The sequence below is a fragment of the Pan paniscus genome, chromosome 9, assembly GCF_029289425.2.
Source record: "Pan paniscus chromosome 9, NHGRI_mPanPan1-v2.0_pri, whole genome shotgun sequence".
NCBI lineage: Eukaryota > Metazoa > Chordata > Mammalia > Primates > Hominidae > Pan > Pan paniscus.
This window is the reverse complement of record NC_073258.2, coordinates 47,922,806-47,993,916: the sequence shown is the minus strand read 5'-3', so window position 1 is coordinate 47,993,916 and position 71,111 is coordinate 47,922,806. Positions and strand designations below refer to the sequence as shown.

Here is a 71,111-nt window from a genome sequence, read left to right as displayed (position 1 = left end):
GATAGACATATAGATCAATAGAATAGAACAGAGAGTCCTGAAAAACATCATCAATGTAGATGTCAGTAGTTATTTGATTTTCAAAAGGAGTGCCAAGACTATTCAATGAGGAAAGAATAGTTTCTTCAACAAATGATGCTTGGACAAATGGATATCTACATTCAAAAGAATGAAGTTGGAACCTTATCTCACACCAACTATAAAAATTAAATCAAAATATATCAAAGACCAAAAAAAAAAAAAAGTGTCAAAGACCTACAAATGAGTTAAAACTGTAAAAATTTGGCTGGGCATGGTGGCTTATGCCTGTAATCCCAGTACTTTGGGAGGCTGAGGCTGGTGGATCACCTGAGGTCAGGAGTTCGAGACCAGCCTGGCCAACATGGTGAAACCCCATCTCTACTAAAAATACAAAATTAGCCATTCATGGTGGTGTGTGCTTGTAATCCCAGCTACTTGGGAGGCTGAGGCAGGAGAATCCCTTAGAACCTGGGAGGCTGAGGTTGCAGTGAGCTGAGATCACGCCACTGCACTCCAGCCTGGGTGACAGAGCAAGACTCTGTCTCAAAAAAAAAAAAAGTATAAACATTTCCAACAAAACCTAAGGTAAACCTTTGATTTGGCAATGGATTTTGGGGTATGACATGAAAGCACAAGCAGTGAAAGAAAAATATATACCTATTTTAGACTTCATTAATTAGAAAAATTTTGTTCATCAAAAGACACTATTAAGAAAGTGAAAGGATAATCTGCAGAATGGGAAAAAAATTGTAAATCATATTCAATAAGGGTCTACTATCCAGAATATATAAAGAACTCTTACAATTCAACAACAAATAAGACCAACAACCCAATTTTATTTTATTTTAATTTTTTTAAATTTTACTTTAAGTTCTGGGATACATGTGCAGAACGTGCAGATTTGTTACATAAGTATACATGCGCCATGGTGGTTTGCTGCACCCATCAACCCGACATCTAGGTTTTAAGCCCTGCATGTATTAGGTGCTTGTCCTAATGCTCTCCCTCCCCTTGCCCCCGACCCCCTGACAGGCCCCAGTGTGTTATGTTCCCTCCCTGTGTCCATGTGTTCTCATTGTTCAACTCCCACTTGTGAGTGAGAACATGTGGTGTTTGGTTTTCTGTTCCTGTGTTAGTTTGCTGAGAATGATGGCTTCCAGCTTCATCTATGTCCCTGCAAAGGTCATGAACTCATTCTTTTTTTTTTTTTTTGAGATGGAGTTTCACTCTTGTTGCCCAGGCTGGAGTGCAATGGCACGGTCTCGGCTCACCACAACCTCCGCCTCCCAGGTTCAAGTGATTCTCCTGCCTCAGCCTTCCTGAGTAGCTGAGATTACAGGCATGAGCCACTGTGCCCAGCATGAACGTATTCTTTTTTAATGGCTGCATAGTATTCCATGGTGTATATTTGCCACATTTTCTTTATCCAGTCTATCACTGATGGGCATTTGGGTTGGTTTAAAGTCTTTGCTATTGTAAACAGTGCTGCAGTAAACATATGCCTGCATGTGTCTTCATAGCAGAATGATTTATAATCCTTTGGGTATATACCCAGCAATGGGATTGCTGGGTCAAATGGTATTTCTGGTTCTAGATCCTTGAGGAATCACCACACTATTTTCCACAGTGGTTGAACTAATTTACATTCCCACCAAGAGTGTAAAAACGTTCCTATTTCTCCACAGCCTCGCCAGCATCTATTGTTTCCTGACTTTTTAATAATCGCCATTCTAACTGGCATGATATGGTATCTCATTGTGGTTTTGATTTGCATTTCTCTAATGACCAGTGATGATGAGTTTTTTTCATATGTTTGTTGGCCACATAAATGTCTTCTTTTGAGAAGTGTCTGTTCATATCCTTTGCCCACTTTTTGATGGGGAATAACACAATTTTAAAATGATCAAATGACTTGAGTAGATATTTCTCCAAAGAAGATATGCAAAATGCCAACAGGCACAGGAAAAGATGCTAGAAATCATTAGTCATTAGGGAAACAAAAATCAAAACCACAATAAGTAGCCCTTACATCCACTAGGGTGGCTATAATAATAAAATAATAAAAATAATAAAAAAACAGACAATAACAAGGTTGGCCAGGACATGGAGGAATTGCAGCTTTCATAAATTGCTGGTGGGAATGTAAAATGATGAAGCCGTTTTAGAAGCAGTCTGGCAGTTCCTCAAAGGAGTAAACACAGAGTTACCATATGACCTAATAATTCTGCTCCTATGTATAAGCCTCAGAGAAATTAAAGCAAATGTCCACCTAAAAACTTGAATGCAGATGTTCATAGTAGCATTCTTCATAATAGCCAAAAAGTATAAACAACCCAAATGTCCATCAGCTGATCAACAGATAAATGAAATGTGATATGTCCATACAATGGAAGGTTATTCATTCATAAAAAGGAATAAAGTACTGATAACATGCTACAACATGGATGAACTTTGAAAATATTACATTAGGCTGGGCGCAGTGGCTCATGCCTGTAATCCCAGCACTTTGGGAGGCTGAGGCGGGTGGATCATGAGGTCAAGAGTTCGAGACCAGCCTGGCCAACATGGTGAAACCCCATCTGTACTAAAGATAGAAAAATTAGCCAGGCGTAGTGGCACGTGCCTGTAATCCCAGCTACTCTGGAGGCTGAGGCAGGAGAATCGCTTGAACCTGGGAGGCAGAGATTGCAGTGAGCTGAGATTGCGGCATTGAACTCCAGCCTGGGCGACAGGGCAGGCTCCATCTCAAAAAAAAAAAAAAAAAGAAAATATTACATTAAGTAAGTGACACCAGTCACCAAAGACCATATTGTATGAATTCACTTATAAAATCCCAGATAGGTAAATCTATAGAGGCAGAAGCTAGATTAGTGTTTGCGTAGGAGCTAGAGGGCTATGGGAAATGCAAAGTGACTGCAAAAGATAGGAAGGTTTCTTGCTGGAGTGACTAAATTATCCTAAAATGGTTGTGGTGATGCTTATACAACTCTATGAATATAGTAAAAACCATTGACACTTCAAATGGATAAATGGTATGGTATGTGATTTATACCTTAATAAAGTTGTTTTAAAAAGCTATTAGAGGTAAAAAAAAAAAAAGCTATTAGAGCTTATAAGTGAGTTAAACAAGGTTGCAGAATACAAGATCAATACACAAAAATCAATTGTATATATAGAAAAATCAATTCTATAGATGGAAATAAACAAGCAAAAATTGAGATTTAAAAAAAAAAATACCATTTATGGCCAGGCATGGTGGCTCATGTCTGTAATCCCAGCACTTTGGGAGGCCAAGGTGGGGGGATCACTTGAAGTCAGGAGTTCAAGACCAGCCTGGCCAACATGGTGAAACCTCCATCTCTACTAGAAATATAAAAATTAGCCAGGTGTGGTGGCGCATGCCTGTAATCCTAGCTACTCTGGAGGCTGAGGCAGGAGAATCACTTGAACCCGGGAGGTGGAGGTGTCAGTGAGCCGAGATCACACCACTATACTCCAGCCTGAGCAACTCTGTGTCAAAAAAAAGAAAAAAAGGACCATTTACGATATCAAGGAAAACCTGAAATACATGCAAGATTTGTATGCTAAAAACTACCAAACATTGGCCAGGTGTGGTGGCTCAAGCCTGTAATCCCAGCACTTTGGGAGGCTGAGACGGGTGGATCACGAGGTCAGGAGATCGAGACCATCCTGGTTAACATGGTGAAACCCCGTCTCTACTAAAAATACAAAAAATTAGCTGGGTGTGGTGGCGGGCGCCTGTAGTCCCAGCTACTTGGGAGGCTGAGGCAGGGGAATCGCTTGAACCCAGGAGGCAGAGGTTGCAGTGAGCTGAGATCACGCCACCGCACTCCAGTCTGGGCAACAGAGCAAGACTCCATCTCAAAAATAAACAAACAAACAAACAAAAAACTACCAAACATTGAAGAAACAAAGACTTAAATAAATCAAAAGATATGTGATGTTCATGGATCAAAATGGATCAAAAGACTTGAAATTGTTAAGATGTCAATTCTCCCTAAATTGTATTGTATTATAATAATACAATTGACTGTTTTTCCTTAAGTTCTGTTAATTTTACTTCATATATTTTGGGGTTCTGTTGCATGGTGGATATACATTTATAATTGTCATATCTTTACCTCCATAAAGACCCTAACTACAATACAGTTAAAATGGCAGGGGATGTTAGGGCTTCAACATACGAATTTGTTGGCGGAGAGCGGGGACGTAAGTCAGCCCATAGCACTGAATGATATTCCACTGTATGGATATCCTACACTTTATCCATTTACCTATTTTTTTTTTTTTTTTGAGACGGAGTCTCACTCTATTGCCCAGGCTGGAGTGCAGTGGTACTATCTTAGCTCACTGCAAGCTCCGCCTCCCAAGTTCAAGTGATTCTCTCACCTCAGTCTCCCGAGTAGCTGGGATTACAGGCGTCTACCACCATGCCCAGGTAACTTTTGTATTTTTAGTAGAGATGGGGTTTCATCATTTTGGCCAGGCTGGTCTCAAATTCCCTATCTCAGGTGATCTGCCTGCCTCAGCCTCCCAAAGTGCCAGGATTACAGGCGTGAGCCACCGTGCCTGGCCCTGTTCGCCTTTTGAAGAACATCTTGGTTACTTACTTCCAGGTTTTGTCAGTCACGAATAAAGCTGCTATAAACATTTGTGTGCAAGTTTTTCTGTGGATATGTTTTCAACTCATTTGGGTAAATAACTGAATGCGATTGCTGAATCGTATGGTATGACTATATCTGGCTTTGGAAGAAGCTGCCAAACTGTCTTCCAAAGTGGCTGTCCCACTTTGCATTGCCACCGGCGTGTATGAGAATTTTTGTTGCTCCACATCCTCGATAGCATTGGTTACTGTTGGTTTTTTGGGTGTAGCCATTCAAATAGGTGTGTAGTGGTTATCTAATTGCTGTTTTAATTGACAGTTCCCTAATGACATGTGATTTTGAGCATCTTTTCATTTGTTTCTTTCCTATCTGTGTATCTTCTTTGGTGGAGTGTCTGTTCAGATGTTTTGCCCACTTTTAGTTCATATATTTTCTTAATAGTGAGTTTTAAGAGTTATTTGTATAGTTTGGATAACAGTCCTTTATCAGACATGTGTTTTGAAAATATTTTCTCCTAGTCCGTGGCTTGCTTTTTTTCAAATTCTCATAACAGTCTCTTTTGCAGAGCAGAAGTTTTTAACTTTTTTTTTTGAGACAAGCGTTCACTCTGTCACCCAGATGGGTGTGCATTGGTCCAGTCCAGGCTCACTGCAGCCTCAACCTCCTGGGCTCAGGTGATCCGCCCACCTCAGCCTCTCTAGTACCTGGGACTCAGGTGCATGCCACTACACCTGGCTAATTTTTGTATTTTTTTTTTTTTGTAGAGACAGGGTTTTGCCATGTTGTCCAGGCTGCTCTCTAACTCCTGGGCTCAAGTGATGCTCTCGCCTTGGCCTTCCAAAGTGCTGGGATTATAGGCATGAGCCACTGTGCCCAGCTGAAGTTTTTAATTTTAATGAAGTCCAAATTATCAATTTCTTTTGTAGATTATGCTTTTGGTGTTTTGATCTTAGTGGGCTGGATTATTGTCCACATTTGATTGCTGGAAAAGCAGGTCTGAAGTGAACTGCTCAGGGTCAGCCAGTTCCTGTGCAGAGGCCAAAGTTCATCCTCATTGAGGGTGTTCTTCACCACACAAGGAGCGGCAGGAGGGGCCCAGGTGTATGTGTGTGTTTGTGTGTATGCACATAGACACATTTTTGTGCATGAATGCAAATAGGTAGGGCATACACATTTGGTGTTGAGAAGCCAGCAGATTGTTGCATAAAAAGCAACGTGGTTGGCTGGGCGCGGTGGCTCACACCTGTAATCCCAGCACTTTGGGAGGCCGAGGTGGGCAGATCGCGAGGTCAAGAGATCAAGATCATTCTGGCCAACATAGTGAAACCCCGTCTCTACTAAAAATAGAAAAAAATTAGCTGGGCGTGGTGGCGCGTGCCTATAGTCCCAGCTACTCGGAAGGCTGAGGCAGGAGAATCACTTGAACCTGGGAGACGGAGGTTGCGGTGAGCCGAGATTGGGCCACTGCACTCCAGCCTGGGTGACAGAGTGAGACTCTGTCTAAAAAAAAAAGCAACGTGGTTGAACAAAGAGATACAATTTCTTACCTCTTAGAATTAAAGAAGATATTAAAAGCTGTCATTTATTTGTCAGAATGGGGAGCAGCTGGAATCCTCACATACTGCGGGGTGATGGTGAAATGGTAAAGTCACTTTGGAAAACAGCTTGGCAGTTTTTTTTTTTTTTTTTTTTTTTCTGAGATGGAGTCTCACTCTGTTGCCCAGGCTTGAGTGCAGTGGTGCGATCTCGGCTCACTGCAAGCTCCGCCTCCCAGGTTCAAGCGATTCTCCTACCTCAGCCTCCCGAGTAGCTGGGACTACAGGCGCCTGCCACCACGCCCGGCTAATTTTTGTGTTTTTAGTAGAGACGTGGTTTCACCGTGTTAGCCAGGATAGTCTCGATTTCCTGACCTCGTGATCTGCCTGCCTCGGCTTCCCAAAGTGCTGGGATTACAGGCATGAGCCACTGCACCCAGCTGGCAGTTTTTTATATAGTGACACATTTTCCATATGACCCTGCACTCTCATTGTTAGGTATTTACTCAAGAGAAATGAAAAGTTATGTTCACCTTAAAACCTATGCAAAAATCTTCATAGCAGTTTTATTCCTAATACCAAAAAATCGGAGAAAATCCAAACGTCCATCAACAGGTGAATGGATAAACACACTGTGATATTTGCATACAGTGGAACACTACTTGATAAAATGGGTAGAATACTACTCAGGGAAATGAAAGAACTGCTTGATTGTAACAACAAAATGTATGAATCTCGGCTGGGCGCGGTGGCTCACACTTGTAATCCCAGCACTTTGAAAGGCTGAGGTAGGCAGATCACTTGAGGACAGTTCTAGACCAGCCTGGCCAACATGGTGAAAACCCAGTCTCTACAAAAAGTACAAAAATTACCCAGGTGTGGTGGTGTGTACCTGTAGTCCCAGCTACTTGGGAGGCTGAGGCATGAGAATCGCTTGAGCCGGGGATGCAGAGGTTGCAGTGAGCCGAGATGGTGCTACTGCACTCCAGCCTGGGTGACAGAGCGAGACTCTGTCTCAAAATAAATAAATAAATACAATGTATGATCCTCAAAGACATTTTACTGAGTGAAGGAAGACAGACACAAAGGATTACATACTGTATGAATCCATTTATATGAAATTCTAGAACAGACAAATATAAGCCCTGGTTATAGAGCACTGATCATTGGTTGACTGGTGATGGGGTGGATTGATTACAAAGAGGCACAAGAAAAGTTCCTGGGGTGATGGAAATGTTTAATATCTTGTCATTATCAGTATCAGTCAGGCCAGGTGTGGTGGCTTATGCCTGTAATCCCAGCACTTTGGGAGGCTGAGGTAAGAAGATCGCTTGAGGCCGGGAGTTCAAGACCAGTGTGGGCAACATAGCGAGACCCTCTCTGTACAAGTTAGAAAAATGAGCCCAGCGTGGTGGCACACGCCTGTAGTCCTAGATACTGGGAGGCTGAAGCAGGAGGATCGCTTGATCCCAGGAGTGCAAGGTTACAGTGAGCTATGATCATACCCGTGCACTCCAGCCTGGGCAGCAGAGTGAAACTTTGTCTCTAAAACAAACAAAAGCAGTCAATCAATATCTTGATTATACGGTTGTTATAATGCTACATTTACAAATCTTTGCATTTTATTGTATCTAGTTATGCTTCAATAAAACTGACGCCAAAAAAGTTGGTTGAAACAGTATTTCTGGCCCCTGTTTTATCAAGTATTATTAATTTTTATGTACAATGAGGATAGCTTCTAAAGTGCATTTTAGCTCTATACGCCAACCCCACCTTCAGACTTCTGGGCTTTTAATTGCTAAATAATTTCCCAGCAATTATGCATTCATCTGATGAAGTTATTACAAATTTTAAAGTTTTTCTGGGTTCTAAGTGAATCAACTGAAAGAAATTCGGTTGGAAATGAATGTTTACAGCCATTAGTTCCTGTCTTGATAAGGTCATTGCACCCTGGGGAGATTTTGCAATTTTTGCATGCATTTTGAAAGCAATTTTGTCTTCTTTCTAGGTTGTTTCATTTAAAAAAATTCATTTTCAGTCATCCATGTCCACTTTACCTATTTGGCTATGTTTTCACAAATTGCCTGAATATTTCTAGTCTCTTAGAGAGGAAGACAAGATTGACAGTTCACAGAAACATTGCCAAACAAACAGGGCAGGGGTAATGAACTGAAAATAGATGAGGACATGAAATTAAAAAAAAAATGTCAAAGTCTGAAAGAGGACTACAAAAATGGAAAAATATTGTACACAATGGATAAAGAATGATTTTATAAAGTCCCCAAATTCTGTTAACAGCTTGCTACATGGGGCAAGTTTAACCTCTTTACGCCTCATTTCCAGGTCTGAAAGGTAGGGGCTAATGAAGGAACTCCCTTATGGATTACTGTGAGGATTAAATGAAGTCATTCACATCAAAGCCTCAAGCCCAGTACCAGGTGGGCCACTGCACTCCAGTCTGGGCGACAGAGTAAGACTCTGTCTCAAAAAATAAAATAAAATAAAATAAAATAAATGTTTGCTGCTATTATTATTATTACCTCCATAGTGCATAATAATTACTAATTACAATTTTAAAAAAACCCAGTGACTGGATGTACTGTCAACCTTTTTGGTCATTTCACCTGGGTCGTATTGGGGGTATGGCTGGCCGGCTGGTGGTTTAGAAGGTGATTTGGTTACTGGACTGGTATAAGGAAAAGGAAGGATAGTTGCAGGGTTAAGGAGGCTAAGAGGCTTAACTCTGAGGGAGCGTTAGATCTTGGAATCCCCAAGTTCTGAATTTATTCATTTAGTCACCCGACAAACATACCAGTTCCTCGGCATCCATGAATAAGTCAGGGATATGGGGAGACGGCACCCAGGCTGGGGAGGGGTTAGCCTAAATGGCCTCTAAGCTCACATCCATCCCTCAGGGAGGAGACCCAGAGGCCGAAAGTGGCTTGACAGATATTTGGGCAAAGTCAGGGCTGGGACCTACTACGTGCCCTCCCTCCCATTGCTGAGCAATTCTCCTAGCACCTGTGATCACAGGCCAGGGTAGGAAGTGCTTGGGTCCTAACAGGGGGGTAGTCAATTTCATCTGGGAAATAATGGCATGCAAGCCTGGCACTGACAGACTCGGGGCATTTGGACACCTATGGAGAAAGGGCTGTCTAGGTGGTGGGCGTGGTACAGGAGAAAAAAAGGTGGATCTGGGAAACATCAGACACTGTTCTTGTATCATAGACTTTCCCTCCCAGTCCAGAAGGGCTTCCTGGACGAGGAAGAATTTCAGGCTGACATTAGGACCTGGGTTTGATGAAACTGAGTATAGCAATTTTTTAGTATTATCAGGCAACATAAATCTCTACTCCCAGCTATCTGTCCTCTCCCCATGCACACTTATTGGCAGTTGGCACCTTTCATGACTCACATGATAAAGATTTTTAGAAATGTAACTCAAGGTAGGAAGGACATAGACACTCTTGTAGTATTATTGGATATGAAAATTATGCAGGTGGGTGATTTCCCCTAGGAGACAATTCTATGTGAGTTTTAGACATCTTGCCGGAAGCTAGGCCATGATAAGGATCCCATCTCCTTTCCCCTGTCCTTATGATCAAAAGTCCCTGCTTCCCCATATTTTTTCTCATTCTAAAGCAGAGTCAGAAAGAGCCAGAAATGACTGAGTCTCTAGGTGGGAGGCTGGAGGCAAGCAGAAGAGGGGCTTGGGGGAGAGGGGAAGGGAGGCAGAGAGGGGAGGGAAGTGTGGGCCTGAGGTAGAGTCCTTTCTTTTATTTTTGTAGACTTAGGTTATTCACTGTGAGAGTCCTTTCTTTTTGCTTTGTTTTTTGAGAGAGATTCTTGCTCTGTCACCCAAGCTGGAGCGCAGTGGCGCGATCTCGGGTCACTGCAACTTACACCTCCCGGGTTCAAGCGATTCTCCTGCCTCAGCCTCCCGAGTAGCTGGGACTACAAGTGCCTGCCACCATGCCCGGCTAATTTTTGTATTTTTAGTAGAGAGGGGGTTTTGCCATGTTGGCCTGGCTGGTCTCGAACTCCTGGCCTCAAGTGATCCACCTACCTTGGCCTCTCAAAGTGTTGGGATTATAGGCCTGAGCCTCTTGCCCAGTGAGAATCCTTTTCTGACTGCATGGTTTGGCCCTGAGTGGACACTTGGAATTCAGGCTACAGGCCGGGAAAACATTACCATCCTTGCACCTGCTGGGTGGGCGCCCATTCTGTCCGACCAGGAAACAGGTCCCAGCACCCAGGTGCTAGGCATACAGCGAGGATAGCCTGGGTGTCTCCTGCCCTCAGGACCACCTTGTCTGGTGGGAGACATGCATATGTAGAAACATGGGAACATGGCAGAAGAGGCAGGAATGGAGCTGGGAGCTTTGGACCTAGGGCAGGCATGGCTGAGCTAGGCCATTTCATTCTCTCCTCCTGAAGAATGGCCCCCTTCCTTCTGCTATTGTTCTGTGGAGTCCTTCTCTGGTGCTTGGGAGCCCAGCCAGCAGTAGCCTCAGTGACCCCAGGGACAGGCCCCCACAGCAGCAGAGGAGAGAGAGAGAGGGACCGGGGTGTTGGCGGCGAGGCTGGTGTGGAGATAGGGAGGAGACGAATGTCTTAGCTGGAGGAGCTGGAGAAGTCCAGGCTGCCCATTTTTCAGAGGGGAAAGCTGAGGCCCTCATAGAGCAAGGGATTGTCCAGGGAAAGGAACGTGAGTATCGAGGAAGAAAAACCTGGGGCGCAGGGGCCCAGAAGAGAAGGCAGATCCCTCTCCACCCCACCCCAGGCAGGAAGCCCAGGCTCCAACCACCGCCTTTGGGCCAGGCACCTCTGCTGTCCTCTGAAGGGGTGGGGAGGATGAGTGTGGCTTCTGGCCCACTGGACATGCTTGCAAGGCACATTTGCAGATTTGCTGCTGCAAGGGGAGGGGTGGGCTGGTGGGGAGGTGCCGGCCTGATGGGGCACCTGGAGGGTGGAGAGACCCCTAGACTCCTGTTTACTCCCCCTCAAGTCTCAGAGGCAGCCCAGAGGCAGAAGGAGACTTGATGGACACTTGCACAAAGTCAGGGCTGGACAGGGCAATTCCACATGCAGTTCTTCTGGCTGGTGAATTCTTGAATTAGTGGGAGGGCAGGTTCACTCTCCAAAGTTGGACCATAAATTCTCCGAGGGGCAGGATCGCCTCACCCGATCACTGGCCCTTATACATCCCAGGGTTCCAGTAAATGTACGCCTCATCCAGTCGCTTTTCTAACTGCAACAAGAGCGAAGGAATATTTATTGGGCACTTACTCTGTTCTAGACACTATCACAGCAGGGACTGCTTTTCATTCTGGCACCAGTTCTGGGAAGTAGATGGTATTATTATCCCCATTTGACAGAGGTGGAAACAGGCCCAGAAAGGTGAAGTGCCTTGCATAGAGACTTGCTCAAGGTCACATGCAAATGGAATCAGGACTGGAATCCAAGTGGGTTCAGAGCCTGCCCTGAATGCCCCACTTTTCCTCCTTCCTAGGGCCCCTGGCACTTTTTCTGGGGCCAAGCTCAGGCCAAGCTGAAGGAGCCATTCTGGAAGCAATTCTGGGCAGACGAAGGCCAAGAAGCCAATTCACAGCGGTTGTGCTGACGAGTTTCTTGGCAATGTGGAAAGTCTGACGATCTTACAAATGTGTGAAACTGAGACTCAATTTTCCCTCATCCTACCTCCCCTTTCTACCCACCCTCCAACATGGATCTAAATATGGATCCTATATTGGGGGAGTAGCCCCCCTCTCTAGACTGCAAGAGAAGATGACGTTGGGGAGGAGGTGGGGCCAGCCAAATTGGGCAAGAGCGGCCTCAGATGATGCTGCCTCCAAAAAGGTCCCTGTATAAGTATGAGGTGGGTGGCTGAGATTTCTGAAATCCGTATCTGAGATGACTAGGTGGAGTCATACATTTCCACCCTTCTGGGGTTAAGGACACAGCAAGGAAGACCATTTAGGGTGAAGTCACTGTTTATGAGAGTCTAAACTGTGACTTTGGCAAGGTGCAACATAAAAATCCTAATACGTGTTTATGCACTAAGCTGGAAATAATGCCAAGCCCCTCAGTTAAAAAAAAAAAAACTGTCAAGAATTGCAGTTTCCTTGAGTTGGAGGAACTAAGTGAGCTGTTAACTGAGGACTGTAAACTTGCTACATGGCGACGTTGCTTTGGTTATTAAATAGAGATACCTGCTTTCTATATGCATGCACTGTTGTTTACATGCCTCTGAATTTCTAATTTCTGCAGGAGATTCTGGTGACTAGTGTGCCATTTTCTCAATGTTCACAGTTATTATAACTTTAAATATTTTACCCATATCCTGTAACAATGTCATCCAAGTGTTCTTTAAGTGGTGGTGCTGAAAAACGCACCTGAAAATTGATAACATTGGAAAGGAAGTGAGATGTGATAAAACGTTATGAAGAAGGCCAAACCACCAGCAGGAAATGCTGCACTGTTAATTTAGCAGAGAGTGCGTTATGAAATATTAGCGATAATGCCAGGGAAATAAAAAGCAGCATTAAGGCAAAAATATGCCACAATTGGAGTAATGTATGCAACCCATCCTTTCTACTTTGCATTCATTTCTCTGGCAAAATTAGTCAGAAATTATGCACGCTTTGAATTATGCAAGGTGTTCAGGACCACATGCTTTGCATAAAACGCTACTGCCCTGAGGTTCTCAGTGGGTGGAAGAATGAGTGACCATATTCTAGGGTTATCTTAGGCCAGGCCATTGTACCCTCCTGTCCTAGGTGGGGATGCAGTGACCTCATCTGTAAAATGGGACCGTTGGACTGGCTTGTCTTTCTTTCCTTATTAGACTATGTCGAGACAGGCACCATTATATTTCTGACCCAAAAGTGTCTTTTTCTGGACGGATCCCACAGCTGATACCAAACTTGTCTTTATTAACTGTGAGGCTGGCCATTCAAACACCAGGTGCCAGAGAGGGTCCCTCACTCATCGGAGTCCAGGTGGGATGAATCCTCGGAGGCAAGGTCCCTCCACCTTCACCCTAGAGTCACACAGAGACTTGCCCTGGCAGCTGGTGACAGGTGGGTGGGAGAAGAAAAGGCCCCTGGGGAGGAGAAAGCCAGGTGCCATGGGGACCCAGCGCCGCTGGAGGGCAGCACCAGCACACAGCTGAGGCCGCCTCTCCCGGAGCCCGGAGGGAGCTGGGTTCCGGTCGCCAGCGGTGCCCGGGTGAGCAGTTCACCCTCACGTCCCTGCTCTTACGAAGTTCCCATTCTTCTGGAGAAGACAAAATAAACGTGAACAAATGAACAAGTGTGCATTGTCAGGCAGCAAGTGTTGGTACAAACAAGATAGTGGTGGGGGTGGGGACACCGTTAAATAGGGGCCAGGGAGGCCTAACCCGGGAGGGGATAGCTGAGATGCCACTTGAGTGAGGAAAACAGCCCGAGATCTGAAGGTTTCATGGAGAGGGGAAGGGGCCCCTAGAGGAGTCGGGAAAGCCTGGGTCAGGGAAGACGAGAAAACTGAGGAACAGAGAAGCCAGGTAACTTACCCAGGGTCATAGAGCCGGTGAGCTGGGGACAGCGCCTGTCAACGCCCGAGAGCCTTCCACGGCACTGGTTTCTCCGACCTTCCTCTCTAAACAGGACCGTGACAGTGACAGGTTCTGCCCCACTCCCCATTTCTGACCGCAATCTCCATAAGGAAACAGGGCAGGGATCACTGGCTGTGAGCCCAGCAAGTCCCCTCCCGTGGCTTTCTCAGTTATTAAATGGAAGGGTGGGTCCCCCCATAACTCCGAAGCTCCTCTCTCTAAGTGTCCGCGGGCCGGGAACGCCTGAATTCTGGCTCCCGAGCACTTTCTTGTGGACAGTTTTGGAATCACACGCTCAGCGAGAAAGGGTCGTGGGAAAATGGTCTGTGCTAATTTCGGAGAGGCCAGTGGATTGGAAGGTATCACTGAGGGTGGGTGCACGTGTGTGTATGTGTGCGCGCGCACGTGCATGCGTGCATGCATCTGTGTGCCTGTGTGTGTTGGTCTGTGTGTGAATGTACCTCTGTGCGTATCTGTGTGTATGGTTGTGTGTGAGCACATACTGCCTGAGCCTGTGTGTGTGTGAGTGTGTGTGTGCACTAATGTTTGTTTATATGGGCACAGGCACACACATGTCCATGTCCATGTGTGTGTACCTGCATCTGTATTTTTTCGTCTGGTGTGTGGGCTTGTTTTTGTGTGCCTGCATGCATGTGCCCATGTGCGTGTGTGTTTTGGGAACTGGGACACAGAGGATGATATGAGAAGTCCCCAGTCTTTCTCACAAAGGCCTAACCACTCTCCCTGAAGCCAGCTTTCTCCCCTACTTGCTTCTGTCTGCACCATCACCTGAGTTCTCTCACCTGAACTTTTCACTGACATTTTTTGATGATTTTTCTGTTTTGTGTCCGTAGAGGCTCATTTGAATGTTACAGATCATAGCTCAAGAAATGATTCTCAGGCCGGGCATGGTGGCTCATGCCTGTAATCCCAGCACTTTGGGAGGCTGAGGCAGGTGGATCATCTGAGGTCAAGAGTTCAAGACCAGCCTGGCTAACATGGTGAAACCCCATTTCTACTAATAATAACAAATTAGCCAGGTGTGGTGGCGTGTGCCTGTAATCCCAGCTACTCGGGAGGCTGAGGCAGGAGAATCACTGGAACCGGTGAGGCAGAGGTTGCAGTGAGCCGAGATCCCTGGGTGACACAGCGAGACTCCGTCTAAAAAAAAAGAAAGAAAGAAAGATGTGATTCTCCTCTAGTCTACTCACCCAAATCATGAGTTTCACTTCTCAGGTAGGCTGATCACCCACTGTCCTGTTGAGACCTGGGGACTTGTACAAAGTCGTACCCTGGAGGGTTGAGCAGAAAACCAGGCACATAGTAACTAAGACAATGGAGCGTTAGCAAAGCACTCCACACATCCCGTTCACATGTGTGTCTTACTTGACTCACAGACTGATCTTTCGCCCTTTTTTTTTTTCCTTTTTGTGGTGAACAGGGTCTTGCTATATTGCCCAGGCAGGTCTCAAACTACCGGCTGATCTTTCAAGCCTAGGCAAGGTGAGGCTAATTATTCCCATTTTACAGATGAAGACACTGAGGCTCAGAGAGGGAAATAATGAAAATAGTACTGCAGGAACCATCTAACCAATATGCAAACTCTCTCATCCAGTTTTCATAACATCATCAATTCCCTTCTTTAAAAGACAAGGAGATGGAGGCTTTAAAAATGTGAGGCGAGTACTTAATGCCATATAGCCAATCAGTAGTTGAGGCAGGATTTGAATCTCGCTCCGGAGGCTAAAGCCCAAGTCCTAAACACAATGGCAGGCGTGAGGGCCCTGGGCACACACTGACTTAAGCTCTTTCAGCCACACACTGTCCCTTTGCCATGCCTCTGGGGTCCTAAGAACATCCTCCTCTGAGCCCACAGGGAGGTCATTCCCCATCCTGGGTGCCCCTGCTCCTCTCCCAGATGTGGGGCAGGTGAATCTTGTAACCTGTGTCACTCTCAGAGGCTGAGATGGGGACTGAGCATTAATTATGCAATAACCTCGCTGTGGTGTGCCTAATTGTCTGATAACCATAATTGAATCTTATGGATTACACCAACATTATTGCAGGGAGCAGCTTAAGGCAGTTAACAGAAGCTGCACTCACTTTGTGATATCTTCCTCCTGTCTCCTTGCTGGCTGGGCTGTGAGTCCTTTCCTGGGGGCTGAGGGAGGCTTCGAGGTGCAGGGGGCAGGCAGGAGGTGAGTGACAGCACAAATGTTGCATCACCTTATCCCCCCGAGGGCACCATCTTCCTGGCTGAGAAAAGTCTGTGTGGCAGGTGGAATTATCATTTTGTAAATGAGAATGTGGCATCAGAAGGCTGAGAGACTCTCCCAATTTCAGTCTTGCTCATTGCTACTAGTCCCTGCTAGCATCATCTGGGACTGTTTAGACGTGCAGCATCTCAGCTGGGCTCGGTGGCTCACACTTGTAATCCCAGCACTTTGAGAGGCCAAGGCGTGTGGATCATGAGATCAGGAGTTTGAGACCAGCCTGACCAACATGGTGAAACCCCGTCTCTAAAAATTAGCTGGGCATGGTGGTGCGTGCCTGTAATCCCAGCTACTCAGGAGGCTGAGGCAGGAGAATTGCTTGAACCCGGGAGGCGGAGGTTGCACTGAGCCGAGATCACGCCACTTACTCCAGCCTGCGTGACAGAGCAAGACTCCGTCTCAAAAAAAAAAAAAAAAAGAAAAGAAAAGAAATGCAGCATCTCAGGCCCCACCCTGGACCTACTGAATCAGAAGCTGCATTATTTTTTATTAAATGAATTTTTTTTCTTTAAAGAGATGAGATTTTGCTCTGTCTTCCAGGCTGGAGTGCAGTGGTGCGATTGTGGCTTGCTGCAGCCTCGAACTCCTGGGCTTGAGAGATCCTCCAGCCTCAGCCTCCCTAGTAGCTGGGACTACAGTCGGAGCCACCATGCTTGGCTCTCAGAATCTGCATTGTAATAGCATCTCAGGTGATTTATTTGCACGTTGCCTTTTGCTGAGTGCTGGTTTATATAATTATTTATCCATTGCCTATGTGGGATCCCTTGCCACTTCTTGTGGCAGCAACACCTTGACTTCCATTTGGGAAATAACCCATCTTCCCATATGGGAGACCCCTAGCTGTACCCTTACTCCTACCTCCCTCAGGCATTGACCCCAGGCCAGGCCAATGAGTCAGTTCCAAGATCTTTGAGGCACTGTTGAGGAAGACGTGTTTGATGGAGTTTTGCTGAGGCTTCTTCCTTCCCTCCCTCCCTTGCATGGTTCACTGTGGGTGAGTATTCTTCCTCACACCATCCATGGTGAGCTCAGCCACTGACTTGCTTTGGTCAATGGAATGTCGGTAGAAGTGATGATGCGTGGGTTCCAAGCTAGGCCTTAAAGAAGTATCTTGTGTTTCCGCTTGCCCCTCTAGAGCTCCTGCCCACCATGAGAAAGGAAGGTACACCCAGGTGACCATGGCGCCTTCATCTGGAGTCCAGGATGGAGACTGTGGGGCAAATTGAACCTAACCAGAGACTGGAGTCCAGTCTAACTCTGATATTAACAACCCCCAACTAACCTGCAGACCCATGAGTATGAAAGGAATGGTTGTTATAAGCAACTGAGATTTTCAGAGTGCTTGTTGCATGGCATTGGTGCAGCAGACACCTGACTGGTATAAAAGACATACTTTCTTTCCAGGGGGATTGCTAAGCTGAATTTGGATTTTAGGTGTTATCTTGTCACTAGGAAAGCAGGGCCTGCCTAAGGGCAAAACCAACCCAGAGGGAAATGGAGCTGAGATAGGATGAGAGCCCTGATCATGATGACAGCCTTTGTTTTCATGGATCCAGCCTCACAGGAGTTAGTCAACTCTTTCAGTCTCAAGGAGTAGAGAGCTGAAACTTCGCTGGCTTAAACCCAAGAGGGAATTAGCGGCTCACATAGCTCAGAAGTCTGGAGGTGATGTGGGTTTCAGGTGAGGCTTGAATCAGTAGCCCCTGGACTAGTGTCCTTGTCTCTCCACTCTGCATCCCATTTTGCTGGTTTCATCTGGAGGCTGGCTCCCCTTTGTGATATCGTAAAATACATATTGAGTTGTTGTCCACATTTCCTGGCATGTTACTCCTAAAATCTATGGAATCTCCAAAGTGGTAAGTGTCTTTTTGTGTGCTAATGAGTTGACAGTTGGCTGGCAGCCCCTAGGTAGCTTGAGGATGGGGGCTACTCCAGAAAGATCAAGGCAGGATTAGAGGACTGGGGCTTTCAGCCCCACTCCCATTCTCTCTTAGAGGGGAGAGGGGCTGGAAGTTATGTTGATCACCAATGGCCGATGGCTTAATCAATCACGCCTGTGTAATGAAGCCTCCATTAAAACTCTGAAGGACAGGGTCTGGAGAGCTTCTGGACAGCTGGACACACGGGGCTCCTGGAGGATGGCGCTTTGGTCCCCCATACCTTGCCCTATGCATTGCCCATCTGTGTCCTCTGTGGTATCCTTTATAATAAGTGAGTCAACGTGTTTCCCTGAGTTCTGTGAGCTGCTCTAGCAAATTAATCCAACCAATGAGGGGATTGTGGGAACCTCAATTATAGCCAGTTGGTCAGAAGCACAGCTGAAATACTCTGGGACTTGTGATTGGCATCGGGAGAAGGGGAGCATCTTGGGGACTGAGTCCTTAGCCTGTGGAACCTGACGCTATCTCCAGGTGGGGAAGTGAACTGAATTAGAGGACACCGAACTGGTGTCTGCTGCGTAATTGATTGCTTGCTTACTATGTGGGAACGCCTCCCCAAACACGCATCTGGTGTAAGAAGCCCACTGTGAGTGTATAGTGGGAGAAACAGTCTGCTTATCCATGTATTCTCAGACCCTCATTGGAGCACGATGGCGTCCTCGTTCGGGTCTAAAAGGAGAGAGAGTGTTTGTTCTGGAAGCGAGGAAGCTTCTTTCTCAGGAGATGGCAGCAAATGTCTCAGGTCTCATGGCCTCAGGTCAGGTCACATACTGTCCCTGCACCAATCTCAGAGGCTGGAGACAGAATGTGCTGATGGGCCGAGGCTGGCTGGCTGGGGGGCAGGTTAGCGTCACTGAACAGCACAGAGCCTCAAGAGAAATAGGGCTTGGCCTGAGGAGAGGTGTTGGGGATGCTGGCTGGGAAGACGCAGAAGTTCCCTATTGCTGCTATAACACAGCATCACAAACGTGGGGGCTTAAAACAACAAACATTTATTCTCTCACTTTTTTTTAGATGAAGTCTTGCTCTGTCACCCAGACTGGAGTGCAGTAGATTGATCTCAGCTCACTGCAACCTCCGCCTCCCGGGTTCAAGTGATTCTCCTGCCTTAGCCTCCTGAGTAGCTGGGATTACAGGCTCCCACCACCATGCCCGGCTAATTTTTGTATTTTCAGTAGAGACAGGGTTTCACCATGTTGGCCAGGCTGGTCTCGAACTCCTGACCTCAAGAGATCTTCCTGCTTCAGCCTCCCAAAATGCTGGGATTACAGGCATGAGCCACTGTGCCCAGCCTATTCTCTCACATTTTTTGAGGCTAGAATTCAGACAAGGTGGGGCAAGGTTGGTTCCTTCTGGAGCTTCTGGGGGAGAATCGGCTCCATACCTCACCCAGCTTACAGTGGTTGCCAGAAGCACTTGGTGTTCCTTGGCTTGTAGCCACATCACTCCAATCTCTCCTTCTGTTGTCACATGGTGTATGACACATGCCAACACGAACAACTCATTTCTTTTTTTTTTGGTATTTTTTGTAGAGATGGGGTTTTGCCATGTTGCCCAGGCTGGTCTTGAACTCCTAGGCTCAAGTGATTGCCTGCCTCGGACTCCCAGAATGCTGGGATTACAGGCGTGAGCCACCATGCCCCACCAAGCCACTGTGGCCAGCCCACGTGCCTTCTTACAAAAATACCTGTCGTTGGATTTAGTGGCCACCCTAATCCAATATGACTCCATCTTAATTTAACTAATGACATCTGCAAAGAACCCATTTCCAAACCAGGTCACATGCTGAAATTCCAGATGAACATTTTGGGGGAACGTGATTCAACCCGGTACTGAAGATAACTAGCTAATGCTCACCAGGTTAAATTAAGATGATAAAATCCATTCTGTTCAAAATGTTTCTTATTTTGGAATAATTTCAGACTTACTAAAAAATTGCAAAAATAGTACGGAGTTCCTTTAATATCCTTCACTTAGCTTTCCCTAATGTTACCGTCTTGCGTAACCATAATACAAGGATCATAACCGAGAAATTGACATTGACACACTACTACTAACTAACCTACAGACTTTCGTTCAGATTTCCCCGGTTTTTCTATTAATAGCTTTGTTTTGGCTCCAGGATGCAGCCCAGGATTCACACTGCATTTAGTTGACAGGCCTCCTTAGTCTCCCACAGGCTGGGACAGCTCCTCAGCCCTTCTCTGTCTCTCATGACCTTGACACTTTGGAAGAGTATTTGTCACTTATTTTGTAGGATAGTCCTCTATTTGGGTTGTCTGTTGCTTTTTCATAATTAGACTGAGATTACGCATTTTAGTTACGAGCAGCCGCAGAAGTAATGTGTCTTTCTCAGGGGTTGCGTGGTGGCCATATGTCTGGTGATGTTACTGGTGATGTTAACCTGGATCACTTGGTTAAGGTGGCATCTTCTGGGTTTCTCCACTGTCAACGGACTCAACTGACTATTCTCTTTGCAATTAATAAGCATCTGGAGATACTTTGGGTGGAGATACTTTGAGGCTATCCAGTTTATTAGTTGGAATTCTTCTGTCTTGAAAAAGTTATCCTTTCTTCCCCATCCATGCTGTTTGCATAACTTTTCTTCCACTTAATACTAACTCTCAGATCCTAGATTTGCCGAGTTGTCCACTGTCTGACTATATCCTGATTATTACTTAATCATTTCTCAGTTGCTGGGTAATATTTATCAATTTCCCCTCAACTACAAACAATGTTGCAATGAATGTACTTGTATTTATTGCTACTTGCTTTTGAGAGTCATTTTGAAGGCTATAGTCCCCCAAATAGAAAGTCCGAGGCAAGAGGTATGAGCATTTTTAGTTTTTCATCAATATTGCCAAATTGCCCCTCTATGAGACTGCAGTTGGTAACACTACCACCCTCGGTGTATGGACCTCATTTGTCCATCCATCCGTTCATTCATATGGCTTGCCTTTGGTCAGGCTGTGCAAGGGCAGACTCAGGGGAAGCAAAGCCCCCTGCAACTCTACAGCTGCTTTACAAGCTCAGCACCCTCCTTCTCACTTATTTTATTCCCTGCCTCATCATCTTCTTCTTTTTTTTTTTTTTTTGAGATGGAGTCTCACTCTGTTGCCCAGGCTGGAGTGCAGTGGCGCGATCTCAGCTCACTACAACCTCCACCTCCTGGGTTCAAGCAATTCTCCTGCCTCAGCCTCCTGAGTAGCTGGGACTACAGGCATGCTTCACCATGCCAGGCTAATTTTTGCATTTTTTAGTAGGGATGGGTTTTTGCCATGTTAGCCAGGCTGGTCTCAAACTCCTGACCTCAAGTGATCCACCTGCCTCAGCCTCCTGAAGTGCTGGGATTGCAGGCATGAGCCACTGTGCCTGGCCCCTGCCTCATCTTCTTTAGCACAGATAAATTCCACATGTACAATACTTTAGAACAGTGTATTTTTTCAAGACATAATTCACATAGAATTCACTCTTTTACAGTGTCCTATTCAGTGGCTTTTGGTATATTTACATTGTTGTGTAACTATCACCATTATTTACTGTCAGAACATTTTGATTGCCCCCAAAAGAACCCCCATGCCCGTTAGTAATCACTGCCCATTACCCACTGCCTCTAGCCCAGGCAACCAGTGATCTGTTTTCTGCCTTTATGGATTTGCCTACTCTGGACATTTCACATAAATGGGATCATGTGATATGTGGCCTTTGGTGACTGGATTCTTTGGTTTAGCATAATGTTTTCAAGGTTCATCCATGTTGTAGTGTGTATCAGCACTTCCTTCCTTTTAATGGCTGAATAATATCACATTGTATGTGTCTCTTAGTTTGTTCCTGCATTACTAAAATAAATAAATATGTGAGACTGGGCAATTTATAAAGAAAAGAGGTTTGTTTGGCTCACGGTTCTGCAGGCTGTACAAGCATGGCATCATCATCTGCTCAGCGTCTGGGGAGGCCTCAGGGAGCTTTCAATCATGACCAAAGGCGAAGCGGGGGCCACTGTATCTCATGGCCAGAGCTGGATGGAGAGAGAAGCGGGAGGTGCCATGCTCTTTAAACAACCAGGTCTCACGTGAACTACCAAAGAGAAAACTCACTTATTGCCACGGGAATGGCACTGGGCCATTTATGAGGGACTCGCCCCCATGATTCAAACACCTCCCACCAGATTTCACCTCCAACATTATATATATATATATATTTGAGATGAAGTCTTGCTCTTGTCACCCAGGCTGGAGTGCAGCTGTGTGATCTTGGATCATTGCCACCTCCGCCTCCCAGTTACAAGTGATTCTCCTGCCTTAGCCTCCTCAGTACCTGGGACTACAGGCACCTGCCACCATGCCTGGCTAATTTTTGTATTTTTAGTAGAGATCGGGTTTCACCATATTGGCTAGGCTGATCTCGAACTCCTGACCTCAGGTGATCCGCCAGCCTTGGCCTCCCAAAGTGCTGGGATTACAGGCGTGAGCCACCACGACCAGCCCACCTCTAACATTGGCGGTCACATTTCAACATGAGATTTGGAGGGGACAGACCTCCAAACCATATCATATGCTAGATCACATTTTGTTTACCCATACATCAGGTGGTGGACATTTGAGTTGTTTACATCTTTTGGCTATTATGAGTAAGGCTGCTGTGAACCTTGGTGTATGAGCTTCTGTATGAAGGTATTTTTTAATGTATCATGAGTAGGTACCTAGGAGTGGGGTGACTGGGTCATGTGGTAACTTTATGTTTCACTTTTGGAAAAATTGACAAAATGGCTGTACCATTTTACGTTCCCACCAGCGATGTATAAGGATTTTGACAAAATCCTTATACAGATCCTCTCAAACACTTGTTATTGTTTGTCTTTTTGATTACAGACAGTCCCCGACTTACAGTGATTTGACTTAACGACTTTGCGATGGTGCAAAAGCAATAGCTATGCAGTAGAAACATACTTCCAGAACCCATGCAATCATTTTGTTTTTCACTTTCAGTATACTAGTCAATAAATTACATGGGCTATTCAACAATTTATTAGAAAATAGGCTTTGCATGAGATGATTTCGCCCAACTGTAGGTTAATGTAAGTGTTCTGAGCACATTTTAGGTAGACTAGGCTAAGCTATGATGTTTGGTGGGTTAGGTGTATTAAATGCATTTTTGACTTATTAAATTATTTTAAAATGTATTAAGTGCATTTTCCACTTATGATGGGTTTATTGGGATGCAACTCTATTGTAAGTTAAGGAGCATCTTTTCTTTTCTTTTTTTAAGAGCCAGGGTCCAGCTCTATTGCCCAGGCCGGAGTGTACTGGTGTAGTCATAGCTTGCTGTAATCTCAAACTCCTGAGCTCAAGTGATCCTCCCGCTTCAGCCTCCTGAGTAGCTGGGACTACAGGCGTGCACCATTATGGCTGGCTAATTTTTATTTTTATTTATTTTTTATTTTTTGTAGAAATGAGGTCTCGATATATTGCCCAGGGTGGTCTCAAACTCCTGGCCTCAAGTGATCCTCCTGCCTCGGCCTTCCAAAGTGTTGGTATTACAGGCATGAGCCACCTTGCTCAGCGGACCTGAGGAGCATCTGTATAGCCAGACTAGTGGGTGTAAAGTGATATCTCATAGTGGTTTTGATTTGCATTTCCCTGGTGACTAATGATGTTGACCATCTCTTCCTGTGCTTGCCGGCCATTTGAATATCTTCTTTGGAGAAATATCTATTTGAGTCTTTTGCCCATTTTTAAATTTGAGGTTTTTTAAAATTTATTTTTTAGATGGAGTCTCGCTCTGTCGCCCAGCCTGGAGTTCAGTGGCGCGATCTTGGCTCGCTGCAACCTCTGCCTCCTGGGTTCAAGCAATTCTCCCGCCTCAGCCTCCTGAGTAGCTGGGATTACAGGCGCACACCACCACACCCAGCTAATTTTTGTATTTTTAGTAGAGATGGGGTTTCACCATATTGGTCAGGCTGGTCTCGGACTCTTGACCTCAGGTGATCCACCCTCCTCGGCCTCCCAAAATGTTGGGATCACAGGCATGAGCCACCATGCCCAGCCTAAAACTGAGTTTTAAAATTGTAGAATTGAAAAAGTTCTTTATATATTCTAAATACTAGGCCTTGGTAAGATATATGACTCGCAAATATGTTCTCCCATTTTGTGGATTGCTCTTTCACTTTTGTGATGTTTGCCTTGAGAATACTCGCCAGTGGCACTTGTTGGCTGCAGGTTTACCCTGAGATAATTTGCCATGAACGATCTTGCTATTATTTATTTATTTATTCATTTTTTTAGAGGGAGTCTTGCTCTGTCACCCAGGTTGGAGTGCAGTGTCGCAATCTCAGCTTACTGCAAGCTCCACCTCCCAGGATCACACCATTCTCCTGTGTCAGCCTCCCGAGTAGCTGGGACTACAGGTGCCCGCCACCACAGCCAGCTAATTTTTTTGTATTTTTAGTAGAGACGGGGTTTCACCGTGTTAGCCAGGATGGTCTCGATCTCCTGACCTTGTGATCCACCCGCCTCAGCCTCCCAAAGTGCTGGAATTACAGGCGTGAGCCACTGCGCCTGGCCACGATCTTGCTTTTATTATTATTTTTGCATTGCTCTAGTATAATTGACATTGGAAACAAAAGATATCATTCTACTTATAGCAGGCCGGTTTTAGCAGTGGTATTTCCATTTATAAATTATAGTCATTCTCAATCGCTGAAAATGTCAAATCCTAGAAAACGTAGCTTTCTTACATGTGATGTTAACCTCATTCTCGGACAGTTGTTGACTGAAGATTCATTTGACGAATCTGATTTTTCTGATATAGACTATTCTGATGATTCAGATGATTCTGATGTTAGTTCTGTTTAGAAATAACTCCAAGAACAGTTTTTACACTTTATTTTCACATTGAAAATCAGTCAGGTTTGCTTCAGCCTCAAAGAGCATGTTTATGTAAATTTAAGTGAGCATTGGCAGTGAGCTGAGCTTTTGTTCTAAAAGGGAAAATGGTTAATAATGTTCTTTGATGCACAAAAGTTTTTAATTTTGGTGAAGTCTAATTGATTATTTTTTCTTTTGTTGCTTTTGCTTGGGTGTAATTTCTAAGAAATCATTGCGTGATCCGAGGTCAGGAAGATTTACACCTATGTTTAGAGCGGTGTACTTTTTTTTTTTTTTTTGATGTAGGGTCTCACTCTATCACCCAGGCTGGAGTGCAGTGGCACAATCTTGGCTCACTGCAACCTCTGCCTCCTGAGTTCAAGTGATTCTCATGCCTCAACCTCCTGAGTAGCTGGGACCACAGTCGAGCGTCACTAGGCCTGGCTAATTTCTTTTTCTTTTTCTTTTTTTTTTTTTTTTGAGATGGAGTTTCACTCTTGTTGCCCAGGCTGGAGTGCAATGGCATGATCTCGGCTCACCGCAACCTCCACCTCCTGGGTTCAAATGATTGTCCTGCCTCAGCCTCCTGAGTAGCTGGGATTTCAGGCATGCCCCACCATGCCTGGTTAATTTTGTATTTTTAGTAGAGATGGGGGTTTCTCCATGTTGGTCAGGCTGGTCTCGAACTCCTGACCTCAGGTGATCTGCCCACCTCAGCCTCCCAAAGTGCTGGGATTACAGGTGTGAGCCACCATGCCCAGCCTAATTTTTGTATTTTTAATAGAGATAGGGTTTCACCATGTTGGCCAGGCTGGTCTTGAACTCCTGACCTCAAGCGATCCACTCACCTCGGTCTCCCAAAGTGCTGGGATTACAGGTGTGAGCCACCGTGCCTGGCCAGCAGTGTATTTTTAAATACAAGTTTTTGATCACTACTCACAGGAAGAAAACATGTGTTGTTACCTAGCATTCCCATACGTGTATAAGTTTCATGAAATAATATATACTCTTCCTGTTTTCTATTCCGTTCTATCTCACTGGAAACAATGCCAGTCAAATCCCACTAAATTGAGCTTGTGACCCATTTATTGGCTGGGAATTGTAGTTTGAAAAATCACTGCTTAAGAGTTTACAAAGTACTCTTGTGTACCTGCCCTCATTTTCTCCTCAAGGCAGGCTTGTGAGGCAGATGATGCTGTGTCTTGTTATTATTTATTTATTTATTAATAATAATTATTATTATTTTTGAGACGGAGTCTCACTCTGTCACCCAGGCTGGAGGGCAGGGGTGCAACCTCGGCTCACTACAAGCTCTGCCTCCTGGGCTCATGCCATTCTCCTGCCTCAGCCTCCTGAGTAGCTGGGACTACAGGCCCCTGTCACCACGCCCGGCTAATTTTTTTGTATTTTTAGTAGAGACGGGGTTTCACTGTGTTAGTCAGGATGGTCTCCATCTCCTGACCTCGTGATCCACCCTCCTCAGCCTCCCAAAGTGCTGGGATTACAGGTGTGAGCCACTGCGCCCGGCCGATGCTGTGTCTGTTTAACAGGTGGGAAAACAGGCTCAGAGTGACTTCCGGTGGTGACATGGCAGAGCTGGCATTCTGACCTATGCCAATGCATTTTTCATCTTTGTCATCAGCTTCCCTGCAATGATTTCCACACATTAGCATGTTTAAGAATGTCCTGGGATGGCTTGTTAAAAATGCAGTTTTCCAACCTTCACTTGCAAAGATTCTGACTCTAGGTCTGAAGTGCGGTGCAGGAAATCACATTTTTAAATTTTTTTTTTTTTTAATTTAGACAGCATTTTGCTCTGTTGCCCAGGCTGGAGTGCAGTGGCTCGATCTCGGCTCGCTGCAACCTCTGCCTCCTGGGCTCAAGCCATCCTTCCACCTCAGCCTCCTAAGTAGCTGGGACTACAGGCACATGCCACCATGCCAGCTAATTTTTGTAGAGACAGGGTTTCACCATGTTGCCCAGGCTGGTCTTGAACTCCTGAGCTCAAGTGATCTACTCGCCTCAGCCTCCTAAAGTGCTGAGATTACAGGTGTAAGCCAGTGTGCCTGGCCTAGGAAACTGCATTTTTAAACAAGCACTTCTTGAAAGCAGTGAGATGAGCTGTGAGTTTGTGGCAGGAGCACTGAACCAGGAGTCAGGAGACCTGGATCTCCGCCTGCTGGCTCTGGGAGAGGCTTCCATGGATGTTCCCTGAGACTGAGCACATAGGACGCCAGCCTGGGGAGATGGCAGGAGACAAAGATGCAGCCAGTCCTGGAGCTCAGCGGCTCACACTCCAGTGAGCACATTTGGGAGGTGATGGGATTGCATTTTTTGAGGTTGCTGGTTGTGCCAGTGGGCTGAAGCCAAAAAGCAGTGACATTTTGCTTGCCTGAATAGAGTTTGTTCTTTTATTAAAGCATTGAGCCAACATATACAAATAGGGAGATTTCAAGTCATAATATGATTTCTGGCATCTCTTGAAGAGTCAGAAGATCTGGTGACTCTGAGTCTGTGTTGCTGCATGACCAGGAGAGGCTGGAGTTGGTCTGGGCCTGCCCCTGTTCCGTTCACCACAGTCCTTACCACTCCCTATTGTCTTCCCTGCCACCCACTCACTTACAGGCTGCTTTACCCTGTGGGCGTGTGAGAGTGGGTCCCTGGACTCCATGGTGTCCAGAGGCCTCTGTGCTCTGGCTCTGAGACCGTAGGTTTCCCCCAGCTGCACTTGACCCACGTTTGCACACTCCTCCATCCTCCCTCCATCCTCTTCCCACGCTTTCTCTGTTCCCTTCCCCTGGACTGTGGGCTTTTCTCTGAGACATAATCGTGGTGGTGTGAAAGACCATAGGCTCTGGGTTCCAGTGCCCACCCACCATTCCCTACTGAGTGGCCCTGGGCAAGTTAGGTAAACTCTCTGTTAAGTAACCTCAGCTTTCACCTCTGTAAAACAGGGGGAGCACTTCCCATCCACTCCTGATATTTCCGTCCTTGTAGAGGGGTCATCTGTTAACAAGGTTGGCCTGGGCCCAGCCCAATATTCCCCAGGGAGGAGGGGGTGACTGGCCTAACTGGTGCGCCTGGGACCAAGTCGCTGCCTGTGCAGTGCAGCCCCTTCCTTCTCTTCTCTTTGGAGCTCTGCCCACCTGCGGAGACAAGCCTCCTCTCCACGCTCTTCTCTACCTCAAGTTTTACAGGGGCCAGCTCTGTCTCTGTGAGGGGAGGCTGGATTCTGGGGGCGAAGTCCAGCAGTCTGGGAGTGAGTCGTTTTGTCTTATTCTGGGGTTCAGTATTAGGAAACCGCAGACCTAAGATGTATTCTCCGAAATCACCTTCACCAATAGTCAAGTCTGAAATTCATTTCACTTGGTTCTGAACAGGGGCTGGGAAGACGGGTACTGGGTCCACTCAGACACCCTCAAATAGTAGTTCCTTTGGTGGCTGTTGTGAGGGGCCATGCCTGGCAGATAGTTGCTCAATAAACAGCAATTGTTGTTGTTAAAACTTTTGCTCTTCCTACTTAGTTACACATTGAGAAATAGGAAAGGGGGACCAGTGCAGGGAGGGGTGGAGTAGGGTGGGGACAAGAGGAGGTGGGTGTGTGTGGGGGCTGGGCTCAAAGGAATGTGAAGAAATAGATAAGAAGGAGGGTAAAGTAGCCTGGATAATGCTTCTCTTAAAAGCTGCCTTCCAGGGCCTTAGAACTGTATGCAAATCACATGCAAATCTCACGCATATTTATCAGCAGCCCTCCTTGGGACTTCGGCCTGGATGTGGCCCTGAGGGAAAATTTGGTTGGAGGTCACCGAATTCCTGAGAGTTTGCAGTGAGAACCAGGGAGAACAGTTGCCTCGGAATGGGTGTGGGGGAGGGTGGGAGGAAAGAGTGGTGAGGGCAGACATGGTGGGGGTAGGTGGAGTGGGGCTGGGATCTGGGGTGCGCATGGGGGCGGAGGCCAGTCAGGATGGACACAGGAGCCTATGGAGCGCGGAGACTGTGTGAAGGTGCAGGCGGTCGCCAGCAGCAAGGGGCACTCAGCAGCTCTGCATCCCTGGACCGGCTCCCTCTCCCAGCCAGGCCCACTCCTTAGCCAGTCCGGAAGCTTGGAAAGACAGCGTGGGATCCTGAACCAGCCCTGGCCCTGCCATCAGACAGACCTTGGTCATCCTCCAGCTGGGTGACCGTAAGCCAGTTACCAAGCCTCAGTTTCTTCTTCTGTAATACAGGTTAGTAACAGTCTCCCCCTCATAGAGCTCCTGTGAAGATGCGGGGAGCGAGGCATGGCCAGGGCCGGGGAGAGAAAGTGCTCGGTGAGTGTGAGTCTGGGGTCTTCAGACTGGTTCCAGCCGCTCCTACCCTTCACAGCCCAGCTGGGAAATCTGTGCTTTACATGCTCTGTTTCATTTAATCCCAATAAGCTCTGGCTGTGTAGCCACTATTATTACTCCCAGTTTACAGATGAGGATGCTGGACTCCCATGAGGTAGAAGAGCCAGGACAGAGCCAGCTTCACACTCAGACTTGGGCTGTTTCTCCCGATGCTCTACAGCCTCCTCCCAGATGTTAGAGCTGGTGGGTCTCAGAGATGGGTAACTATTCATTTAATACATGAAATAAAGCCCAGAGAGGTTGAGGGACTTGCCTAAGGTCACACAGCTAGTTAGGGGCAGAGCTGGAGCTTGACCAAGGGTCCTGACTGGCGGTCTTGCTCTCTTTCCTGCACAGCATACAAGACCTCCCCTCCCAGGCAGCCCAGCCTGACCACTGCGGGGGCTCTGTTTCCTTTCTCTGTCTTGTGGCACTGACTGCCCGGGGTGGCGGCTGGGTGCCTCTGGGACTCCTTGGAGGTCCTCTTCTCTCAGCTGAGAGTCTGGGGGAGTGCTGCCTGCTAAGGGCTTTGGGGGACTTCCTGTCTTCTGCCCACCTCCTCCCCCCACGCTCCCTCCGCCTCTGCCTCTGCCTGGGTCTCTCCCGCCCCTGCTCATCAGCTGTCCCTTCCCCTTTCCCACTCCAAGGCTGTCAGTGTTTGGGGGAGATTATGCAGTGTTGACATTGGAATATGAATTAGGCGAGAGCGGCAGCCAAATATTGGAATTAGGGAAGGCAGGAGCCCAGGCGGGGATCCAAGAGTGGCTGGAACATCTGTGTCTTGGCTGTTCCAGATGCCTGACCCTGCGCCCACCTGAAAACGACGGGTCCCAGAGCCACAGACAAGCTCTGATGCAGCCGAGGCTTGGTCCTTGACTTGCCAGCTGAGACCACAACTAACAGTCCCACAGAACTTGGCCCCATCAGCTCGCTGTATTCCGAAGCCCAGGAAAAGGCAGATGCTTCTGCTGTGAGTTGATAGACGGAGGCAAGATGCTGCCCCAGGATGTATTCTTCATCTGATTGTCTGAAATCCCATCTTCAGTGCTCTGTTTCTACTGCTCAGGTCAGCATTTGCAAAAATGTGTTCCACAAAACCCAAGTTCTGCAGGCTGTTAAGAAGTTGTGTGTAAAAGGTGGTTCCATGGCCATGTACTTGCGAGAGATGTTGAACAGAGCTAAGCAGGACTTCCCAGGCAGGGCCTTGAGTAATTTAATAGGCACAGCAATTCATCAGAAGGGGGAGGGATAGAGTCTGGAGTATTTCGTAAGCTTGTTTGACATGTAACCCTGTTCTCATGGAGTATCTTTTTGGAACAGTGAGAACGGATCTAACTGTATTCTAGCAGCTGCTGGTACCTCTGTCCAGGCGCTGGCGTGAGATGGACACTTAATACATATGGATTGAGTCTGAATCTCTCAGAACCTGCTTCCTGTAAAATGGAATAGCAGCACCTGTCCTGAGTGTTTTTGTTTTAATTTTTGAAAGTCAAATGAGAGGCCTGTGTGTGGGAGTAGTTGCAAGCTGAATAGTTGCACATATTTCGGGAATGATTACGATCAGCCCTGTCTCTTCTTTTAACTAATCTGATAAATGTAGACACGCTGACAGTTTTGTGATAATACTCCCCCCCTGGAGCTTTTCCATTTTCCTCTCCAGGAAGAGGGCCGTGTTTAGCATAGCATTCCTCAGTGTGAGTTCATGCCTTCATGGGCCTTATCGCATGGGAGTGCTAGTGGCAAGCTCAAGGCCAGCTTGCTGAGTGGCAGGACAGAAAGGCAGTAGATTCCAGGGCTCTTGACTCCTGAGTCCAGCGCTGTGCTTGTCCCAGTGCTGCCGTGGTGCCAGGTGTGGGACAGGACACTGGGGAGGCACGCACGTGACAGAGGCACTTCCTGGACCAGCTCGTGGTGGCACCGTGCCCACCACCAGACACCCCTCCCAGGGCCTGAGCACGGCCCCACGCTCCCTGCAGGCCAGCCATGCTCGAGTCTGGGACCAAGAGTGCTTTCTTTAAGGAGGCTGGGATCTCAGAGTGGGACTCTCAGCATCCAGATACCAAAGGGGGTCGTCCTCTTCCTCCCTCTTTTCTTCCTGCAGGGGTTTCTTGGGCCACAGCCTCACCTTTGCCTATCCCCCTCAGTTGGGAATTGTCTGAATTAAGAGTTAAAAAAGGTCAGATCTTGGAAGGATTGAGCCTGCTCTCCTAGGAAGCCCAGAGAAAACTTCAAGTCATAAACCCATTGTCCTGGAAACCCTCACTTCCCCTAGCTGTGCCTCGGTTTCCCCATCTGTAAGCTGAGGAACCTCATCTAGCTCTAGAAAGTAAGTCTATGGATTGAGAAACATCATAAACTCCTGCCATTTACATATGAAATACTTCTTGTAATTCCCTCTCCCCTCCGTCCACCCTCCTGTGGGGTCCTCCTCGTGTCACCCCTGTGTGATTACAGTAGCTTCCTAAGGTGTCTCCCGGACTCTAGTACTTCTCCTTCACGTCTGCCTGGAGAAATCTTTGTAGGTTCTGCTCTCCTCATGTCCTTTCCCTACTTTCAAACTTGGGATGGCTTCCTGCTGCTCCTGGGTAAGGTCTGTGTCACATCTCTTCACCTCTGCCACAGAGACCACTTGGGATTTTCTAGAGTGCTGGAAGTTTTACTCTTCCTAGCCTTTGCTTTTGCCATTTCTTCAGCTAAAATGCCTTTCCTCCTTCTCCTGATGATGACATTTTCTGCAACCTGCAAGACCTAAGTTCTTCCCACCCATCTTGCTTCTCCTCTTCTTCCTTGATGCTCCTATTGTAAGTGCCTTTGTGCTTTTTTTTTTTTTTTTTTTTGAGACACAGTCTTGCTCTGTCATCTAGGCTGGAGTACAGTGGCACAATCAAGGCTCACTGCAACCTCCATCTCCTGAGTGTGAGAGATTCTCCTGCCTCAGCCTCCCGAGTAGCTGGGATTACAGGCACTGGCCACCATGCCCAGCTAATTTTTGTATTTTTAGTAGAGACGGGTTTTCACCATGTTGGCCAGGCTGGTCTCGAACTCCTGACCTCAAGTGATTCACCCGCCTTGACCTTCCAAAGTGCCGGGATTACAGGTATGAGCCACCGCGCCCGGCCTGTGCTGTTTTATTATTTTTTTGCATTGTATCATAACCAGTTAACGTACTTGATTTTCATCACTATAAATCCCATTATATGACCAATCATCCCAAACATTTAGCATTTTCCTTAAGTTATAAAAGTAAACCAGGCGCGGTAGCTCATTCCTGTAATCTCGGCACTTCGGGAGGCCAAGGTGGAGGATCGCTTGAAGCTAGGAGTTCAAGACTAGCCCTGGCAACATAGCGATAATCCGTCTCTACAAAAAATACAAAAACACTTTGGGAGGCCGAGGCGGGTGGATCACCTGAGGTTGGGAGTTCAAGACCAGCCTGGCCAACATGGCGATACCCTGTCTCTACTAAAAAATACAAAAATTAGCCAGGCGTGGTGGCGGGTACCTGTAATCCCAGCTACTCAGGAGGCTGAGGCACAAGAATTGCTTGAACCCGAAAGGCGGGAGTTGCAGTGAGCCGAGATAGTGCCACTGCACCCCAGCTTGGATGACAGAGTAATACTCCATTTCAAAAAAAGAAAAAACCCCAAAAAACAAAAAAACTAAACAAATACAAAAAATTAACTGGGCAGGTGGCACACACCTGTAGTCCCAGCTACTCAGGAGGCTGAACTCAGGAGGCTGAGGGGAGGATTACTTGAGCCTGGAAGGTCAAGGCTGCAGTGAGCCGTGATGTGCCACTGCACTCCAGTTTGGGTGACAAAGCAAGAGCCCGTCTCTCTTGGGGGGTGGGGGGGAAGCGCACTCTTGTAACATCTCCAAATGGTTGAGAAGTAAAGTGAAACGCCCCCCTTCTCTAACCCTATTGGTCAGTCCTGCGACTCCTGGGTAATGGCTGCTAATGGTTCCTTATGTGTTCTTCCGCCCGTACGCCTTTGCATTTTCAACGTGTATGCATGTACCAAAATTGATGTAACTGGCCTCCATTACGGGACATTTAGGTTGTTTTCCATTATCTACTGCTGTAAATAATGCTGCAAAGATCACCTTCAGATTCAAATATTTCTGCAGGCAGCGTCTTAGAAATGGGATTGCTGGGTCACAGAGAACATCCACTTAAAATTTTTAATGAACACTGCCAAACCGTCGTCAGGGAAGACTTCCAGCAAGTCTCGTACTGATGTGGAAATATCTGTTCTCCTCCCTTGAAAGTGGGTCTGGATCTTAATTTGTCGCTGTGGCCCTGGCATGTAGTAGGCTCAGTAAATGCTTGCTGAGTGACCCTACGGGTTATCAAGCCCTGGCTCTCTATTTTCTCAGAAAAAAAGCAGCCCTTCTGCCCCTAAAAAAAGTCTACAAAGTCAACTGTGAGACCAGACCTTGACCTGTTCCGTTTGGCGCTCTGGATTGCGGAGCATACCGAGGAGTCCTGGGTACTTTCTTTGTTAAGTGGGGTGTGTGTTGTTTTTGTTTTCAAAGCTGGCCTGGAGGCTCTGGGTTGCCATGGCAACTCTTGAGCAGGGCCGCCTTTTCCCTTCCCTCCATCTTGGGAGCCCTGGTTGCCATAACAACTGATTGGTCCTCTCCTCTTCCTCCAGCTCTGCCACAGGGCTCCAGCTTCCCTCTGGGGGCACCACTGTTCTTAGGTCTGGGGCAACCCTGATTTCACTTGACCCATGTACCTTGGGACCCTCTTGAGAGGAGATGTAAGCGAGGCCATTACTGGGGAGGGTGGCGGCAGAAAACAGCATGGCCACTGGGAAGGGGAGAGGGCTCAGGTGGAGGAAGAGTGAGGTTCCCTGCTCCAACCTAGCTTGGGAGAATCAGTGTTGCCTGGGGACCAGAGGGGGAAGCAAGTTCCTCTGAGGTTCAGGGGTGGTTTTGGGGATCAGTGAGGTACAGGGACTGTGAGGTCTCAAGCATTCTTCCTCAACATTTCCTGTTGTAGATGGCAGAGCAGATGCAATGGCACCCCTGAGCTGCCCTCAGGGAGTCCTCAGCCTTGGAGGAGGCAGGAGACCTGGGCTATGGAGCCACTCACAGGCCCTACTGAGAACAACTTGGTATCCATCACAGTCCTCTTCAGAATGCCCAGAATATGGGGATAAGAAGGTGAAACCGGCGTGTTTATTAACACAATGGAATATTCTGTAGCCAAATCAAAGGAAGACGTTGAGGATACTGGTGACACCTGGAAACGTACTGCTAAGGGAAAAACGCAGGACCACAATGTTATGTGGATATTGACTGCGACTATATAATGCCAGCGTGGACTTCTCAGAGATGGAATTTGGAGGAATGTAATACAGATGCAAATAGAGTTTTCCCCACACTGCCTTCTCCTGCGGTGTTTCTTCATCTCTGTCAACAGCCTTGCCACCTACTCTGTTGCCCAAACCAGAAACTTGATTCAAACTAGACTTCTCCCTCTGCCCTCATGCCCCATTCCTGTTAGTCACAAGTCCTGCTGGTTCCAGCTCTGAGACAGCTTTCAGAGTACTCCTCCTCCTGTTCCCACATTCACATCCCCTAGGGGACTCTCTCCTCCCAGCGTGTCTGTTCCCCTGCAGGCCCCCCACGCTCTGCTCCCCTGGCACCTCTGCCATGCTGCTGCCCCAGGGCAGATGTGGCCAAGGGGCTCCTCTCCTCCCACTCCTCGTTTGCTCCAGGATCAAGGACACACTTCTTGGCCCACTGAAGGCCCTTCCGGATCCACTTCCTTAGCCTAGGCTCTAGCTTCTCCCTACTTGCAGCCATGCAGAACTCCAGGAGGCTCTCTTTATTCCTCTTTGCCTGTGAAGATAGCTGCCTCTGGCAGGAATACCCTTCGCTGCCTTATCTGCCTGGTCAACTCCTATCCCCCATTTCAGATTTTGCCCAAGACTTTCTAAGACAGTAGAAGAAAGGTTTCCACTCCTTTCCCCTCCTGAAAACTGTACAGAAACCACAGGAGAACAGGAATAGAAGCCTGAACTCCGTCTTTGGTGGAACATGGAGACCTCTCTGCTCTTGAATCTCAATACATGGAGGGGGAAGCTGCTGGAGGAGGATAAAGTGCTCAGCAGAGAGGAGAAACATCAAACCTCTGTACTTACGAGTGGGGAAGGCACTATAGAAATGAGCTGATTTTCTCTACAGAGACCCAGAAAGGGTCCAGGATCAGAGGCACCAGGTATCACAGGAAGTGGGGCAGGACCTGAGAATAGGGGTAGGGGGTAGTTTGAAAGTCTGTGTAAGGAGCAGTAGACTTCCAAGTCCCACTCCATCCTATGCAGCCAGGTGACTGTCCTCCTTACTCCCACGAGAGACCAGAGGTCCTGGTCTCAGAGATGCCAAGTGTGAAGAGAAGGGGTGAGGTGTCCTAATAAAGGCTCCCAGCCTCCTTCCCCACCCACCTCCAGGGTACCAGAATCAGGCTTATGCCTGCACCCTGCACTAACCCCATGCAAAGACTGAAGTGTGTTTTCTCTGGAGGAATTAAACAAGCCCAAAGAAATGACTGACAGATGCTTATGCTCAGGGGTCTGTAGCAGATAAGCTGGTGGGAGCAACTGAGTGTCCAATTAACGTGCCACACTCAGGCACTTCATACCTCCAACCGGCCCTGCAGTGGGGAACCATTAAATACCAACACACACCCAAAGATCACGGACACTTGAGGGACACTTTCTCTCAGTATTCCGAGGAAGATAAGAACCAAGAGGAAATGGAGACTATGCAGGGAGCAGAATATAAGGTTGAAGAAACCATAACTGATATCCTTAGAGAGATACAAGAACATATTGCACCCATTAAAAAGTAACAGAGTGAAATAAAGAAATAGAGAAAAAGAAAGAATCCTTAAAAGTAAAAATCCTGATGGTAAAAATTTTAAAAAGTATCAAGAGTTGGAAGATAAAGTTGAGGAACTTCCTCTGTACATATAACAAAGAGAGACAAAGACATGAAGCAGAGAAGAGGCAGGAGAGAAAGTGTAAGCAATTAGGGATCATGCTGGGTGTGGTGACTCATGCTTATAATCCCAGTGCTTCAGGAGGCTGAGGTGGGAGGATTGCTTGAGGCCAGGAGTTTGGGACAAGCCTGGGCAACACAGTAGAACCACATTTCTACAGAAAATAAACAAATTAGTTGCATATGGTGCACCTGTAGTCCCAGCCACTAGGGGAGGCTGAGATAGGAGGATCACTTGAGCCCAGGAGGTTTTTTTTTCTGTTGTGCTGGGATTACAGGTGTGAGCCACCATGCCCGGCCGAGCCCAGGAGTTTGAGACTGCTGTTGAGCCCTGATTGTACGACTGTACTGCAGTCTGGGTGACAGAGCAAGACCTGTCTCTGAAAAAATTTATATATAATTAAGGAATCAATCTAGGAGGTCCAACATTCAGCTAATAGGGGTCCCAGAAATGGAGAGAGGAAGGAATGAAATTGTCAAGGAAATAATACAAGAAAATTTCCCAGAATTAAAGGACATGTGTCCTAGATGGTAAGATCCACTGAGTATCCAACTCAGTCAGTGAAAAAAATATCCACATCCAGGCTCATCATTACAACCTTCCAGATGCAGAGATCAAGGCAGCTCTGTGAGGTTTCTGGAGACAGCTGGCTGGGACTTAGACGAGACAAGTGAGGCACTTGCCTTGTGGGTGGAATTTAAGGGGGCACCAAAAAACTCAGTGACAAGATAAAAAAATTAATGCACTATTTAAAAAAGAGGCTGGGCGCAGTGGCTCACGCCTGTAATCCCAGCACCTTGGGAGGCTAAGGCAAGCAGATCACTTGAGGTCAGGAGTTCAAGACCAACCCAGCCAACATGGAGAAACCCTATCTCTACTAAAAATACAAAAATTAGCCGGGCATGGTGGTGCACACCTGTAATCCCAGCTACTTAGGAGGCTGAGGCAGGAGAACTGCTTGAACCTGGGAGTTGGAGGTTGCAGTGAGCCAAGATTGCACCACTGCATTCCAGCCTGGGTGACAGAGCAAGACTCTGTCTCAGAAAAAAAAAAAAAAAAAAAAAAAAGAAAAGAAAATGAAAGCAACCCATGGTAAACAAACAGCAAAATTTTAAGTAGAGACATGGTCCGACAGGACTGGGATTTGGGCGAGGTGAGTGAGGTCAAGCTGAATAAGCGTAGGTTTGGATCTTGTCTTTATTTGAAATTGACATTTCAATGGGTGAATTTTTTGGCACTCCCTTGCATGTTTGCATCTCAGATGGGTGCTTCACTCACTTCATCCTAGTCCCGGCCCTGCACAGGAAGCCTCTGGAGTGATGGCATCAAGCTGCTCAACAGTAACACTGGAAGTTTGAAGACAAGGAAGCAATGCCTTTCAAAATTCTGACTAAGACTGGCTCATGAGCGGTGGCTTATGCCTGTAATCCCAGCACTTCGGGAGGCTGAGGCGGGTGGATCACTTGAGGTCAGGCATTGGGGACCAGCCTGACCGACATAGTGAAACCCCATCTCTACTAAAAATACAACAATTAGCTGGCTGTGGTGGCACAGGCCTGTAGTCCCAGCTGCTTCGGAGGCTAAGGCAGGAGAATTTCTTGAACCCGGGAGGCCAAGATCACACCACTGCACTCCAGCCTGGGAGACAGAGTGAGACTTTGTCTCAAAATAAGCAAAAAACAGATCTGACTGAAAATGTTTTTCTAACTAGTATTCCACACCAACCCAGACTGTCAGTTAAACATGATGGGAGAAATAAAGAGCTTTCTAGACATACTGTGTCTTCAAATAACTTGCCTCCTATGTACCTTTCTTAGGGAACTGCTGAAGGATGTGTTTAAGTTAAATCAGGGCTCCAAGAAAGAAGTTAGATCCAGAAACAAGGGCTGCAACACAGGAGGGAAGAGAGAAGGGAATTCCTTGGGTCATGGCTCCAGGGACACAAGGAGACAGCTATGCCTTGGACCAGAGAGCAAGCTGCCTAGATCAGCAGAAGTCAGAAGGCTCTAGTGGCTGGGGGAGTTTGTCCTCAGGAAGAAAACTCGGCCTAACAAATGATCTGACAGGTTTGGTGATGTGGAAAATTATATTGAGGCATGGAAAGATTTCATCAATTGTTTTCATCAACAACAACAACAACAACAACAAACCGAACTAAGTTGATGAAAAATGAGGTAATTGTTAACAGGAAGAACAAAAAGGAAAGGAAATAAGATCATAGTGTGCTACTTGGCCCAGGAATAAAATAATATTTGTGTATTTATAAAAGTGAAAATGTGGAATGTGGATTTTAAAAGATTGAGATATTATTTTGGGAGCATAAGGGGAGGAAAAGAGGGAATGGAAGAAAAATTTCTCTAAACACACCGAGGCTGAGATGACGAGCCAAGAGATTGAAGAATACACGTATTATTTCGTTTTATATATTTATTTATTTATTTAGAGACGGGGTTTCACTCTGTCACCAGGCTGGGGTGCAGTCGCTTGATCTCAGCTCACTGACACCTCCACCTCCTGGGCTCAAGAAATCCTCCTGCCTTTGCTTCTCCAGTAGCTGAGACTACAGGCATGTGCCACTGCACCTGGCTAATTTTTGTATTTTTAGTAGAGATGGGGTTTCAACATGTTGCCCAGGCTGGTCTTGAACTCCTGGCCTCAAGTGATCTCACCCGCCTTGGCTGCCCAAAGTGCTGGGATTACAGGCATGAGCCACTGCACCTGGCTTAAAGAATACATGTATTTATTAGAAGAGACAGCTTCGGGGAAACAAGGTGAAAAGATAGGAAACAGGAGACTTCCATTTTCAATTGTAAGCCTTTTGGGGCACTATTTGGTTTTTCAGATTTATAGGTAATACTTTGAGGAAAATAAAAACAAATTTAGACAAATAGGTTTGGCTCATATTCTCTCCTCTATGAAGGAAGATGCCCCCCACCACCCTGCTGTCCTGAGCCTTCTCTCTCTGTGACAACTTGAGCACAGGGCTTGTGTCCCCAGCACTGACACATGGCCCTATTCTTCATTTACTCAAAGACTAAGTGAGTGAATTTTTTTTTTTAAATAAAGTTTGTCAAGTTCAGGATAATTTAAAAAACAACAAAACCCAACTTTTGAAGAGGTCAAACTGGGAAAGTTATGCTACACTAACATCAGGGGCACTTGTCTTTTACTGGCTGTTACAGGTGATAATGACACTTATTTATTTATTTATTCATTTTTTTATTTTTGAGGGTCCAGTGTGTTTGGGTGAGGTTCCAGGCCAGATGGGAACACGGTGGGATTAGAGGCAGATATACCTGGGCTCCAAGGTTATCTCTGCCACTTACGAACTGTGGGTTTGAGGCAAGTTACCCTGAACCTGTGTTTCCTTATCTCCACTGTGGGGATAGTAACAGAAAAAATAATTTGTAGTCTTGTTCAGGATGAGAAAAATGTCGGTGAAGTGCCTAGCCCATAGTAGGTGCTGGTTAAATAGGATCTTTTTCTTAAGCTGCAGGATATTCAGTGACAGCAGCTCTTCCCTTGACCCCACTTCCTGAATTCCTGTCCTTATGGAACTTTCTGGGAAGCTCTGGCCTTTGTCTCTGACACCACTGGACCCTGGCCTCTGTGTGGACACACTGCATATTAGCACAGTGGCTCATGGCACCTACACCATTTCAGAGACATCCGAATAATTCCATTTTGGGATTTGTGCTGAGATGGTTTCAGTGGCTTTGCTTGGTTTCTAAACAAAAGTTATTTAGGTGGGAACAGATTCAACTTGAGGTTTTCGTGATTTTCACACGACCTTTAAATACCCCTGATTTGCAGTTTCCTTCTTTCTCTAATGAAAAACTGGATCGTCTTGTTAAAAAGAAACTTAATGTGATGCTGTTGGCCTGCAAATCTCCTAGCCTCCCTCTCTCCATTTCATTGGCTCCCACCCTCTCCTGTCTCCCTTGGCTGCTCCACCCACCCTCTAACCCGGTAGTCCTCAGCTGGCCTCCATCCACTGCTCCCTCCGTGGGAACGGCTCGCTCAGAATTCACCAAGGCCTTCCCGGTAGCCACATCCAGAGATTTTGTGCAACTTCCTTCTTCAGGCTGAATTTAACCCCTCTTTTTGAAATGTTCTCGTTCTCTGGCTTTGGGACACAAAAGAAGCCTACTTACTTGTTCCCTAAAGTTCAGTCCTTGCTTTTTTTTTTTTTTTTTTTTTTTTTTACATTATTGCTTTATTCTTTACGCCTTTAATGATCACCTCTATGTGGATTATTTTCTTAGCTCTCTTCCCATTTCATGCCAGTGTCTCCCTGGAGTCTTACTCTTGAGTCCTGATGGACTACTGGCCATTTTCCCTGAGACATCTTGAAGGTACCTCACCTCTAAGACAGATCCAACCATCTGTCCTGGCCCCCTGCCTTTACTCCCTCCCTTAATCCATGGCACTTGAAACCCTGGAGTCCTCTTCCCTTCATTACCACCCTCCCTTCAGCACTTTTTTTTTTTTTTGAGACAGCGTCTCGCTCTGTTGCCCAGGCTGAAGTGCAGTGGTGCAATCTCAGCTCACTGCAAGCTCTGCCTCCCAGGTTCACGTCATTCTCCTGCCTCAGCCTCCCCAGTACTCAGCCTCCCCAGTAGCTGGGACTACAGGCGCCTGCCACCACGCCTGGCTAATTTTTGTATTTTTAGTAGAGACGGGGTTTCACCTTGTTAGCCAGGATGGTCTCGATCTCCTGACCTCGTGATCCACCCACCTTGGCCTCCCAAAGTGCTAGGATTACAGGCGTGAGCCACTGTGCCTGGCCTCCCTTCAGCTTTTATATCATGAACCAGTCCACATCCTCTGATCTAATCAGAGTGGCCTCCGCACTGTCCCCAAACATGCAGTCACTCCTGTGTTATGCCTGGAATATGTGGGAGGGCACACTTTCACAGTCACATTTTTCAAAAAGAGAGCCTTTGTGTTAACCCATGTATATATTTGCTCAGAGACCAAGGATCGTGCAAAACATCCTTTGTCCCATCAGTCTCCCAAAGCCGGGCCACAGACTGTGTGTATGGCCTCATCGCCGTGCAGAGGACTTGTCCTTCTTCTTGGGGTCAACTTGACCAAAGGTGTGTGCAGGGGGAGATGGTACTTCTAGGTTCACAGTTCAGCCCTTTCCTCAGAGTCTTGGCTCCACCCTGCAGAGGAGACGTTAGAGCCTTAAGAATTTAAATTCTCCAGATTCTTAGAGCATGTCTAAAACAAATCAACTATTCTCTTGCTCCTTGATGCATTATTATGCTAATAAAGTCGCTGTCTTTTTACTTAATCTTGCCAAGGAGACTTTCTCCTCAAGGATGGGGAGGGGAGGCACATTCCATCCCACCATGCATCTCATACTCTTCCCCACCTGTATCTTGGTTTATGCTGTTCTGGTCATCTATTTGGGATGTATACTTCTCTCCCATCGCTGTAATAACAATCTACCTATTCTCCAAGGCAGGGAGATCTTAACCACTTTCGTGCCATGGGCACCATTTAATGGTCTGATAAAGCCTATTAGGCCTGTCTTCCAAAAAATGATTTGAAAGATATAAAATACACAGGATTATAAAAGAAACTGAAAACAGTTACTAAAGTATTCAAAAAACCAAATTTATGATATAAGAATACTGTCCTTTATTAACATAAAAAAAAACACAATTTCTTTTCTCTTTTCCTTCCTTCCTTCCCTCCTTCCTTCCTTCCTTTTTCCCTTCCTTCCTTCCTTCCTGCCTCCCTCCCTCTCTCTCTCTTTCTCTCCCTTTCTTTCTTTCTTTCTTTCCTTCTTTCTTTCTCTCTTTCCTCTTTTATTTTTTTCAGGGTCTCTCTCTGTCACCCAGGCTGGAGTCCAGTGGCACAATCTTGCCTAACTGCAGCCTCGAACTCTTGGGCTCAAGAGATACTCTCACCTCAGCCTCCCGAGTACCTGGGACCACAAGCATATGCCACCATATCTGGCTAAATTTTATATTTTTTGTAGAGATGAGGTCTCGCCCAGGTTGGTCTCAAACTCCTGGGCTCAAGTGATCCACCTGCCTCTGCCTCCCAAAGTGCTGGGATTACAGGCATGAGCCACCATGCCTGGCCAAAAAGCCACTATAATTTCAAAGTACAGTAGTGATGAACATAAATTATATTTTGTTCCTCTCTCCAATATCTGCAACATTACGTGTGATAGCAAAGTATCTGTTACATCTACTTCTGTGGTTTGTAGCCTACATTTATAATGGAAGAAAATGTGAAGTTTCAGAGATCAGCGAATCTGAAGATGTAAAATTTTCCTCATCTAAATTCTTCTGTCCATGAATTCTATGAGTTCTTAATGGGAGGCCCCTGTCGAGGACATTAACTCCTCCTTCCTTAATTCAACCCTTCTTGACTACCACACTTCTGTTGGAGTTTTCCCTCATGCTAAACTCTTACAATAGTTATTTGCCTATTCATTCAACAAACATTGATCAAGATTGCTCATACCTGCGCAAGTCACTGTGCCAGATGTGGGGAGCCCACATCATGCTAAGCAAGAACCAATTTTACCAGTAGTGGCAAGAGACAGACCTATTCCCATCCAGCCATAACCCTAAACATAGCGCAAAAAGCAGATGGGAGAGCTTTAAACAAAGGTCCGAAGTATCCCAGAGAAGCAGAAGTTAACATTTCAACTTGGCGAAGAGATGGAGGAGTGAAAGGTTCCATGAGGAAATTGGCATATGAGCTTGGCCTGGTAGAGGGAATAGGATATAAACAATTTTGACATAGTTTAATTAGATCTCGCTGGTATTTTTCCTTTTTCTGTCTTGCCACAAGTAAATACAAAGTTTCTAGCGGTGGAGATCGCATCTTTTTTTTTTCCTTAGATGGAGTTTCACTCTTGTCACCCAGGCTGGAGTGCAATGGCGTGATCTCGACTCACTGTAACCTCCGCCTCTTGGGTTCCAGCAATTCTCCTATCCCAGCCTCCCAAGTAGCTGGGATTACAGGCGGCCACCACCATGTGCAGCTAATTTTTGTATTTTTAGTAGAGACCGGGTTTTGCCATGTTGGCCAGGCTGGTCTCGAACTCCTGACATCAGGTGATCCACCTGCCTCGGACTCCCAAAGTACTGGGTTTACAGGTGTGAGCCACTGCACCAGGCCGAGATTGCATCTTAATATGCTTGTTGATTAATAGCATTTTTGTAGAATGTAAGTTTCTGTATTAGTTAGTTATTGCTGTGCAACAAGCCACCCCCAAACCCATGGCTTTAAATGATAGCAAGTTCTTTCTCATGGGTCTGCTGACCTGGGCCAGGACTGGCTGTTGTTAATTGGACTCTGTGGTCACTGGCAGCTTGGCAAGAGGCTGGCTGGTCCAGGGTGGCCTTGGCTGGGATGACTTGGCTGTCCTCTTCTTTTTCAAGTTGTGTTTGCATCAAGTTTGCTGCTGTACCATTGGCCAAAGCAAGCCACAGGGCCAAGCACAGAGTCAGTGTCGGAGGACACTGCTCAAGGACAAGGGAAAAGGGAGGCATAAAAAAATGTGGCCATTCATAGAGTCAATCCATTATCATCTTCACAACTTAAATCTTTAGCCTTAAATCCTTCGTGGAATGGGACAGATCTAAATCAATAACAAAACGCATAAGTAAGATAGTTAAAGTACAGGGTGGCAATTTATAAATTCAACTAGTGATGGGTCTTCTCCTGTGGCTATATCCTAAACGTTTGAAGAATGTTATCCACAGAGGTTGACTGGGTCATGCTTTTACTATTATTTTTTAACCGATGCAAACCCATCGAACTGTCTTTTCATGTTTGATGTTCCATCAGTTAAGCATCCCACACGATTTTTCATAGAGATATTTTCTTTCTACCTGAGGACATCTGCAATAGTCCAGAACACACTTTTCCTGGTGCTTGACTCTAAGTTGCTATAAATATCAGACATTCTGTCAGCAGCTCAGGGTCACAGCTCAGGTTTCCTGAGCTAATATCGCTTGCCCCTATGCCTTGAGTTGTGTCAGTTAAAGGCAGTGGCTGGGCAGGCAAAGTGAAGTGCAAAATACAGGTGAGAAAATGTGTTTTCTGAGTAACTGGGCAAAACATATATGTGTGTGTGGGTAGGGGGCAAATTTATCCATAACGGCAGTGTTGAGCTTGGTGTGTGGGGTCACGCAGACCTGAGTGTGAATCCTGGTTCACCTTTTATGGGCCATGTGACCTCTGGCAGGTGGCTTAAATCTCTGAGCTCCAATTTCCCCTTATCTGTGAAATGGAAGGAACCCACATAGATTGACTTCTCAGTTTGTGGCGAGGATTACATGAGCTACTATGCTTATAAGGTAAGTGCTCAATAAGTGTTCAGTGTTATTTCTTACAGAGGGTGAAATTATCTGAACGAAGTTACCAATAGTTGGAATACAGTTCTCTGTTAGTTCAGATAACAGAGCCTAAGAGGCTTGCCTTTTGACCTTTGTCTTGCTGCTAACGAGAGGACTGTATGAGCCTCAGTTCTCATCTATAGAGTAGAGTGATTCACATTGTCCTGCACTGAATTCACAGTCTTGTTTTGGCAATCAAATAGCATATTGCACAGGAAATTCCTTTGCAAAAATAATATAAAATCTCCTTGAACACATACTGCACACATCTCACTAATATGTGGAATATAAAAAAAGTCAGATGCTTAGGAGCAGAGAGTAGAATGGTGGTTGCCAGGGGCTGGAGGATGGGGGATATGGGAACAGGTTGGTCTAAGGGTACAAAGTTCCAGATATGCAGAATAAGTTCTGGAGATCTAATGGTAACTACAATTAGCAATAGTGTATTGTGTATTTGAAATTTGCTGAGAGTAGATCTTAATTGTTCTCACCAAAAAAAAAAAAAAAAAAAAAAAAAAAAAATAGACTTTGGGAGGCCCAGGTGGGCAGATCACTTGAACCCAGGTGTTTGAGACCAGCCTGGGCAATACAGCAAAACCCTGCCTCTACTGAAAATACAAAAAATTAGCCAGATGTGGTGGTATGTCCCTGTAGTCCCAGCTACTCGGGAGGCTGAGGCAAGAGGATTCCTTTAGCCCAGGAGGCGGAGGTTGCAGTGAGCTGAGATCACGTCGTTGCATTCCAGCCTGGATGACACAGTGAGACCCTGTCTTGAAGGAAAAAAAAAAAAAAAAAAAAAAAAGGAACTATGTGAGGTGATGGATATGTTAGATAATCAGCTTGAGTGTGGTGAACATTTTGCAATATATACACATATCAAAAATCACATTGCACGCCTTAAATATATATAATTTTTGTCAATTACATCTCGATAAAGCTGGGGGAGAAAAAGAAGACCCAGAAGTGGGCAACAGCACTCAATCCTGATCAGTCTGCATACCCAAGACCCCAGCATTTCTGGAAATTTTGTTCTTTTGTTTCTGGTTTGATTCTACTTCTTTTGAGTCCCAAGAAACTGCCTGACCAAATCCAGCCTCTGTACACAGTGGGTCTGGCTCACTTCGAGGTCTGTCATCTTTAGCCTGTAAGTCTCTGAACTCTCCAGAAGCCCCTCTTCGAGGCTTGTGATTCTTATTTGGAATATGCTCCACTCTAACACATTTGTCAGTGTTTTTCTTTTTGAGTGCACTTGTTTTTACCTCAAAAACTGAACTCGCTGGCACGGTGGTGAGCACTTGTAATCTCAGCTACTTGGGAGGCTGTGATTGAGGCAGGAGAATCCCTTAAGCCCAGGAGTTCGAGACCAGTCTGAGCAACGCAGCGAGATCCTGTCTGTAAAAAGATAAAAAATAATAAAAAAGACAGATGTGAATTGACATAAGACCTGTGGTTTGAATACTTGTTTTTTGGTTTAAGTATGTTATGATGGTCATATTTTCAGTTACATTTTACCCATAAAAACAATGTTTTAAATCCAGCAAAAATAAAAATAAAAAATAAAATCCCCTTGAATACATTTGAGGTAATGCTGTAGTTTTCAGCTCCTCCCACGAGAGATTTTACGGAGTGCCTAACTGTGCTACCTGGGTGCTGCTCCTGTCGTTAGTGGTGGCACCCAGGAGGAATTAAAATTACAAGAGTGTTTCCTTCCAGATGTTGTTGCTACAGGCTCAAGGTGCTCTTTTAACTGGGACATCAGGCTTTCTTGAAATAGACAAGAATTCTAGAAACATGACATTGTGCCTGATTCATCGCTTCAACTTGCCACTGACTCATTCTCTCCTTGATAGGTTATTCAACAGTAACTTTAATTACATCATTTACTTATTGTTTTCTTCCTTGATTTATTCTCTTTCTACAATTCTTGTTTATCATCTCAGTGATTGGACCATCTCACCTCTGAGACTTGGGTAGAATTCTGTGGACTCTGGAAATAGACATGGAGGTTTTCATGTATCTCTGTTAATGTGTACAAACACCCCCAGGCTTGTACACTTGAAATACATCAGTAGGAAGGGTAGTTCTCAATTTGCTAGTGTTTCACACAGCTTGTCTTATTTAATGATCTCAGCTGCCCTACGAAGTAGATACCATCCTATTAAAAAATGCAGGAGCAGAGGCTCTGAGAGGGGACTGTAACTTACCCAAGATCATGTGGTAGATTGCAAAACTGGTTCCAAATCCCTACCCTTCCCTGTACGCACACCTTTTGCCATTCATCTGCAATGTCCTTTTCTGATTCTGGGCTCAGCAATATAACTTGCTCTGGCCAACAGGATAACAACAGCAAATGTGATGTAAGCAAAAGCTTGAGAAATACTTGTGCAACTAATCATGTTTGCCTTCTCTCTTGTACCTGTGCCATTGCCATGAGAACATGCCTGGGCTAGGATTAGAGACACTTGGAGCAGAGCTGAGTCATCCCAGCTGTCCCAGTTGAGGCCAGCCTAGATCAGTCGATGGCAACCAAGCCCTAAGCATGTTAGTGAGCCCAGCCATGATCAGCACAACCACCTAGCCAACCATCCCAGACCTGTGATCAATAAAGCCTTACTATTCTATACCACCTAGGTTTTGTGATTATTTATTTCACAGAATTATTATGGCAGTATGTAACTGATAGAAGCGGTGTACAGGGAAGAGTATTTGTTAGTCCATTTTCACACTGCTGATAAAGACATACGCGAGACTGAGCAATTTACAAAAGAAAGAGGTTTAATGGACTTACAGTTCCACGTGGCTGGGGAAGCCTCACAATTGTGGTGAAAGGTGAAAGTCACATCTCACATGGCAGCAGACAAGAGAAGAAGAGCTTGTGCAGGGAAACCATCAGATCTCATGATACTTATTCACTATCATCAGAATAGCCTGGGAAAGACCTGTCCCCATGATTCAGTTACCTCCCACTGTGTCACTCCCACAACAAGTGGGAATTCAAGATGAGATTTGGGTAGGGACACAGCAAAACCATATTAGAGCAGATCTCTGGAATTGAGCAGGCCAAGGTTTGAATCCCATCTGTTATTTGGAGTGTGTGTTTCTTTTTGAGACTAATCTCCTTACCCTTGAAATGAGGTAATATACTTCCCTCATAGGGTTACTGGGAAGATTAAACACAAGGTGAAGTAAATAAAGCCCCAGGGACATAAGCAAAAAATGATGGCTTCTCACAGCAATGCTCCAGAACAAACAACAAGGGAATACTGGGCCCAGTCCCAGGACTATCCAAGTGTGAAGCCAACACCTTTTCACATCAACTCCAAGGTAAGGATTAAGAACAGAATGGCCTGGTTCTAATCTTACCATGAAATGCTGCTCCCCTGAATCTTCCATTGCAGTGTAGAGAGCAGGACAGGCCTTTAAAAAATTAATGTTGCTTAAATTTAGGAGCCTGAAAAAAAAGCCAAATCCAAGATTTTCCTTTGGACTTGTGGTTTTGCCAGATAGATGGCAGTGATTTCAGGAAGGAGGGTTGCTTTTGTCCTGGGTATGGGTGTGTTTCAAAGTCCTCCGGGCACAGTTGGGAGCAGGGGCCAGCCTGGCTGCGTTTGCCCTGACTCTGTTGGTTGCCCCTCTGCATGCACATGCATTTTTGATGACAGATCATTCAGGAAATGTGAATGTTTCCCTGGGAGGCTTTGCTTTTTTCACCTGGCCTTCTTTTCTGGGCCTCCTGTGGGGCTGCCCTTTCCCTTCCTTTGAAGCCATTGTCTTCTTGACATGAAAAATGTACTCAGGTACGCTTATGGCTAATTATCTCAAGGGGGAAGAAAAAACAAAATGAACTCAAGGCTGAAATATAGAACCATTAACTCTGTAAACTCTGAAAAGTCATAAGATACTTTTTTAAAATTAAAAAAATACATATACATTTGAAATAGTTTCTTCTTAAACAGAATTAACTTGGGATGTTTCCTACACAATTTAGCTTCCTTCTCTCTCCCTCCACTCCCACCCCAGATAGCTCACTTCCCTTTATCATCTCTGATGCTGACGATGGGTGACAACAGTTAGCTGCACTGTACTCTGCCTCTAACTTATTTTATGACCTTGGATAAGTTACATTGCATTTCTGAGCTTCTGCTTCTCATAAGTAAGATGACATTGCTATTACATTTCTTTAAAATATTTGTTTAGTACTGTAAAACAATAATTTATTACCTCTTACAGTTCCATGGGCTGACTGGACTCCACTGGGAGTTCTTGATGTCTCTCGTGTGGTTGTGTGAGATAGTGGCTGGGACTGGACTCATCTGAAGGCTTGACTGGGCTGGATGCCCAAGATAGCCCACTTTTAGACAGAGGTGGCTGGCAGTTGATGCTGACTGTCAGCTGGGGACTGAGCTGAGAGTGTTAACTGGAGTCCCTAGACGTGGCTTCTCCACATGGCTTGGGCTTCTCATGGAAGGGCACCTGGATTCTGAGAGAGAGCATCCCAAGAGACACAAGTGGAAATGATAAAGCTTCTTATGACGTAGACTGGAGGTACTGAGACTTCACTTTTGCTACATTAGAAGGTTTGATGCTGACATTTTATGATTTCACAACTTGGATCCTCTGTCCTCTGATACTGAATCAGATAGTAGTTTATGGAGCTGAGCAGAGAGCCAGCTGGTCCTGGGCACAGAGGAGGCTGTGTTCCATGCTGAAGACAAGAACATATGGTGGACGTACCATCCTAACTATCTGGGAAGGGAGCTTCGTGGCTACATGGGAGTTATCATCTACCAGTGCCGGCTGCATCCTGGCTGTGCCCACCTCTGGACTCTGAATCTCTGCACCTCAGTACCCCCAACCCCAACACGACTGTGATGTTAGGCATATATTAGGCATGTGAAGATGAGAAAGAGAAGATATAGCTCCCATGTTTATCTCCATGAGAAGATAAGCCATAGGGAGAGAGAAAGACTGCTGTGCACGAGAGGGAGTGTCAAATGCCAAATGGATGTCAACAGTCAGGGTGTGCTAGAGGCACTCAGGGGAAGGAAGGCTGGGCATAGAGAGTCTTGCTGGAGGAGGTGACTCTGGATCTGAATCTTGAAAGGTGAGTAGGAATTACTCAAGGAAGGAATGGGAAGGGCATTTCAGGGGAGAGATCCATGTGAGTGAAATATGAGGACTGGCAGGGAACAGCAACCCACGTGGGTAACCACAGAGTGACAGGAGGTGAGAGGTGGTGGGAGATGGAGCTGGAGATGCAGGCAGGGCCCAGGGTCATGCAGGGCCTGGGAGGACAGGTTACAATATTCCCATTTTCCTAGACTAGGGCCTAGAAGCTGGGGAAGATAAAGGGACTTGACTAAGGTCACATAACTTGTAAGTGACCAGTCAGGCTTCGAACCCAGGACTCTGTGACACCTCAGTCTCACCCCCTTTGCATCATCGTGTAATGGCAGTTGCTGCTGCTGGTTTTCCCAGCTCCCTCTCCCATTTCTCTGAGGCTCCTGGCAGACAAAGGGTGTTGCTTTTCTGCACCATTTATTGTAGTGACTTCAATTAAACCATCTTGTGCTGGATCAGTGAGCAGCTCTAGGGAATCGATGAGCAGCGCTGGCTACCAGGGAAGCAGAGTCTCCTCCCTTTGTTCCTGCCCATCCTAGGTCTGGGTTCCTGTCCCCAGGTCTAGGGAGGACTCAAGAGAGGAAATGGGGACCAGGGGGGCAGGTAGCAAATCATGAGACAAGGAAGCAAGTGTCTATTACCTTCCTGACGTTGAGGGTGGGTGGCCAGCCCTTGGATGTTCATCTTTCCTGGCCCTGCCCACTGCTGCCCTTGCTCAGCTGCCTTCCTCTGGCTAATTGGGACCTGCAGCTGCAGCTCCAAGACAATGGGGCATCCCACCTGGCTGCCTTCGGTGCAGGCCCAGTGTGCAAGGAGCCTGGGCCCCAAGGAAGAGGAGCTAAGGGCCCTGTCCTAACTTGCTACATGGCCTTTGGCAGATTGCCTCCACTCTCTGAGGCTTCTTCTGGGGAAAAACAACAGGGTGGAAATTGCAGTACATGATGCGGTTGTTCTCCACTTGTCCTCTTCAATTCATTGTCTCTCCTTCTTAGAATTGCTCTGTGCCTCAGAAGGCTGATCCCTGTGGAATGAATCAATGGGTTCCTGTGTCTATTGGCTCCAGTATGATTTGGCCACTGGGAGACACAGGCAGGAGGCTGGAAAGTGGGAGAGTATTTCTTCTCTGCTACCTCTCTGCTTTGATGCAGGGTTGGGCCAGTGCCGTTCTGCCTGGCTATAGCTTCTGCCCAGTGGTCCTTCCCACTGCTCCAGGCCTCAATGGGCTCCAGTAACCTTCTTTAGGCCCATGGGTGGTTTCCAGCATGATATGGTTTGGATCTGTGTCCCTGCCCAAATCTCATGTGGAATTGTAATCCCCATTGTTGGAGGTGGGGCCTGGTGGGAGGTAATTGGATCATGAGGGCAGTTTTAATGCTTAAGCACCATTCCCCTAGTGCTGTTCTCATGATAGGGTTCTCATGAGATCTGGTTGTTTAAAAGTGTGTAGCACCTCCACCCTCTCTCTCTTCCTCCTGCTCTGGCCATGTGAATGCCTGCTCTGGCTTTGCCTTCTGCCATGATTATAAGTTCCCTGAGGTCTCCCCAAAAGCAGATGCTGCCATGCTTCCTGTACAGCCTGTGGAACTGTGAGCCAATGAAACCTCTTTTCTTTTTTTTTGAGACACAGTCTCGCTCTGTGGCCCAGGCTGGAGTGCAGTGGCATGATCTCGGCTCGCTGCAACCTCCACTTCCCGGGTTCAAGTGATTCTCCCACCTCAGCCTCCTGAGGAGCTGGGATTACAGGCACTCCCCACCATGCCTGGCTAATTTTTGTATTTTTAGTAGAGAGAGGGTTTCACCATGTTGGCCAGGCTGGTCTCGAACTCCTGACCTCAAGTGATCTGCCTGCCTCCGCCTCTCAAAGTGCTGGGATTACAGGCATGAGCCACCACACCCAGGGCCTCTTTTCTTTATAAATAACCGAGTCTCAGGTATTTATAGCAATGCGGCAACACACTAATACACAGCAGTTTGCAGTCTCTGGGTTTCTCAATATTCTTCTTGGTTTCTTTAATCTAGCCTTCTGTAAATAGTACCTCCTCAGTAAGGTCTCTTCAGTTGAACTATTTGAGCAGAGTTCTGTTTCCTTTTGGGACACTGATGTATTCTCTGAAGGCTGTTTCCAACTCTGAAGTCTTACACGTTCGTGAGGGGACGATGCAACGACCTGGCTGACTCTCAGGCACCGGAGCCTGGGTTATCCCGTGACAGTTTACAGGCTGAGTGATCCCAGCTCCTCGGTAGTTCTTTCTTCCCCTCCTTTGGTCCTCAACCTTCACAGCCTTTGCTCAGATTCCCATCATTTATTTCTTGTTTTAATCCGACTTTATTGAGGTATAAATTACAAATAGCAAACTACATCCATGAAAGTATACAGTTAGATGAATACCTATCTGTTAAAGCTTGAATGTTTGTGTCCCTCCAAATTCATGTTGAAACTTAATCCCCATTGTGGTGGTATTAACAGGTGGGGCCTTTTGGGAACTGATTAAGTCATGAGGGTTCTTCCCTTGGGAATGGGATTAATGCTCTTGTAAAAGAGGCTTCAGAGGCTGGGCGTGGTGGCTCACGCCTGTAATCTCAGCACTTTGGGAGGCTGAGGTGGGCGGATCACATGAGGTCAAGAGTTCAAGACCAGCTGGCCAACATGGTGAAACCCCGTCTCTACTCAAAATACAAAAATTAGCTGGGCATGGTGGCAGGCACCTGTAATCCTAGCTACTCAGGAGGTTGAGGCAGGAGAATCACTTGAACCTAGGACGCGGAGGTTGCAGTGAGCCTAGATTGTGACATTGCACTCCAGCCTCGGCAACACGAGCAAAACTCCGTCTCAAAAAAAGAGGCTTCAGAGAGCTGCCTGGCCCTTCTCATCCTTCTGCCATGTGAAGACATAGCGTGCATCCCCTCTGGAGGGTATAGGAACAAGGTGTCATCTTGGAAGGAGAGAGCAAGCCTTCACCAGACACCAAATCTACCGGCACCTTGACCTCCAGAACTGTGAGAAATACATTTCTATAATTTACAAATTATCTGGTCTGAAGTATTTTGTTTATAGCAGCATTTGTTTATAGCATTGTTTATAGCATTGTTATAGCAGCAGGAATGGACTAAGGCAGCATCCTTTTTATCCAGGACTATTCTAACAACTTTCTTTCTTTCTTTTTTTTTTTTTTTTGAGACAGAATCTCGCTTTGTCACCCAGGCTGGAGTGCAGTGGTGCGATCTCAGCTCACTGCGAGCTCCGCCTCCCGGGTTCACGCCATTCTCCTGTCTCAGCCTCCTGAGTAGCTGGGACTACAGGCACCCACCACCATGCCCAGCTAATTTTTTTGTATTTTTAGTAGAGACGGGGTTTCACTGTGTTAGTCAGGATGGTCTTGATCTCCTAACCTCGTGATCCGCCCGCCTTGGCCTCTCAAAGTGCTGGGATTACAGGCTTGAGCCACTGGGCCCGGCCTATTCTAAAAACTTTCTAACTGGGCTCCAGTCTTCATTCTTCTCCCTGCAAACTCATACTCCTCAGATCTGATCATGTTACTCTCTGATCATGTGCTGTCCTGCTCATAAATCCTGGCCAGTACTCCTTTGCCTTGAGGTGAAACCCTGGCCGGTGCTCCTTGACCTTGAGCATGACATAAGAAGCCTTCATGAGCTGGACTTGAGCTTTCCAGGCTCAGTTCTCCCTGATGTCCTATGGATGCTCCAGCTGTCATGAACTACTTGAGTCATACTCTCTCCAAGCTCTGACTTTGTATGAACTGTTCCCAGCCCTAACGTGCTCTGCAACCTCACACCTCTGACCATCAGCTTCCCTGTTTGTCTCACTAATTCCTCTTTGTCCTTGGCCATGACGAGTCTCTCTTCTGTGCTTCCAAAGTACATTGCAGGTGCTTCTCTTGTTACACTTATCCTGAACCATAAACAATGCCTGTTTCTCTTACTAGAGTGTGAGCCACTTGAGGTTAGAGTGTGTGTCTCATATCTGCACCCCTAGCTACTAACACTGTATATGGTGCATGATTCATTTTTCATCCATCCATCCAACAAATATTTGATTGTCTACTAGAGGCCAAGCACTCTTCCAGCATGGGACTAAGGAACTGTACAAGACAGGTGTACTAGTCATTCTGCTGTTGTATCTCTGCTCCAAATCCCACCTTTTTTTTTTTTTTTTGAGATGGAGTCTCACTCTGTTGCCCAGGCTGGAGAGCAGTGGCACAGTCTCAGCTCACTGCAACCTCCACATCCTGGATTCAAGTGATTCTCCTGCCTCAGCCTCCCAAGTAGCTGAGATTGCGGGTGTCCACCACCACGCCCGACTAATTTTTGTGTTTTTAGTAGATTTTTACTACTCTCTTTTTATTGGTTTGTTGTCTATCTTCCCTACCTGGAATTTAAGGTCCACGAGCCCATGAAATTTCATCATGTTGGCCAGGCTGGTCTTGAACTCCTGATCTCAAGTGATCTGCCTGCCTTGGCCTCCCAAAGTGCTGGGATTACATGTGTGAGCCACCGCGCCTGGCTCAAATCCCACCTTTTAATGCTCTCTTTGTGATGCTGGGGCTGGTATAACCTTTGACATGGGACTTCCGGTTTTCATTGGCAGTGATACTAGTTGGACACTGGAAGGCAGGCAGAGGAAGCAGGAAACTGATCTTTCCTTTATGCTTCCTCTATGCTTGCCAGGGTTGCCCCAGCAATGGCCCTTCTTCCTCGTGGCAGAAGCTGGCTCTAGTTTCTAGCTCCTTTCAACGCTCCCAGAACCAGCCTCCCTATGCCACCTTAGAGGTGAGTGGCAGCTGGGTGGTGCCCCCTTGGAGGACTGGCTCCTACCTCTGTGGGTTCTTCCTCACAGCACATAGATTCTTTTTTGCTTGTTTGTTTGTTTTTGAGATGGAGTCTCTGTTGCCCAGGCTGGAGTGCAGTGGCACAATCTTGGCTCACTGCAACCTCTGCCTCTGGGTTAAAGTGAGTCTCCTGCCTCAGCCTCCCGAGTAGCTGGGATTACAGGCACCCACCACCACGCTCGGCTAATTTTTGTATTTTTAGTAGAGATGGGTTTTTACCATGTTGGTTAGGCTGGTCTTGAACTCCTGACCTCAAGCAATCCTCCCGCCTCAGCCTCCTAAAGTGCTGGGATTACAGGTGTGAGCCACTGTGCCCGGCCCCAGTACATAGATTCTGACAACACACACTACTTCTTGTGGTTATTACCTCTGTCTTACTTCAGTGTTCGTGTTTAGATTTTTCCTCTCCCTCTAATATGTTTTATTGAAAGTAACTTCTTTTATTAAATGACATCTCTGAAATATGTAGTGCAGTTCCTGTTCTCCTGGCTGGACCCTGACTGATGCCATGGGGAAAGCCCTCAGGCTCGTGGACCTTAAATTCCAGGTGAGGAAGGTAGACAACAAACCAATAAAAGAAGGGTAGTAAAAAATGTTACAATGAAAAATTAGACAGGGTAATGGATGGAGCCTGGGCTACTTTAGATTAGTTGGGGAAAGTCTGTCCAAGAAGGTGACATTTAAGCAGAATTGAGTTTCCACCCATGTAAAGAGCTGGGGAAAGATGCCCCAGGGACAGAGACCAGTCAGTGCAAAGGCCTTATGATTTGAATGGGCTTGGATTCAAGGATCAGAAGGAGCGCTGGCATGGGCAGAGTGGGGTGAGGGACGGGAGCTGCAGAGGAGGGTGACTGAAAGGCAGGCAGGGGCTAGATCACATGGGCCTCCTTTGCCAAGGATTAGTTTCTCTTTTTTGTTTTTTTTAGAAATTCTGAATGTGTTGAAAAGGCTTTAGAGGGATTTAAAATATAGGAAATAACAAGGTCTGACTTAAATTTACAAAAGATCTCTCTAGCAGCTGACGGGCGACAGTCTATAGGGAGCAAGAGCAGAAGCTCTATTCTCCTCAGGGCAGACAATAGGCACCTTTCAAGGACGAGGCAAGTAAGGCCCAGAGAGCTGACAAGATCTGTCCTAGCTCACTCCATTTTGTACTTTTGGTTCCCAGACCAGTGGCCCTTTGTGGCTACACATTCTCTAACTGAGGCACAACTGACCAGGCTCCAGGTGAAGCTTCTCGGCCTGGTATGCAGAGAAGACGAAGCCCTTGGGGCAGCCCAGCACCCACCCTTGACAATACTCCTGCTTCATCACAGGTCCTGTTGTGCCCAACTCATGATTTATCCAGGTCACACCAGTCTGGTCTGTCACAGTAAGAGGTGGGTGAGCCTTGAAAGAAAACAAGGCTCCCTGGGGGTTTCTGTAGATGTTGGTGTGAATTCATAAGTCCCAAAATTTGCATTATTCTCCTTTCTTCTTCCCCAACATGTAGTCCATCACCAAATCCTTCTGCCTTTCCAAACATTTGCTGACTCTGGCCCCTTTTCTTCAGGGCCACCAGGAAACACACCTTCAGGAAGCACCTTTTCTGTTCTGTCCCAAAGGGCATGATCACATACACTATAATATGAATCATGACCCCCGGAGTTGTGTGGAGTTTCTGCATCTCTCCCTCCCCACTGTGGCTACCCTCATCCAGCAACCATCCTGTCTCTCACTGGTATTACCGCAGCTGAGACCCAGGTCTTAAGGAAGCTGAGACCCAGGCCAGCAGGGGCCTCACAGGTAGAATGAAGGTGATGCTGGTGGGATTTGGGGCTTACCTTGAATAGGCAGTAGGGGCATTCTGAGTAGAAGGGAGGGGTCACTTTGTAAGTAGAGGTAGGAGAAAGAGAAGAATCTTTTTATATGCTTCAGGCAACAGGTTTTTGCTTTATTGAAATAACCCTTCCTCCTGCAAATTTTGGGGATGGGGGAAATGGCTGGATGGGTCCTGGGAGTGCTGCTGAGGTGATCTCAGGTCAGAAATTTTTCTCCACAGCTTGGAAAAAGAGGAGGGTGTAAGACTCTGGATGAAGCTGAGAGATCCTTCCATGCTTGGCAACCTGAGAGACCACACAGACATGAGCTTCAGGAGACTCCAAAGCCTCGGATCCCCTTCTAAACTAGCACTGAATTCTGATTGGCTGTCTTTGCCTGCCTCAGTTTGTTCCTTTTACTGATTGGCTAGGTTCTTCTGCCCATGGCAGAGCCCTGCTCCAGCCACCGGATCCTCCCACCTGCCACAGTGTCACCTGGGATTGGCTGGGCTCTGAAAGGCCAGGCTGGCTTGACTCTTGCCATCATCAGATTCTTCCTCATTAAACAAATGAATCACAATCCTAATTAATTTGAGCAACAGAATTTATGTAACTACTCCCAGCAGGATGTCTGCTCTCAGTCAGCAGAGAGATTACTTCCTCTCTCTGGGAAATTCCAGCCTTGCTGGTCAATAAACCTTAATGATGACTGAAATCTCCCATCTGTCTCTGCTCAGGGCAGGTAACCCCTACTAAGCAGACACCCAGTTGGCTCGAGGCAGTACCCCGGGCACCGGCAGGACAAGGACAACGATCTCCCAGCCTAGATGTGTCCTGAGCCACATGGAGCACACAGTAGGTGTTTACTTAAGGACAGGGGCTACCCCTTCCAGGGAAGTTCTGAACCACTTAAAACCCACAGGAAGTGTTCAATGTCTACTTATGGAATAAATGAAAGGGAGGATGTGTCACTCAGATACTTATAAAATGGTCTCAAGATCCTAAACTCCAAGCAAGCTTCTCCAGCTCTTTCCAGCCTTTGCTCCCCCTATTTCCCATGACCATAACCCAATTCTGTCTTTTTCCTATTTTGAACTTTCCAGACTCAGAAATTTGGCTCTTCATGTTCCCTGCCCTTGAACTGTCCCAGCCCTCTCTCCAAAACAGGCTTCATGCTGGCTGCATGGGAGGGAGGGGTAGCAAAGTGGAAAGTGTTCCAGAATTAGCGCTAATTCTGGCTCTGCCACTTACTCATTGTACTTCACCTCTCTGTTCTTAACCTTTCTCTCATACATAAACCACACGGGGTTCTTGGGAAGATTAAATAAGAAAACATGGTGAAAATGTATTGCACAGTACTTGACTCATTTAATTGGTGACAGACAGTGTTTTAGGTAATGGAGATACAGTGGTGCTCAAGGCAGGCAAGATTCCTGCTCCCAAAGAATTTAATTTCCAGGAGACAAGAAGCAAGCTAGCAAATATATAAGATAATCTTAGTTAGGGATCAGTACTCAGCAAAAATAAAAAATGTATGGAGAGGGACTGAGGGGAGTGAGGAACTCTTTGAGGAGGTGCCACTCTGAGACCCAAATGACAAGAAGGAATTAACCACATGACATTCTAGAAAGAGGGAAAAGAATTGCTGTTAAGAAGATGTGGGTGTGTTAAAAAAAAATTGCAAAGTCCCTTAGGTACGACTGAGCTGCTAATGATCAATTTGAGGCTTCTGCTCTGTGTCTTATAGGTAAACGGGGTAAGGTTTGGTAGGACTGAAAAATTCATCCAGCCACCTATCTAGGGGGTGTGAGGGTCAAGATGTGGACCCAGGTCTTCTGCCCTTAAGAGCAGAGTGCTTGTCACTACAGCACAAAGAAGGTGCAAGAGAAAGGAAAAGTGAGTGGGAGGCGGTGAGGGAGGAACAGACTGCCTTGTCCTCTACCAGATCTAAATCTGTCTCCTCCTGATGGTTGGCAGGATTACAGGATCTGACTCCCATTTGGGCCTTCCACCTCTGCTGGCCTAAGCAGTCAAGTGTCAGAGAGCACTGGACCTAACATCTCCCTCACCAGAGCAGCTGTGATTCCTTCTTCATTTCCAGCAGGGAAGACCCAACAACTTTTATAATATGGGATTTCTTTTATTCTCATGATAATAATGTTCATTGTGGAAAATAAAAAAAAATGATAAAATAAAAATCAGCCAGAATTCCAACTTCTGGAGATTTTGGTGTCTTTCTGCAAAGTTCCTATGCACATAGATACTTTATAAAATTATGAACATACTGTACATACAGTTTTGGAATATGCCTTTTTCCTTCTGTCATGAAAAAGTCTTCAAATGCCTTTTAACAGCTACACAATAGTTCACTATATGAACCAACTCAAATGTAACTATTTTTGGCCTTTTATTATAAATAACACAAGAACCCTCAGTCTTTGCTACATAATGTCCTAACAGAGTAGGGGAAATGCTCCCCAATCCGGTGCAATGTCCTGTGCCCAGGGAAACCAATTTTTTTAAATTTTTATTTTAAGACGGAGTTTCACTCTTGTCGCCCAGGCTGGAGTGCAGTGGCGCAATCTCAGCTCACTGCAACCTCCGCCTCCTGGGTTCAAGCGAGTCTCCTGCCTCAGCCTCCCGGGTAGCTGGGATGTAATTTGATGCTACATTCTGAAACAATACACATATTTTAGATGCATGAATATTTTTTAACAATATTTTTATTAAATGATAAATTGCCAGGGAGGCAAGGGGGCCAGGATCAAGCCCTGGTCTCAGTATGCCAGAGTCTAAGGTGACTATGTTTGGTTTCTGCAGGGGCCTGCCATGGAGGCAGGCATGGGAGGGAGGAGTCAGTGGTTCTAATCATTGGAGGGTGTTGGGGGTGGAGTCAGGGTAACCCATCTGTAGTAGGCCTGGAGAAAAAAACCGGGCAGCTGGGGCGTGACTGGGAAAGCACTTGAGGACCTGGGTGGGGGCCAACATTCATTTGCACTGCGGCTGGGAGGGTGGTCTGCCTTCTGTGGGTGGTGCTCAGGTTAAAGCTCCTCCTTGGGACCACTACCATCACCATATCTCTAGTTTCCTGCTTGGCCTGGAAAAAAGAAATCAAACCAGAGAGAGAGAAGGGCACAGGAAAAGAGAAAAAGAGGAGAACAGTGTGAAAGTGAGAAAAAGGAGACAGAAGGTAAAAGAAGTCAGGGCAGGGAGGCAGGTGCTTTGACAAGTGGAATCTTTTTGGTGGATATTTAAGCAGCAAGAGACACTTTTGGTCCTGGACAAGCTTATTGTACATCCACATTTGATGAGCTCTCAAGGGCCAATGACAAGTATTCAGATACCCAGTGGGTCAGGGAAATGGCGTTTGCCAACTCTACTGACTACAGACCCTGACTCTAAACTGATTTGGTGCCCTCTTTCTGCAAATCAGTTTCTCAAAGTTTCTGGTAGCTGGTTATTTCTCAGTGGAGCAGACGATGAACTAGTGCTAGGGAACAGGTCTTCTTTCAGGCCCCCGGAAATTCTCAGGAGGGAGGGAAAAGTGGAAAAAATTTCAGTGGCCTGGGCTAGAGTCAGGAGGTGGGAGGAGGGAAGGGCTGGGGAGAAAGAATATGGGGAAAAGGAAAGGAGAGAGGAGGAGGGGTGGGTATGAGTGAAAGAGTTCCGCCCTCCTCACCCATGCTCACCTCTTGCTGCCAAATAATTATACTGTCTTCTTTTCAGGCTGCAGGAAATGGTGTTCTGGTATTCATTGGAAAAGCCCAACAGTCATTGTCAGCTTCTAAGGCGTATGAATGGGGTACAGGGGGGAGGCCATGGTGTTAGTTGGGAAAACCGAGGGCAGCAAATGCAGGGGCCTCACTCTTACTATGGGAACACATCTCCGTTCAACTTGGTGAGAAGAGAATCAAAGTTTCCAAAGGACCTTTTATCAGGAAACTACAGGAAAGAATCAAAACAACCAGTAAGTGGGGTTAAAGGGCATTCTTCAGTCTCAGTAGCTTTTTCCTCTCCGCCTAACCCTGTGTGAGTGGACAGTGGACCAAAATGCTTCCTCTATTATTATTATTTTTTTAAGACAGGGTCTCACTGTGTCGCCCAGGCTGGAGTGCAGTGGTGCAATCTCGGCTCACTGCAGCTCCATCTCCCAGGTTCAAGTGATTCTCATGCCTCAGCCTCCCAAGTAGCCAAGTAGCTGGGATTACAGGTGCCTGCTATGACGCCTGACTAATTTTTGTATTTTTAGTAGAGATGGGGTCTCGTCATATTGGCCAGGCTGGTCTCGAACTCCTGTCCTCAAGTGATCTGCCCGCCTCGGCCTCCCAAAGTGCTGAAATTACAGGCATGAGCCTCCACGCTCGGCCATCCTCTATCTTTTGAGTTCACACTCAGAGGCCCTTCTGGTAAGCAACCACTTCCCCTCACCCTCCAAGCTCTCCCTTTGGCCGAAGGGCATCTCTCCTCCCTTCCTTTTGAGCAGCCTCCTGGCTCTGGATCCTGGAAGTGCTTCTCTACTCTGGTCCTTTCCCTGACGTTCACAATTAACTAGCCTGTGATGCAGGGCGTCTTCCAAAATATCCAAAAGCAAAGGAGTCAACAGATCATGGGGAATCAACCCTCTCCTTATGAAAAGGCAACTGAGCACCAGGATGAGGAAGAGACTCGCCCAGGGTCACAGAGTGAGGGAATGATAGGCATGGGGGCAGAATACAGCCAGTGCAGCCTACCTAACACTACTACTATTAATAGAACCCATTAGTAGCTGCTAAGCCTTTTCCGCTTCCCTGTCCAAGGCTCTAACCTGCGTGTGGGTGTAGGCTGACGCTACCGTCCCCTCCCCATTCCCCCTGCCTGTGATGCCCAGGCCCTGGCGGTGAGACCAGCAGGTGTGGGCATCAGGAACTTCTCCATTGGCTCAAATAGCCGGGAGCGATTGGCCTGTCCTCCAACCTCCGTTTGTGTCAGGGGGTGCTGCTCATTGGCCTAGCAGAAGTGATTGACAGGTCAGTAGCCCAGTGAATGATGAGCCTTGGAAGCGTGATGGCAGTTACCAGTCAATTCTCGCTTTGCGAGATCCTGGGGTAACGGTTTTATTTTTTTCCGAAGTAGATTCAGCCATTTTTCACACTCAAAATCCAGCGTCTTCTCAGTAAAGGGTGTAAAGAAATTTCCAAAGAAGGAATGCGTTTGGGGCTCTAAAAGAACAAACGAACCCTTCAGGAGAAATGAGAGTGTCATATTGAATGAATCATTTTATAAAGGGGGTTTTGCTTTGCTAAACAGTTGGTGGGCAAGTGAGTGGGCAGGAGGGAGGGGAAAGGCGGCCGGGAATGGGGACAGAGGAGTCACGCAGCAGAAGGCTGGAGTCAAAAATGCTTATTGCAGCTTTTGTAACCTGTGTGAAATGCCGTGGCCATTCTTGGGGTCTGGATAGGTTCTGGGACCTGGGGGAAAGGATGGGGTCACTTCTGGGGACTCTTAAGGTCCAGGAATCGGGGGCTAACTGGCAGTGGGGTGATGAGGCAGTGGTTGTGGTAAGAGCTGGCTTGGATGGTGAAAAGGGTAGCCTGGACCATGAGACAATTCCTGAGAGTAGCTAGTGATGGTCTGAGCATAGAGATGGAGTGGCCCATCCTTGAAGGGTCTAGTCACATAAGATGGGGCCTCTGGAAGAATGACAGTGGATCACCCCATAACTGGTTAGAAGATGGAGTTGGAGATAAAGAGAGATGAGACAGGGAGTTGAGAGATGGAAAGTTTGACAAAGGAAAGAGAGAGTGCCACAGGGACTGAGAGCTGGAGTCCCAGAAAAGCTGAGCAAATCATGCTTGGTACATAGTTGTCACTCAGTAAGTGCTAGCTATTATTATTGCTCCCTTTGGAAGGGTAGGGGAGGGGTCGTTCAAGTCTAGTAGTTCAAAGGCAGTTGGAGGAAGTGAGTGGAGAAGTAAAAGAGTGCCAGGAAAATAGTCCATTCTACTTGTCCGCTTCTCTCCCCCCGTGATTATGAGAGCTGCAGAAACCACTCCTCCATTGGGGGAATGAGAGGGAAGAATTGAACTAAAGAGAGAGGGTGCTGGTATGTTCTGCAGCTGGAAACCCAAAGGATGGGAAGTAGGCATGGGGAGAGGCTGCCCTTCCAAGTGTCTTCAATAGAGCCTGTTAGAAGTGAGGTGAAAGAGAGGGGAACAGGTGAGAACTAGAATGGGTTGTGGCATGGTTAGGCCCTGGGTGAACCATGCATGATATACATAACAGTTGTCATGATTGCTGGGGTGGGGTCATGGGGAGGAGCCCCCCTAGTTGTCTCTCCTAAGAAAAGGGAATGGTGGTGAGATTCAAGACTCCATTGGAAATTCCCAACAATCATTGTCACAAATGTCAACCGACTCAGGCACCACAAATTTCTGAGGGAAGAGAGGAAAAGACTCTTCTAAATTTTCTATTTGGCAAGCAGGGTGTGTATCAACTGAGGCTCCTAAATAGAGAGTGCATAGTACAGTGCGTCAAGGTTCTGAACAGAAAAAATGAAACTCCTGATGTCAATACTCCATTTCCCTTGGCCTTCCTACCCTCACTAATGTGTGCTCTCTTTTTAGCAAGTCATTGAATGATTGGCATTTGTTGGGAGGGGTGCAGACTGGGCAGCTCTGAGGTAGCTAAGAGAAGGTGATGTTGAAGGAAGAGCAAAGAGTGCTTTTGAGTCCCCAAATTCCACTTAAATATGTATCTGTAGGGGAACCAACAAGCTCTCTTTGAGCAACAGTTGAAATGCAAAGCCATCTGGACTAGCCTACTACCTAAGGAACTCTCTTCTATAATGTCTGGGGGAAAAGCAAGTAGGGAGAGGGGAAGATAAGGTAGGCCAGAGAGAGGAGAGACACAGAGAAGAAGGCAGAGACAAGATGGAGAGATTAGTGACAGCAGAGGCTGAGGCTGGACTGAGAGGGTTATGAGAGACAGCCCTGGAATGACCTAGTTAACTTACCTGCCAAATCTTCAAAGTCTTTTCTATTTCTATTTCCACTGAATATGGTTCTCCTAATTTACAAATAAAATTTATATAGTCTTATATGGTTCCAGAAAGCCTTGCATTTACTCACTTCTACCCACTTTATGGAAACTGTTCAGAATTTTGTTAAGGCTCCCAGGAAACTCCTGATGATCTTGCTCATGGTGTTCAGATCTGGGTGGGGCAGATGAGCTAGGCAGTGGGGTGCTTGTGGAAGCCAAAGCTTGGAAGTTGGTTTCTAGAAGGTGCTCTCATTTCTTATCTCCATGGATCAAGGGCTGAACAAGTCATTGGATAGGAGTGGAGTAAGTCTCCTTGTTAGCATGCTGGGATATGGCATGGACAGTGGCATCACAGTTGAGGTGCTAAGGTGGAGATAATTAGCATCATGATAGAGGCTGTTGGCCTTGCAGTGGAGAAAACCTGATGGAGCATGGTAGTGGGGAGTGAGGATAAACTGGCCCTCAATGAGGGCTAGTTTCTGATGATTGTGGATGTTTTACTCATAGTCAATGACTAGAAGTGTTTCTGATAATCTGACTAAGGTTGTAGGCAAGGGGCTGGGAGGAAAGTAGGGCCTGGGTAAGGAGGGCACAGGTACTGAGCAGGGCCCTGAAGCCAATTGTTGCTAGTCTGGAAAGGTACTCTCCCCTCCCACCAGAAGGAAATCAAACAGGCCTGAGAGGGTCATGGGCAGAGTCAGAGATGGAGAAGAGGAAATAAGCAGATGACGGCAAGAGAGGCAAACAAGTGTGATGGAGAATCATGAGAGATGGCAGGCCATTTAGCTGACTCTTCAGGTCATCTAAGGATGTCTCTTTTTGCTCCTACTTCCCCCTGAGATGATTCTAATAAAACACCAAGGGTGATTAAAATGGATCCGGGGTTTGGGGCTTCAGAAAATGGCCTTTGTCATTTACGGTACTGACTTCCACTAAACCATCTCCATGCATGGGAAGCTTGTATGCAACAGAACATGGGTTTTCAGCTTGGAAGGGTAGATGACTCTCCTGTGTGGTGGCCTTGTCTTGGTGACTCCAAATATGGGAAATGTCCAAGAGGAGGCAGTAACCGGCACACTGGGAGCTAGTTATCCCCTGATTTCATGGACTTTTTCTCCAAGTTCTTCCCTCTGCCAGTGGGAAGTGGTGACAGGGTCTGATGGTCACCAGGAGGCTTTGAGGAGGTGGGGGAGAAGGCAGGCAGGCAGAGAAACCCAGCCGGTGGCAAGAGGGCAGGTGGGCGCATGAGTCCTCTACCTCCCTCTGCTCCTCCCGGGTAGTGTTCTGTAGCTGGACTTTCTATGAGATTAAACTTCCTGTCCTTCCCAGCCTCCTAGGCCTGTCACCTGTCATATGTCTTGCAGTAAAGTGAGGAGTGTGGGGAGCAGGAGAGTAGGAAAGAAGAAGAGAGACAGGGATGGGGAGAAACTGAACCAAGGTGATATATGCAGAGACAGAAAGACAGATTCACTGAACAGTGATGCCGCCTCTACATCTCTTCTGTTGCTTTTCTTCATAAATGATTATGCTTATTTTCAGGGGATCTTTACGCCCTCCATCAAGGATTTAGAGCCCAACCATCATACTTTCTGAGCTAAACTTGCCCAACTTGCCTTTGGTGTCCCTACTTGCTAAAAAATAGATCCCTCAGCTTATGAAGAGTTTAAGAGATTCAGAGACCAAGGGGTTTGCGCTAATTCCTAGACAATGTGAGGGCACTCCTGAGAGGTAAACACTGCCAGCTGCCCCCTTTCCCTTCCACATGGGCGTATACAGGGAAAGGAGGGGAGGGGAGAAAATGAGGAGTAGAAGGAGGCAGGAAGGAGTTGTGAGTCCTTACTCTCTCCAAATCTGCTGCAGTCGCCTGGTTGAGAGAGGGGAAAAGAGCGTGGATGAAGGTGGACAGGCCTGGATGGAAAAGGTGATGAAAATAAAATGGGAATGCCTGAGGGTGAGGTTGAAGAGGTGTCTCTGTGTCACTTTGCTCCTTGGGTAGTTGTGTTATGTAATGGTTAAGGCTGCCTCTAGGCCCAGAAATGAGATGAGACTCCTGATCCCCATCTGAGTACCCTGAATTATTTCTTCTGCTTGTGGCATATTTGGAACTTGACGCTTTTAAGATTCAGGAGTGAGGTTTCGGGTGAATTGTTTTCCTATTTAGGGATGGGAGGAATACCTTCTAATGTGTTATAAGATTCAAAGGAAGCAGAAACTCCCCATCCTATACTATTGCCCTTCCCTAAGCCCAGCCCTCTGTTTTTCCTCCAAAGCCCCCTCTGATGAGATGCATGTAACAGGCAGGAGGGAAGAGTCTGCAAAGTTGTCTGCCAGCATTATTGCCATGGGAGTGAGCATAGCCCTTTGCACCGCGGCAGCCTAGGACAAGACTGGAATTTTTCAAAATGAACTTTTACAGGGAAACAAAGCTTAAAATAAAATAAAATAAGATGATGTGAAAACATTAGAGCCAACAGGGCTTTTGACTGGCTGGCAACCTGCCGTGATCCTAAACGTTGCTGTTAGCCGTTTGGCTCTATTGGATTCCCCCACCCGTTCTCATCTTGGTCTTGTGGAAATGGATACTTTGCAGAGCCCTGGGGTCGCCTCCTCCACTCTTTGGTCACCATGGGTGGGGCAGAGCTTTCTCCATCTCACCTCCTGTCCCGTTCCTCTGTTTTTGTGGTCCTGCACTCTAGCCCAGATCTCTTCTCTTGGTTGACTAGTTGGGGTGCAAAACCTTGTTATTCTCTAGTTTTAACCTGTGTAGGAGCCATTTTAGGGGTGGCATAAGGAGTTAGGCTGTGCACAGAGATGTCAGGTCATTAGCAAGAGAAATAAAATGCTGTTCGAGGCTCACGTTTCATCTCTGTTCCCGTTTTGAAAACTCCTAAGATGTCCCCTCCCCTGTCTTCCCTGTCCTCCCAATGGTTACGGAATCCAGTCTTTACAGTTTTACAAAATTAATACTAAAAACACATTACTGTTGAAAGGAATTTTTCTCAAAGGAAAATAAGGGTCATTTCTTCACAGAGAAGACAAGGCTGGAGCCTAATAATATAAACTAAACCTCAGAGAAAATGTGAACACATTGAATATTTAATCTAGAAGTATATGTTAGGTATGTTAATATGATATACAAATAAAAGAGTGAATTCATGCAAATGCTAAAATGGTAGGCAGGCCGGTGGGAGGAGAGTGGGCAGGGTGGGGCTGCCTTAGCCAGCTCTGGAGTCTAGTGGTCTCAGCAGGCATCTCCTTGGATGTTGGCAGGCTTATGGACGTATGGCCTTGGCCTCAGGGGGGCCTTCCAGGGCAATAGGTGAGGGATGTGGGTGGCAGAGCCTGAAGTCTGAGTGACCCCAGGATGGCTAAGATACTCTGTGATGGGGTGCCTGATGGGGGTCAGTGAGCCTGAGGAAGGCTTCAGGGTGACACTGAGAACTGGGTCTTAGGGGATAGGAGCAAAAGAAGAAGGCTGGGGAATGATGCAGCTCTTGAAGTAAACTGTCTGTGTCTTGGCTGGAGGCCGGAGTCTTGGGGGAACCATGGCCCCACTAGAAGGCCCCGCTAGAGGTCCCATTATAACAGCCCTGTGGTGCACACCTCAGAGGCCAAGGCAGTTTCTTGTCGGGTCACTTGAGTCGTTGATGGAATCGGAGTCATGGTGGTGGCATGGGGGTAATTTACTAAAGAAATACATTATGTTCCTGGGTATGCGTACCTTTTTAGGGAGGACGAGCGAGGAAGAGGACTCGTGTCTGTGTCTGATCCCGTGGGGTGCTGGAGGAAAGGGCACTTTTGCACCACATCCTCTTACTTTCTCTAGTTCTCCAGGGGGCCAAGCTCTTCTCCCCACCAGCTGGCTCCTCTCTGATATTGGGTTAGATGAGGTTAATTGACCAGCAAGGGAAGGCAGTGAGGAAAAAGACTGCTTCACTGAGGAACAATAGAAGAAGAAATCTTCCAGTCTGGAATTGTAAATGGGACCACTGAGGAGAAACAGCAGCTTCAACAGACAAGATAACACATTAAGGAGGCAGGTCAGGGAGTGGGCTGGGTGCAAGGTCACAGGGGCCGGGGCCTTCGGCAGGCTGGACTCTAAGGTGCCTATGTTTGGCTGCTGCAAGAGACCTGATAGGCCTCTTGAGTTTGTCAGGGAAGTATGGGAAGCATCCATGAACTAGGGCCCACAGGGTGATGTGTCTGGTCTTCCTGTGGATGTAGGTAGAGAAGCATGTGGGCAGCTAGAACAATGCAATGGTAGGAAGTACTAGGGACCATCTTCTTTCCACGCCTCCTGTGTGGCTTTATGTGGCTACCTGAGGCTAAGGGGTTGGTAAAATGCTTCTGAATCCCTAATGTCAGTTCCACTTCCTCTGGAGAGCCTGCATTGGGGGAGAAGAGGAGAGCATGTCTGCAGGAAGCAGGGGAGGCATGGAAAAAAGTTCAAGTAGATAAAGGTGGATAGACAGCCTGGAGAAGGGAGGCAACTAAGCCTTTTAAGTTGCTCTTGTATTCCATTGAAAATAGTTCAGCCAATTCACAGAGCATGGTCATAGTGTTTTTAGAACCCTGCAGGCCTCAGGAAAAACTGTTTATTTACACTATGCATTTCACATAAATCCTCTCAGCTGGAAGAGGTGTGCACTTTCACAGAAGCAGTCTGGAACTTGGTTGGTATTCCTTCCTTCCGGTTTCCTGGTTTGCTGGGGGAAGGTGGGAGGGGCAGTGGGCCACAGGAGGGACGGCCCTGCCAGATGTCTTCTTTTCCTCTTTCTTGGGGTGTAACAGAACAAAGAGAATGTCTGCAATTTTTTTTGGGTGATCCAGAAAAGAGAGCTGTGAAAGGCAGCGGGCTAGAGTGTGGGAAGGGGTAGAGTTAGGAGCCAAAAAACGAGAAGAAAGAAAAGGAAGAGTAGGCCTCCCTGAAGGGTCCCTAATCACTCTAGCAGTTGGGGAGTCTGGGACTGGAGGGGAGAAAACAGGGAATGAGAGGTGGGAGTAGGAGAGAGAGTGAGGTTTCTCCTACTCCCTTAAAACTCATTCTTTTTTTTTTTTTTTTCTTTTTGAGACAGAGTCTCTCTCCGTTGCCTAGGCTGGAGTGCAGTGGTACGATCTTGGCTCACTGCAACCTCTGCCTCCCGGGTTCAAGCAATTCTCCTGCCTCAGCCTCCCAAGTAGCTGGGACTACAGGTGCATGCCACCATGCCTGGCTAATTTTTGTCTTTTTAGTAGAGATGGGGTTTCACCATGTTGGCCAGGCTTGTCTTGAACTCTTGATTTCGGGTGATGGTGCTTTCTTAGCCGCCCAAAGTGTTGGGATTACACAACTCGTGAGCCTCCATGCCCAGCCAAAGTGAAACTCATTCCTTATATGAGGTTTCTCCACTGTGCCTTAATCAGATAGAAATGTCCCAGTGTGGTATCTGGAGCACTGGGTGGCATCATTACAAGAGAGTTGCCTGGGCCAGTGCCCAGGTAGAGGGTGGCTGCCTCTTTTTCATCTCTGAGAGAAGGGAGGCACAGCCATCCCTCCTTTTCTCGCACCTTCCTGATGTCTTTGCCATCCCAGCTCTGTTCTCCTCTCTTTAGCCCTCTCTTCACATGATTGATGTTAGCAGAATGTGGAGTTTAGCAAAACAAATGCAGGGTGGAAGCAAAAGGCTGAGGTGGCTTTTTGTCAAGAGAAAAGAGCTTTTGGGGGAGTGAATCTTCTCATTTGACTTGAGTTTGTAGCCAATAATTTTATCAGTGAACAATAATAAATATGCCAGAGAGTGGCTGGGAGGATGAAGGGCTAATACTTTTCTGTGGCAGGCCAGAATCTAAGGTGAGCTTATCAGAACATGGGAGGCCCTTGGGTTAGTTAAGTGAGATCATGGGTGAGGATACTGTGGCAGATCAGGTGACATAGACAAGCCTGGGTCATCCCTGTAAAGACGGTAAATGGTGGGTTTCTGATAAATGAGGAAAGCCTCTTCTGAAAGACATCGACTCAGAAGCAGGGTCTCCAGATGGAAGTATCACATGGCCAGGGTGATCCTCACTTTGCCTCTGAAGTCTCTTCTTGTGGTTGGCAGGTGGAAGATGCCCTCTCCCCCTTTACCTACATCTTTCATAACTTTCCAAGATTCGTTTCCATCTTGAATGGGGGTGGGAGGAGAAGGAGGATAAAGAATCAGATGAGCTGAAGGAGAGACACAGAAAAAGAAAATCAGGTAATCACTGAAAGGCAGAAACCCAGAAAAAGACTACGTCAGCCCAGGTGACAAGTCCACCAAGTCACTCCTCCTATACCAGCTGCCCCTCAGAAAGATTCTGCTGATTTCAAAGTTACATTTGCCATGTCTTCAGAGCCTTTCAAAGGTGTAAAAAGAAAAAAAAGGAAACTATACAAAGCCACTTTTGCTAAACTTTCCAAGCTTGCAAGATGTACCTTCTGGGTGAAGATCTATTACTCATCTTGTTAATTACTCATGGGACTTGGGTTTGTGTGGGAAAAGAGAGAAAGTGGAGAGAATGTGAGTCAGAGCCAGGTAGAAGACAGCTTCTTCCCTTGTTTCCTTGAGCTCCCTGAGGGCAGGGAACAGGCTCTTTCATCTCTATGTCCCACGTGTCTAGCATATAGTAAGAGCTCAATAAATCGGCACTTACTGAATTGAACTAAATTATTTGTTGAATTTCCATGTGGGTAAAGACACAAAATCTGTTCCTGTTGTGGAACAAGGGACCATAAAGGTGCAGGGTGGAGTGGGAGAAGTATGAATTTGGAAATCCAAAGGAAAGAAACAGAATCTCTCCCAAATAACCACTACTAGGAGTGGCAGTGCAATGGATGGGGGAAAAAGGAAGAGGGCAAAAGGAGGTGGGAGGGAGAGTAAAAGTGAGGGTCTGTGTTGCCTTCGAACCTGTGCATACTTCTTCCTCAGAAAGTTCTTAAGTCTTTGGTCATCCTTCAAAACCTAGCTCAAGTGCCATGTCCTCTGAATTCTATCCTGAGAACCCTCCCTATGCCACACCTCAGTGGTTCTTTACATTCCAATTTCTCATTTATATAAAGTATTAGTTGTGTGATCAGTTGCAAATATGAAGACTTCTCTGCTAGACTGGGAGCTCTTTGGGGGCAAGTACTGTTCGTTTTTTTTTATCCTCAGTGCCTGATATATAGTGGGGGCTGAGGGCAGCGAGTTTTGTCAGTTGCCCTAAAATTGATAGGCAGGCCTGGCGTCAGGGCTCCTGGCAGCAGGCAGTAGGCAATGATCCAGGCTGACAACTGTTTGATGCCTTGGGGGCTTGACAGCCTTACCCCTTCGGGGTAGTTCCAGAGACCTACCTGTAGAGACTGGGGCTCAGAGAGAGATAAGACTCCAGTTTAAGAAATAGTGAAATAGTGAACAGAATGAAAAGAAAGATATCAGCTTGCTCTTGAGGACCAAAGAACAAAACAGTGGCTTCACCTATTGAAACTGGTGTTTGAGGAAATGACTTGTTCATTGGGAAGAATGCCAAGGGCCCACATGCTAGAGCCCAGGTTCCTGGGTCACCAGAATCCCCAGCCAGGACTTGATCTAGCTGCCCTGAATGGTTCTTCAAGTTCTGTGAGAAAGCTGGCCGCTTGGTCTCTGAGCTGTGGATGGGGACTGGCCTACTTCCGGGGAGGGAGCAGGTCATAACAGATGGGCTCCACATGTAACTGAGAGCTCTCTACTTCATAGGGTAGTT

At 46.6% G+C, this 71,111-nt stretch overlaps 1 protein-coding gene and 1 long non-coding RNA gene across 3 annotated transcripts; one reads left to right on the top strand and one right to left on the bottom strand.

Annotated features, from left to right (window-relative positions):
* Positions 1-13,096: 13,096 nt before the first annotated feature.
* Positions 13,097-14,043, bottom strand: LOC130540630 (uncharacterized). The gene is made up of 2 exons (XM_057299304.1): positions 13,737-14,043; positions 13,097-13,459 (listed from the first exon to the last, which is right to left on the bottom strand). Exons 1-2 carry the CDS (start codon positions 13,864-13,866, stop codon positions 13,230-13,232), a joined length of 360 nt encoding a protein of 119 aa, XP_057155287.1. The 5' UTR covers positions 13,867-14,043; the 3' UTR covers positions 13,097-13,229.
* A 14,732-nt stretch (positions 14,044-28,775) lies between these two features.
* LOC117974908 (uncharacterized) lies at positions 28,776-58,484 on the top strand. 2 transcript variants are annotated; one of them, XR_004665081.3, is made up of 4 exons: positions 28,776-29,083; positions 30,019-30,290; positions 56,615-57,227; positions 58,350-58,484. It is a non-coding gene; the product is annotated as an uncharacterized LOC117974908 (long non-coding RNA). The 2 variants fall into 2 exon arrangements; XR_004665080.3 differs by lacking the exons at positions 56,615-57,227; positions 58,350-58,484 and adding an exon at positions 34,230-37,315.
* The last annotated feature ends 12,627 nt before the right edge of the window (positions 58,485-71,111 follow it).

Coding starts and splice junctions, on each gene's coding strand:
- LOC130540630 (XM_057299304.1), bottom strand. CDS start 13,866: ATGGGGAGTGGGGCAGAACCTGTCACTGTCACGGTCCTGTTTAGAGAG. Junction 13,460..13,736: donor CACCGGCTCTATGACCCTGG/GTAAGTTACCTG, acceptor TGTCTTCTCCAG/AAGAATGGGAACTTCGTAAG.